Below are 65,477 nucleotides of genomic sequence, written 5' to 3'. Positions count from 1 at the left end.
TTTTTTTCAATTTACAACAATACTAAACCAACCCTTAGATCAACTAAACATGCTTGGAGTTAAGAATTGTAGTAATTCAAATTGTGTTTGGTTATAGTGGAAATTTTGCTTCATGAAATCAAGGAACCATGCAGTCACATGTAGAACAAAGAATCATGCCATTAGTTGCCAAATTGAACAGAAAACCTTTATAATTAATACACGGAAAACGGGTGTTCAAACTAAATGAAAAATAGGTTTGCAGAGAAAAATAAATTCATAAAAAAAAAAAAAAAAAAAAAAGGGGTATCCTTGAATATTTAGTCAATTATTTTAGGTCTCCAAAAAATATGTAAATAAATTGAGTGTGGTGTCCATGGACAAAACTTTGTTGTACAAAGAACAACTTTAAATTTTTTAGTTTAACTTGAAATTTAAAAGTGAACTAGAAGCCCAAGATTAAAGGATATCACATGCCGGAAGGCCCAAAATGACGAAAGGGTGCAATATGCAACATGAGTAAACCCAACTTCACCATTATGAGACACTTTAATTCATATATTATAGAATTAAATATGTTTTAATTTGATTTTAAAACATTATTAATTTTTTTATATAACGATATTTTACTCTAGATGACTAGAAATGAGCTGGCAAGTCACTGACTAGATATCAAATTCAATATAATACATTACCAATCAACCGTAACACTAGTCGATAAGGTTGATTATATTCAACACTCACTTTCTTGCATTTGGGCATACCACATACAAAGTTCATAACACACTCTTTTCTTTCTCAATGGATCACGAACAATGATTAAATTAAAAAAAATAAAAAAGCTTTAAAAGTAGTGATAGCTTGTCATTCACAAGAATGTGTGTGAGGAACACGGTCTAATACACCAATGTTATAATACAAATGGTTGGAATTTTTTTTTTTTTTTTCAAATGTCCAACCACTTGTATTTTGACATTTAATATGTCATGTTCCCAGCACATTGAAAAATCTCTCGTCATTCACACCCGAGCATGTGAAATGTTATGATTAATTAGTTTTCATATTTATAGACACCAAATTTAGGTACACCTAATGAAAAAAGCATAAATCAATAATGAAAATAAAGAGAACATTGCAAGAGGAGAAAACGGGGAGTGAAAATCACTACCCTTCAATTATGTTGATATAAAACAAATGTCACATCCTGATCCAAGCTCGACTCCGCCGTAGCACGATATTGTCCATTTTGAACCCCGAGCACGCCTTGACGGTTTTGTTTCTGGGAACTCACACGAGAACTTCCAGTGGGTCACCCATCTTGGGATTGCTCTCGCGCGAACTCGCTTAACTTCAGAGTTCCGATGGAACCTGAAGCCAGTGAGCTCACAAAATGTCTCGTGCTATATGGAGGTGGGCATGTACATGTAAGGCATAGAGGAACCTCTCCCCTAGGCAATGTGGGATCTAACAACAAGAGAGCAACAAAAAACATAACTTGCATTTCAAGTATATGTAAAACCCCAAATAAATAAATAAAACATAACTTCTATTCATTCTTCCAAGCATGCAAGATCAGTGAGAACCCAAAATCTTTCAACTGGTTATCTCTCAGCTCCAACATTGAGGCAAGTTTGGAACATGAAAACTACATCTCCCATTGAATTCCCAAATAGCCAATTGTGCACATCCCAAAACACCTCAACTCTCATCCCATCTACCACAATTGTGTGATTGCCTCTAAATTTCCAGTTCAATCTCTTTACCTACATCAGGAAATTCGATTTAGGTCAATAAATAATTTCATAATTCGGGTTTTCATAAGTAAATGTTTTGGTTTTCAACTTAGGTCGATGTCTCACTTACGACCTAGTCAAGCACCAACTTCATAGCAATTATGGTTTTAGAACACGTTAACTCATTTGTAACGCATGAAATAGTGTTGATTGGATGAACCCTAATTTTGAAAATGTACCTGCAACAGTCTTATTGTCAATGTTGATAACAAGATATGGCTCACAGAGGCCGTGGGCAGTTTCACACTTGATTTTCACATCATGGGTTTTGCCCAAATCACAAAACTGTGCCTTTGCTCCATAAAATTTTTTCCCAAAAATGTGCTCTCTTTACATCAGGTCGATTACACATGGTTGCGCAAAAATTTTAAAGTATATAACAATGCAATTATTTTAAAATATTTAAGGTATTGTTTACTTATTTGAAACGGCCAAAATTTTTGAATTAAAAAAAAAAAAAGTAAGAATGGTCAAAAGTTTTAAATACAAAAAAGTAAGAACAAAGGATAATTAGATCAACTAAACATGCTTGGAGTTAAGAATTGTAGTAATTCAAATTGTGTATGATTATTGTGGAGCCAAAAATAATCAAGAGGCAACACGTGAATTTTTGGATTAAAAGGACAAAAATAACCTTGAGGCATATTGGGATTCCTACGCGCGAGCAACGAGCAATCATCCCTCAACCAAGTCAAAAGTGCCCGAAATAGGTAACAATTCAAAACTTATTTCATCCATCCTCATCAAATCTTCTTCACAAGGTAACTCCCAAATCTTTCCCTTTTTATTATATTAATTAGCTAATAAATTAGGCAATTATTCTATTAATTGGCTAATTAATTAGTTAATTATTCAATTATACCCAATTAAACACAAATTAAGAACCTAGCCCACAAAGAGAGCCAAGTGGCCAGTCCTCTCTCACCTAAGGAGGCCAGCCACTCCCTAATAAAAGGCCTCGCATTCTCTCCAAAACTCACTTCCAATTCTCTGGCTAAAATTATCTAAATTCTCTAAACATTTTTTCCTCAAAATTCTAACTTTGGCATCGAAGGTTCTTTTGTAACATCCCGTCCCGGAAATATTAAAACGTACGTGTGAAATGACCATTTTGCCCCTGGTTTGTTTCCGTCATGTTGTTGGTTGTTTTGTGTGGTGAGGCATGTGTTGGGCCACACACACACACACATTCACACTCCCTCTCTCTCTACCTTTCTCTCTGTCTCTCCCGTGTTCCCATTTCCCTTCCATTTTCACTGTGTACGTACGGACTAACACACACCCACACCAAATCGTCACAGATCGAAGGAACCAATTACATCTTTGAACTCGTGAGGCTCGTGCGAGTACAACCATACCATTTTCAGGTAAGAAATCCGTCGTTTTCACGTCGATTCGACGATGTCCGTTTTGAGTATTGTTCATGCAAATTTATTCTAGCTTGTTTTTGGGATTTTGAAGCTCATAGTTGTCTTAGTGAGGTCCCAAGGAGCTTAGAAGTGCTTCGTTGGACAAATTTGGACGTCGGGATCGTCCTGTTCGAAGTTGGCCGGTTTTTGGAGTTTGGAGACAGGTATGATCGAGTGGTTTTTAGCCTTTAAAAGTAGTATATTGTGATTCTACTAGTCCTAAGCTTCATTTTGGTTCAAGAAACGTGAAAAATGGTTGAAAAACGAGTGAGAAAACAAAGTTTGAAATTTTTCTAGTTTTCCGGCGCCGGCGATGGCGCCGGAGCCTCGCCGGAGGTTCGCCGAAGAAGGTGACGGAATATTCCGTCAAGTCTGACGGAATATTCCTGACGCCGTTAACGGAATCTGTCAAAACTGACGGAATATTCCTAACGGCGTCAGTTGACGCCGTCCGTGTGCGCCACACGTGCCTGCGCGTGGCCGGCGCATGTGGCCGTGTCTTTGCCGGCGCGTGGGGGCGCGTGCGGCGGAGGAAAAATTTTCTAAAAATATGGTTGTGATCCTGAGGTTGTGTAGAGCACATTGGTATATTCATTTGTCCAAATTGAGCAATGTATGAGAAGTTATTACGAAAGTTAGGTTATGTGCTTTAAAGTTAATGTTTTTATAGCTATTTCGCATATAGGTGACACGTACCCCGAGGACGAGCGTGCACACGCGAGGTAGGGGTGCTACGACCCTTCCACATACCAGTGAGTGGGCTTTTTGTTTTCCGTACATACCTATATACATTTATATTCCCAGAAATTAGATAAAAAGGGTTAATTGTTTTATGCCATGCACATTATTATTATCGTTATGCACCATCACATGCATTAGTAGTGGCATATGAATACATATGCATATTGGGTGCTGTGGACGCACAGGTAAGTGCCAGGTAAGCGTTATCCTTGTTTATGTTTCAGTAGTGATTTGAGATAGTTAGAGAGCTCATAACCTGCACCCCCGGTGTTAGTGCTCCCGCCTGTGGCCAGGGCACAGTCCTTCACATGATGTTCACCTCCCGCACCTTATGCTCACCTTGGATTCAAGGTAGGTGCACAGTCCTGTCGTACAGACCACTTTAGGTGGTTCCGACTCGTAGGTGACCCGCGATTATTCGCCCAGTCTTCACGTGATCGTAGCACTTATTTACACCCAGGTCTGTCGTACAGACCACTTTAGGTGGTTCCGACTCGTGGGCAGGTTCAGATATTGAGATTGAGATTTGAGCTCTATATGCAGCCGTACAGGTCACGTTAGGTGACTCCGGTTGCCAGATTACATAATATTGATATGTTTATACCTGGGCACTTGCATATCATTATGAGACTTCGGCACGGCATATTTTTGAGTACATGGCATATAATTGAGCATGATTAGCATATCTATACATATGTGTATATGTTTATTTTCTGGGAGGTATACAGGTTTTACGGCGAGGGGTTAGAAAGTATTTTTACGAATGGTTTTCGAAAGATTTGTTTTTGCCCACTCACGCTTTTGTTTTGCGCCCATCCAGGTTCTAGTTGAGTAGCAGTTTCGGTGGTTTCCCAGATAGCTTTTCCGGCACTTCTGACAGACACCTATCATTGTAGGGTCACCTTCGGGTGCACTTTTATTGTATCTTTTCTTTTGGACTGCTGTAGACTTGCTCTGAAATTGTGACTCACACGCTAGCACTGTATTAGTACCTTGTATGCTAGTTAGTGTTTTAATTATTCATACTTTTTATTACTATCTTATTAGCTTCCGCACGTGCACATGGCTACGTCACCTTCGTGTGATGGCCAGCACGCCCTGATCTCGGTCGGGGTGTGTCATCTTTGGCCAAAACGCCCCCCCCCCCCCCCCCCCCCCACAAATTCATCGTGGGCGTGAGGCTCTTGGCCTTGACCTAAGGTGTTATTTGTTTTGTAGGTGCAATTTTGTCCAAGAACAAGGAGAAAGAAATTGGCATCCACAAATTGGTACTTTCATTGAGAGTTGAGTCTCACACTCGTAGAAGACTCTGGCAATCCAAGGTTTTTCTATTTTCTTGTCCATTTGTAGATTTTTCGTATGTTTTTATTATTAGAATTTTTATTTGCGAAAATTCTTTGATAAAATGTAAAAGAGAAGTACAATGGCTAGAAATTTAGAAAATTCAACAAGTGAAAATTCCAATATTTAAGAGATAAGACTGCGGCGATCCACGAGGCTAAATATGACAATAAGTGGAACGGCACCACCACGACGAGTTTCCACCACAGGAACCACCGCAATGGCCACTACAGTAGCCACCCACGATGAAGTTCATGGTGTCACCACCATGGCCCAAGTCGTGCCATCTAAGCAAACCCAAGCTGTGTCACCCAAGGCTTACGGCACCAAGGCCATGGCCCAAGCCATGTCATTCCACGCCCAACGTGAGCCCAACACGTTGCCAAGCTGAGCCTAAGCCTCGCACTCGCGTGCATCACACGCCGAGCAGCACGCTCCCGCGGCCTAGCTTGTTCCCGTGGTTTCCCAAGCAGCCCAAGTCGGCCCGAGACTATCTCAACCATCGGGACCAACCATCGAGCCAACGACATTCTCACCATTTTTCTATGCAAATTTGACATTTCCCAACATAAATCTCGTGCCCGGAGTCTATCACCTTTCCACTGCTCAATGAGGCACATTTCTTCCAAGCTCTTCCAATCCGAATGGTGAACAACACTTGTCCCGACAAGTCATAGAGTTGATGAGCGCCCTTGCACAACAGACGACCTTGGTGAATCAGCTCTTGCAACGTGCCGAGATCCAACGTGCCCCAGACGAGGTGTCCCAAAGTAGGACGAGGGCAGACGAGGAACCTCTCTAGCAGCGTCCTGGCAAACAGCCACTCAACCAGCCACAAACCGAGCATTCGGGCAGCGTACAATCCCGATTAGACCCCTAAGATAACGTATACTCCTGTCTCAGCGCACAAATGAGTGTGCACTCTCAACTAGGCCCATGTGTAAGTATACACTCACGGTTGGGACCACACACCGGTGATCAACATGAGCAACCTTCTAGGCAAATCGTTCATTTGCGACTAGGCTAGCAATGAGCAACTTCCATATCTCATCGGAGTAGGCAGCACGACAAACAGAGAAAAACAGTCACTTAACCCCGCTCAAGTTCAACCGGCAGCTTGCGAAGAATTCCCTTACCTACTAGGAATAGACCACATGCACTGTCGTCGTGGCATAGACAAGCCAAGAACATAGAAGAGCAGTGATGCGAGATTTATACGCGCATAAATTAACCCTCTTTTCGTCAAATTGTAGTATATGTATAAGTAGGGATCGTTCTGGACCGGGGATTAGGAGGGATTGTTAATCACTTGGATTTGACTCAAAAACGTAAAATAACAATATGAAACACTATACTAGACTCAAAGAATGCAAAACTAAACTTTAAAACATTAAAACAAACCAAAAGACTCAAACATCACCCAAAACACTCAAAACTGCCTTAAAATCACTTTCTGGGCAGTTTTGAGCACTTTGGTGAATTTGGACGAAATTGGGAAATAAAATGAATCAAAACACTCATAAACACAAACTAAATTGATTTCTAACTCAAAGAATGTAAAACTAAACACTTAAAACATTAAAACAAACCAAAAGACTCAAACATCACCCAAAACACTCAAAACTGCCTTAAAATCACTTTCTGGGCAGTTTTGAGCACTTTGGTGAATTTGGACGAAATTGGGAAATAAAATGAATCAAAACACTCATAAACACAAACTAAATTGATTTCTAACTCAATTGGACATTAAAGTAAAGGGGGATTTAGATTTATACGAAAATTGAAATAACAAAACAAGTTAATAAACTAAACAGATTGTAAAACGTATTTGATGGAATGGAATGAATGGATGATATAATGGCTAAGGGGTTCATCTCCATACATGTTATACTTGCATAATAAAATGATTTCCAATTGCATTTCAATAAACCATGAAACTCAACACCCCGGGTTAACCGTGATGCACTAATTAACCTTCAAATCTTCCTAACGTTATTGAATTGGATGGGTTAGCGCATACAACAATTCAAAACATTCCCCACAAGTCCTCAACATGAATGCATAGAAGAGATACAAGCAAGAATCATTACGCTCTATGAAAATTATAAGTGTTGACGAGGCATTCGTTACTATGGATTGCATGAAACTTATGCCAAGAATTCATTTAACGCGATTGTTTATAAGCAACCTCCACTACTTGTGAATATAAGTTCATAACGATTAGGTGAAACTCACTTATATTCTAGCGTCATATTCATGCATGAAAATTAAGTGTGCACTCTCAATGAACATACATAAATAAGTTATCAATCAAACAGTTAAACGAATTGAATCCACAACTTATGAAACGCAATTAGAAGTATTCAAATCAAAATGCAAGCATAAACATATATTCGAATCACCCCCTAACCAAGGGGGGTTTAGTTCCTCATGGTACAAAACAAAGAGAATCAAAGAAACACCTAAACATTCCAACAACTCAAACTTGAATTGTATGAACGTTTAGGCCCTCTTATCTTCCATTCCTCATTCGTACAAAACAAAGAGTATTGAAATTAAACGTTGAAATCAAAGAAACACCTAAACATTCCAACAACTCAAACTTGAATTGTATGAACGTTTAGGCACTCTTCTCTTCCTCTTCGTTGTAGCACAAGGTCTAGGGATAGTTTGATGGTGTGAATGGTTTGGGGAGTGGTGGAAATGGAAGGATGGTGTTTGGATTGTAAGGGAGAGCACGGCACAAGGATGGTTTGATGTCTACATTCTGAAATGGAAGAGTGTATGGAATGGGTGAATTTCTGGCACAAAGGCCTTATTTCTGTGGTGAATGGATGTATGGATGCTTATTTATAGGTGAAATGGGGGGGAACATGACAGCTAGGAGGGAATGTGGCTGCATGTTTGAATGATTAAAGGATGCATGTGGGTTGGAATTGCATGTGCAATGAATATGTGGCTGCATGTGCAAGGGGACAATCTGAAAATGCATGTGAAAGCATGTGTTGGCTACAATGATGAAATGGATGGGAGTGCATGTGGCTTAATTAATTAAAGGGAGTGCATGTGCAATGTTTTAAAGGATGGAATGCATGTGAATATGATGGAAATCTGATGGGAATGGGAGATGCATGTGCTGATTTATGCATGTGATTAAAGGGAGAGAATGTGGTGTAATGATGAAATGGAATAAGTGCATGTGGATGTGGCTGATTTGATTTATGGAAGATGCATGTGCATCAAAGATGAGTGAATGATTATGGGTGCATGTGGATGAATGTGCATGTGCAAGGTTGTTGTTGTGATAAGTGATAAGTGTATGATATGATAAGTGAATGATATGATAAGTGAATGATAAGATAAGTGGTGATAAGATAAGTGGTGAATGATAAGTGGATGATAAGATAAGTGGTGAATGATAAGTGGATGATATGATAAGTGGTGATAAGATAAGTGGATGATATGATAAGTAATGGGAGCATGTGAGGGAATGAATAATGAATGCATGTGTATGGTTTTGGGAGAAAGGTGGAGATGCACAGCATAAGGGATTTGGAAAGGTTTAAATGTCCTAAAACTAAAGGGAACAAGGTTCCAACACTTTGGTCTTCAATTAGGTCTTCAATTTCGTCCAACACTTTGGCGCCAAGCATAAGCTATCCATCCTTAGCCCAAAAGTGCTCCAAAAGTCTCCAAAATGCATCTTTTTGCTCCTTTAGCCCTTTGGACCTACAAACACACGAAAATAGTTTAAAGTACTAAAATAACTAAAGAAACATAACGTAAATGCACGAGAACAAGCCATTTAAGTCGCATGAATATGCTCCTATCAAATACCCCCACACTTATCTTTTGCTAGTCCTCAAGCAAAACGGAAAAACAAAACAAAACCTAAACCTTCCAACAATGGTCTCAGGGATTCTTAATGCACATGACATGTTCAAGATCATTACTCACATAGATTTTAGTCATCCTTACGCTTAGGCACATACGTAATCATAATCACTACTTACTAGTTCTCATTTAATCAATTTAAAACAACATTTGAATGTAGTAATATGCCTTAGAGAATTCACTTAATTCCTTACAAGATACTCTCTTATTTTCACACAGAATTTCTGGTTACACACCCTACACTAAGTATATGTGAGAAGATTGATGTAAATATGAAACTAAACACCCACATATGTTTATAACAAGGAAAGCACTTTTCTGGGATGTATATGAATATGATCTCATGAAAGGAATGCTACTAATTAGATGCGAGAACCAGGGACACCATATGCTTACATCAATTCCAAACTCCACATTATTGAAAACATAATGATCAAGATTAAAGCATAAGGGTTGTAATGGGTTAAGGGCGATTGGCTAACAATGAAAGGTAAGGATAACAAACGTTCTTTAAGCAATAGCAAGCAAAGTATTGAAATTTGACACTTAGAATCACTTATGATTACATAAACTCACTTAGACACACAAGGGGAAAAATTCACACAACTCTTCGGGCCATATTCCACGTTTTGGGCCCTTTCTTCAACTACCACAAACATGTGAGCATATTTTCACTTATTTCATACTCTTTTTCTTTCTTTTCACAACTTTTTATTTTCTTGTTCTTTTTCCACGATTTTTTTTTTTTTTTTTTTTTTTTTCATGCCTTATTTCTTTTCGTGGCATATCAACACACACACACAAATTCCCCCACACTTGTTGTTTTGCATACTCGAAAGGATTCCTCTAAGTCATGCTTACTATGCTTCAAGAACAAGGGTATGGGTGGTCCTAATCTAGGCTAGGTAGGGATGATATGGGTAAACAAGGAACAAAGGCTAACAATGGCTCGATGGGGGTTATGACCTACAATATACAGTGCATGGGTTGGCTGTTTGGTTGATGGCTTCACTACACACTTCATCTTGATATATATTATGCACTCAATATCATACTTTGAATGGAATGGATGCAAGTTCTAGCATTTGGAACTAAGTGATGAAACGCCTTCTAATTAGCAACCAAGCAAGAATAATGAGATCATGCAACGAGTTTGAAAACAAGAATCACAGATTAATACTCTCCAAAGAATGTTTAAAGCTCAAGTCTCTCAGGGTTGTAATGTTATTCTAAGTTCCTTCCTTCAAGCATATTACAAAAACTTATTTTTTTTTTCTTTGGGATTAAACATGAATTCATAAACAACAACTATAACCAAGTATAAACCAAGAATATATCAACTTCCATCCATGTTTATAACACTCTTTCACAGCCATGCACATAAAAATCAAATCCTCATCATTGTGTTGGAAGGTACCCTAAGACACAAACACACAAAAACGACTCAAAACACTCTTTTTAGGTTTTTCAAAACATGTTTTTCAAATTTTTATGTGATTTTCGGATTTATAAAAACAAAACATACTAAAACACTCTAAAACATCTTAAAAACACCTTAAAACAGCCAGGAACAACATTTGAAGTTATGGGTGATAAAATCCCACGAATTTGCATTAACAACATTAGTTACCCCCCCCCCCCCCACACTTAAATCAAACATTGTCCTCAATGTTTTAAGCATAGATTCACACAAAGCAAAAGTAAACACACAAAAAGCACTTAAACATACTAAACATGGCATAAATGTAACTAACAAAGAGAAGAGTTTAGAAACGCAAATCTGGAATTGGAGTGCTTTCTCGGTCTTCCTTTGTTGAATGCATGGGTTGATCTTGGTGATTCCACAGGTTTTCCTCCCATCGTTGATTTTCCTTTGTGCTACTCTTGAACTGGGCAGCAGGATTCTTTTGGTCACCCCCGAAGGTCTGAGCTCACTCCTTTGGTCTGTTTCTTTGTTCAATATTTCCAATTCGTATTGAAAAGGGTTGGAGGATAACTCAGCCTATGTTTGTCTCCACATGCTTCAATGTATCATTTTCACTTGCCTTGCTTGCTCCCCCTGCAGAAGTGGTCCCTTCTCTGGAAGTGTGTCAACCGTTGAAGATGACTACTCGAGAGCAACGCTAGGTAAGCAATCAGGAATGGATTCCAGGCAGTCGGTTCCAGAACAGAAGACTGACTCCAAGTGCCTCTGATTGCTTTCGTTTACTTTGCCATGCGAGTAATAACAAGGGCAAAGGAAAAGATAGGGAAAAAGCATGATATGAGATACTTTTGCTTTAGACTTTGATGATATGAGATACCTTTGCTTTTGAAGAAACGGCGAATGAAGCAGCACATGTATTTGTTGTGGTTGTCTCTACATGCTTCGATCGACCGTTTCCTTCTACCTCATTTGTACTCCAGGTTTCTGGTATCTTCTTTGGGGGAGAAAAAATTGAGTATTTCAAGAGGCTTTGCTGAGAGTGCGCCCTCAGAGGTGAGGAAAAGTTGGGCATTTTCTTCAGGTCTGCCTTGCCATAAAAGATGAAGGTCGACATATATAGAGATAATATCAAGTGGTGGTATTGTTCTTTTACCCTTGTCGACAAACGTTTTGATCCCGCAAATCCGGCTTTTTGAAATAGTGGCGCCTCTTCGATTTCTGAACGACGCCCCTTCGATTTCTGAGCAGGCGCCCCTTCGATTTCTGAACGACGCCCCTTCGCTTTCTGAACGACACGTAGTCGTGCGGATGCGGCTCCTTTTGACAAAGCTGCACGCGTTTTCTGAAAAGCAGAGAAAGCGTCGCCGGACTTTGTGCTTGTCGGCTAAAGATGTGTAGTTGCGATGATGGCCTCCACGTGTTGTCTGAAAAGAAGAAATCTTTTGACAAAGTTGAACGCGTCTTCTGAAAAGCCGAGAACGCGTCGCCTAACTTACGCCGGAAATTCCGGCTTTTTGAATCGGTGGACGCGTCGCCTTGGCTTTTTATAGAGCTATCGATCACCACAACAAACACACTCTGAAGATTTCCCATTCTTGAAAATCGACTCCGGCCCTTTGATAATTAACTCCATCCACCCCATCTCTTTGAACACTTTTGAAAAAAATGGCAAACCCATCGAACCTTAGCTTAGAATTGAGTCTCAGCAGTGATACGGGCGCGCCGCGTCAAGGTAACGTATGGCGCCCTTCTTTCTTATCTTCTAACGGTCCTCTTACAGGTGAAGACTCCGTGATGCAGGACGCCACAACAGCTACAATCGTAGCTAGGAACCTCCTCACTCCAAAAGATAGTAGGCTGCTGTCAGGACGGTCCGATGAGTTGGCCGTTCAAGAGTCCCTCGCTCTTAGTGTTCAGTGTGCGAGCTATGTGTCCAACATGGGCCAACGCCTGCTTGCCCGTTCTCGTCAGGTGGAATCATTGATGGCAGAGGTGGAAAGTCTCAAGCAAGAGATCAAACTGCTTAAGTACGAGAATAGAAGTTTGCATGTGCTTGCAAATAACTATTCATCGGGCATGAAGAGGAAGCTTGATGAGCTGCAAGAATCCAATGGTCGAATGCAAAGTGACCGTCAAAGTGACCGTCAAAGGTTTGCGGCTTTCTTCCAGAGGCACATTTTTCCTGGCTAATCTAGCGTTCCACCAAGTATTGAGGTCTCTTCTGCTCCGACGCCTTCGGCTCCGATGCCTTCCGCTCCGACGCCTCGTGGTAGGGGTTCACGTAAACAACCTTTGTGAAGGCTCCATCATTCTGCCATGTTTTTTGTTTTTTTTTTTTTTTTTAATCAACATGCTTTGTTTTATTCAGTGCATTGGGTTGCCTCCCAAGTAGCGCTTTCTTTTACGTCTTGCAGCCGGACGAAGAACCCAATCACTCCAGGATATGTTCACGAATCGGATGAGAACTCCGAGTCATAAACTAGTACCTAGAACAAGAAACAAAACAAGATTAAGAATCTGGAATAAAATAAAAACAAACGAAAATAAAACAATCCAAGGAATTAGCAAATTTACTAATCCCCGGCAACGGCGCCAAAATTTGATGCGAGATTTATACGCGCATAAATTAACCCTCTTTTCGTCAAATTGTAGTATATGTATAAGTAGGGATCGTTCTGGACCGGGGATTAGGAGGGATTGTTAATCACTTGGATTTGACTCAAAAACGTAAAATAACAATATGAAACACTATACTAGACTCAAAGAATGCAAAACTAAACTTTAAAACATTAAAACAAACCAAAAGACTCAAACATCACCCAAAACACTCAAAATTGCCTTAAAATCACTTTCTGGGCAGTTTTGAGCACTTTGGTGAATTTGGACGAAATTGGGAAATAAAATGAATCAAAACACTCATAAACACAAACTAAATTGATTTCTAACTCAAAGAATGTAAAACTAAACACTTAAAACATTAAAACAAACCAAAAGACTCAAACATCACCCCAAAACACTCAAAACTGCCTTAAAATCACTTTCTGGGCAGTTTTGAGCACTTTGGTGAATTTGGACGAAATTGGGAAATAAAATGAATCAAAACACTCATAAACACAAACTAAATTGATTTCTAACTCAATTGGACATTAAAGTAAAGGGGGATTTAGATTTATACGAAAATTGAAATAACAAAACAAGTTAATAAACTAAACAGATTGTAAAACGTATTTGATGGAATGGAATGAATGGATGATATAATGGCTAAGGGGTTCATCTCCATACATGTTATACTTGCATAATAAAATGATTTCCAATTGCATTTCAATAAACCATGAAACTCAACACCCCGGGTTAACCGTGATGCACTAATTAACCTTCAAATCTTCCTAACGTTATTGAATTGGATGGGTTAGCGCATACAACAATTCAAAACATTCCCCACAAGTCCTCAACATGAATGCATAGAAGAGATACAAGCAAGAATCATTACGCTCTATGAAAATTATAAGTGTTGACGAGGCATTCGTTACTATGGATTGCATGAAACTTATGCCAAGAATTCATTTAACGCGATTGTTTATAAGCAACCTCCACTACTTGTGAATATAAGTTCATAACGATTAGGTGAAACTCACTTATATTCTAGCGTCATATTCATGCATGAAAATTAAGTGTGCACTCTCAATGAACATACATAAATAAGTTATCAATCAAACAGTTAAACGAATTGAATCCACAACTTATGAAACGCAATTAGAAGTATTCAAATCAAAATGCAAGCATAAACATATATTCGAATCACCCCCTAACCAAGGGGGGTTTAGTTCCTCATGGTACAAAACAAAGAGAATCAAAGAAACACCTAAACATTCCAACAACTCAAACTTGAATTGTATGAACGTTTAGGCCCTCTTATCTTTCATTCCTCATTCGTACAAAACAAAGAGTATTGAAATTAAACGTTGAAATCAAAGAAACACCTAAACATTCCAACAACTCAAACTTGAATTGTATGAACGTTTAGGCACTCTTCTCTTCCTCTTCGTTGTAGCACAAGGTCTAGGGATAGTTTGATGGTGTGAATGGTTTGGGGAGTGGTGGAAATGGAAGGATGGTGTTTGGATTGTAAGGGAGAGCACGGCACAAGGATGGTTTGATGTCTACATTCTGAAATGGAAGAGTGTATGGAATGGGTGAATTTCTGGCACAAAGGCCTTATTTCTGTGGTGAATGGATGTATGGATGCTTATTTATAGGTGAAATGGGGGGGAACATGACAGCTAGGAGGGAATGTGGCTGCATGTTTGAATGATTAAAGGATGCATGTGGGTTGGAATTGCATGTGCAATGAATATGTGGCTGCATGTGCAAGGGGACAATCTGAAAATGCATGTGAAAGCATGTGTTGGCTACAATGATGAAATGGATGGGAGTGCATGTGGCTTAATTAATTAAAGGGAGTGCATGTGCAATGTTTTAAAGGATGGAATGCATGTGAATATGATGGAAATCTGATGGGAATGGGAGATGCATGTGTTGATTTATGCATGTGATTAAAGGGAGAGAATGTGGTGTAATGATGAAATGGAATAAGTGCATGTGGATGTGGCTGATTTGATTTATGGAAGATGCATGTGCATTAAAGATGAGTGAATGATTATGGGTGCATGTGGATGAATGTGCATGTGCAAGGTTGTTGTTGTGATAAGTGATAAGTGTATGATATGATAAGTGAATGATATGATAAGTGAATGATAAGATAAGTGGTGATAAGATAAGTGGTGAATGATAAGTGGATGATAAGATAAGTGGTGAATGATAAGTGGATGATATGATAAGTGGTGATAAGATAAGTGGATGATATGATAAGTAATGGGAGCATGTGAGGGAATGAATAATGAATGCATGTGTATGGTTTTGGGAGAAAGGTGGAGATGCACAGCATAAGGGATTTGGAAAGGTTTAAATGTCCTAAAACTAAAGGGAACAAGGTTCCAACACTTTGGTCTTCAATTAGGTCTTCAATTTCGTCCAACACTTTGGCGCCAAGCATAAGCTATCCATCCTTAGCCCAAAAGTGCTCCAAAAGTCTCCAAAATGCATCTTTTTGCTCCTTTAGCCCTTTGGACCTACAAACACACGAAAATAGCTTAAAGTACTAAAATAACTAAAGAAACATAACGTAAATGCACGAGAACAAGCCATTTAAGTCGCATGAATATGCTCCTATCAAGCCGCCTAGACCAGCAAATCAAAATCAGGGACAGCCAAAAGCTCTGCTACCCCAACAAAGGCAAATCCAACAAAAGGTAGAGAGACTCATCAACGAATGATTACATGATTTCCAATGAAATAAAGTGGCCGATGAAGCACTACAGCAGGATATGACAAACATGAGCAGGTCACCCTTCATGGACGAGATCGAGCAGGTAGTGCCTCCACACAAGCTTAGCATGCTACACTTCACATCTTTCAAAGGAGATAGAGATCTGGAGAATCACTTGAAGCACTACCGAAGCGCGATGGTCCTTTATCGGAACAACGATGCCCTTATATGCAAAATATTCACCACTACCCTATAAGGCGAGGGGCAAAATTGGTTTCACACCTTGCCACCACGATCTATCCAGAATTTTGATGATCTTTCCTTGGTTTTCACCAAATAATACTCATCATACCGCCTGATCAAGAAAAAGTCTGACCATTTGTTCAACATGAAGAAAAACCCAAAGGAGTCGCTTTACGACTACGTAAAGAGGTTCAAAGCAGATAAAGCAAAGATCATCGGATGGGACGACTCAATAGCAAGTGCAGCATTCTAAAAAGGACTCCCAGCAGACCACCCACTGTTCGGAGAAATGATCATGAAAGAAGACTTAAATCTAGCATATTCCTTTGCCCTGGCAGATAAGCATGCACTTTGGGACGAGAAATAAGCTTTAGCTGCCATAGTCTTCATCACTTCCTTGGTAGCCTTGGTATATCTGCATCATAGCAAGCATAACAGTCATTTTATATTGGGTCATATTCTTCGCAAAGGAACTTGTGCAAACAACTTTTCTAAAACCATCAACAAACTTGGTACAAGAGTCTGTGTCTTCAAGCATATCTGGTTTCAAAAGCACACAGATCTCAACAGCCTCCCCATAAGCAGGCTTAGTGGATTTTTCACAGATACCCACGCGAGTAGTCTCCGTCTTCCTAACAGGTGAATTAGTCTCAGTAGCAGAGGAAGTGGGCTTTGGCGCCACTTTAGCAGCAGAGTCTACCTTAGCGCTATTCATAATAGCAAGCATCTCCAAAGGTGAACCAAACTTAGCTCCCAACAGACGTCTTGGTACAGATTTTGGCACTGAGGGCATGATAGGACCTTTACGCTGAGCAATCCTATCAACAATCGTACTAGCCATTCTCGACATGGTAGGCGCCACATGCTCAGATCTAGCAGCCTTATTTTTCTTCTCATTGGAAGAAGTCATGTCGATCACAAGCCTCTTGGCAGCAGGCGGACCCTCATAAGCAGCGGAGGAAGTCTTCAGTTTTTCTCAACTGGCATCTCTTAAGCAGGCGGGGAATATCTCTTCTTTCCGCCTTCATTCATAGTAGGCTCCACGACAACGTCTAGACAAGCCAATGCATCCGCCTTGATCATCTTTACCTTCTCTCTCAGGAGCAGCCAACCTTTCTCTTGGCAAATAGGATTAAGCAGTCAACGTCATTCACAGTACTTAGCAGGAAAGCTCAACCCATACTGGTATTTCCCTTATTTTTCTCTCAGACCAACAGGCAGAAAGCCTGCATGCCCAGCATTTCAGCAGCCCATAAGGCCCGCGACCTCCTCGTTTCTCTCAATCACCGACCTGGCCCGCATCAGGTCCAAGAGCCCAAAGGACATGAGTTATGCGACTCACCTAGCACCTCTCCCCAATGCCTCAATTCGCAGCCTCGGCCGCACAATTGCCCTTGCCTTTAGCCAAACCAAACAGCCCAAGTAATGGTCATTGCCATAATATTTCCTCAGCCTATGCCGAGCCGACTCCTGGCCCCTGCCAGTCGACGTGCTACACCACATTGACGACTGACCCATGGCAGCACTATCCAAGAAGAAGATAAGGAAAATTAATTTTTTTTCTTACCTCGGTGTACCACGGAGAAGACAAATAAAGCAACAAAAGACAGTCCTTTACACGGGTAAGTATAGAAAATTGCTAGGGGAGGGGGAATGAATATCCTCTAGCTTTCTCTATCTTGCAGGGTAGAATAAATTGTTCTCCAAAGTTGATTTAATAATCCACTTAAGGTGGACTTAAATAGGTTTTGAGAGAAATTTATTTCTCTTTCCTAGAAGGATCTAATTTCCAATTAAAGAGGGAATTTACATCAAAATAGGAAGCAATCCTATGTTTCCTAGAGCAAGAAGATCTATACATCTGCTGCCCTTTTCTACGAGTAACCCAACAGGTGTGGGGGGCACTTGTGGAGCCAAAAATAATCAAGAGACGACACGTGGATTTTTGGTTAAAAAGGACAAAAATACCCTTGTGGCATATCGGGATTCTTATGCGCGAGCAGCGGACAATCATCCCTCAACCAAGTCAAAAGTGCCCAAAATAAGTAACAATTCAAAACTTATTTCATCCATCCTCATCAAATCCTCTCCACAAGGTAACTCCCAAATCTTTCCCTTTTTATTATATTAATTAGCTAATCCATTAGGCAATTATTCTATTAATTGGCTAATTAATTATTTAATTATTCAATTATACCCAATTAAACACAAATCAAGAACCGGGCCAAGTGGCCGGTCCTCTCTCACCCAAGGAGGCCGGCCACTCCCCTATAAAAGGCCTCACATTCTCTCCAAAACTCACTTCCAATTCTCTTGTTAAAATTCTCTAAATTCTCCAAACATTTTTCTCTCAAAATTCTAACTTTGGCATCGGAGGTTCTTCAGCCAAAGCGCCCCTCCCAAATTCAAGGTGGGCGTGTGATGTGACATCCCACATCACCCAGGGGAGTGATCCTTATTTGTATATTCTCATCCCTACCTAGCACGATGCCTTTTGTGAGCTCACTGGCTTCGAGTTCTCTAGGAACTTCGAAGTTAAGCGAGGATGGGCCAGAGCAATTTCATGATGGGTGACCCACTGGGAAGTTGCTCGTGAGTTCCCAAAAACAAAACCGTGAGGGAATGGTAAGTCTAAAGCGGACAATATCGTGCTACGGTGGTGAAGCGGACCAGAGAAGTGATCTGTCCCAGACCGGGATGTGACAATTTGGTATCAGAGCCTAACCCTGGTCGCGTGTGTGCCAACGAGGACGTCGGGCCCCTAAAGGGGTTGGATTGTGACATCCCACATCGCCCAGGGGAGTGATCCTTATTTGTATATTCTCATCCCTACCTAGCACGAGGTCTTTTGGGAGCTCACTGGCTTTGGGTTTTGTAAGAACTTCAAAGTTAAGCGAGGAGGAGCCAGAGCAATCCCATGATGGGTGACCCACTGGGAAGTTGCTCGTGAGTTCCCAAAAACAAAACCGTGAGGGAATGGTAAGTCCAAAGCGGACAATATCGTGCTACGGTGGTGGAGCGGGCCCTGGAAGTGATCCGTTCTGGGCCGGGATGTGACACGTGAGGCTCTTGGCCTTGACCTAAGGTGTTATTTGTTTTGTAGGTGCAATTTTATCCAAGAACAAAGAGGAAGAAATTTGCATCCACAATTATAGTGCAAATTTTGCTTCATGAAATAAAAGAACCATGCAGTCACATGTAAAACAAACAATCATGCCATCAGTTGCCAAATTGAACAAAAAAACCTTTATAATTAATACACAGCCTGACACAGTAAATGTTATAATACAAGTGGTTTGAAATTTTGTTTTTTCAAGTGTCTAACCACTTGTATTATGACATGTAATGTGTCAATAACGAAAAATGTCTCGTCATTCACACATGAGCATATGAGATGTTATGATTAATTAGTTTTCATATTTATAGACACCGAATTTTGGTACACCTATTGAAAAATGCATAAATCAATAACGAAAATAAAAAGAACAATGCAAGAAAAGAAAATGGGAGTGAAAATCACTACCTTGAATTATGTTGATATAAAACAAGAGAGCAACACAAAAACATAACTTGCATTTCAAGTATATGTAAAACCCCAAATAAATAAATAAAACATAACTTCTATTCATTCTTCCAAGCATGCAAGATCAGTGAGAACCCAAAATCCTGCAACTGATTATCTCTCAACTCCTGAGAGGAGGATGACCAACTCAACACAGAAGGATCCAGAACTGGCAAACCAGTCCATAACTTCTTGCTTTCATCTGCTGCAACATTGATGCAAGTTTGGAACATGAAAACTGCATCTCCCATTGGATTCCCAAACAGCCAATTGTGCACATCCCAAAACACCTCAACTTTCATCCCATCTACCACAATTGTGTGATTGCCTCTAAACTTCCAGTTCAACCTCTTTACCTGCATCAGGAAATTCGGTTTAGGTCAATAAATATTTTCATAACTCAGGTTTTTGTGCGTAAATGTTTTATTTTCACCGCAATTATGATTTTAGAACACATTTAATTTATTTGTAACACACGAAATAGTGTTGATTGACTGAACCCTAATTTTGAAAATGTACCTGCAACACAGTCTTGCTGTCAATGCTGATTACAAGATATGGCTCATGGAGGCCCCCGGCAGTTTCACACTCAATTTTCAAATCATGGATTTTGCCCAAATCACAAAACTGTGCCTTTGCTCCATAAAATTTTTTCCCAAAAATGTGCTCTCTTTTCGCTACGAATTCGGCTTTGGATTTGGATTTGAACTTGGAATTGGACTCAGCAGGGCTTTTGAAATCCTCCCTCCTCAAGTCCCCAAGAAACAGAACCATTTCTTGATCAAACATAAGAGCTAGATAAAACTTCTCCAATGGCTCAGGTCCTGAACCAAATTTGGCATTTGTTAAATCCCAAAAGATGTCGATTTTCGTAGAGTCCACCTCCAAATTCTTCAACCCTTTCCTCTTGGAGAAAATCCATGGCTTAATCTCAAGTCTGCAGAGGCAATGACCGGCTGCATCATCGATTTCGATGGCGAGGCTTTGCCCCATCAGATTCTTGGTCCATGTCACAGTGATCAAACACAATCTGCTCTTTAATTTGCATTGGTAGACGCAGGATACCAAGTTCTGGGCAGTTTTTGTGGCTCTCGACGAGGAAGATGATGACGAAAAATCTGCAATTTGAACCCCATTTTCACCAAAACAAGAAGGGAAGTCCCTCATCGTAAGCATCAATCAACAAAAAGATGAAAACTTGCAGACGTATGTTATGCCAGTTCGCCAGGTAGCGTGTCTGCTCTTTTGCACCCAGTACAACCTCCCTCCCGGTAAACTAAAGCTGTTTAGAATCTTGCTTTTGTCGAGTAAACAAAGATGGCTGATTTCTTTCTGATTCTTTCGAGTTCTGCCAATAATTTGAGGTGAAAAGAAAGAATGCAGCCGGCAGAAAACTGGGTTACACACAGAAAATGATTCCTACGCTAGTTGGCAAGCACAATTTGTCCGCCACTACAACCGAGTCTGAATGCATGCAACTTGAGGTGAAAAGAAGGAATGCAGGCAGCAGAAAATTGGGTTGCAAAGAGAAAAGGACACCTACCTCAGAAAATTCAAATTTGATATGAACCTAAGCGCCCATCATTCAAATTTTCCAACTTGCAGCTTAGCTTCAGAAAGCTCCATTTTTTCCTCTGGGATTTTGCCTTTTGAGGCCCAGAAAAAGACCCAGAATTTCGATAAGAATTTGAAAAACTGAATTGATAGAGAGAGAGATGAAATCACATGGGAAGAGATTAGAGAGAGAAAAATGGAAAAACAAAGGGGGTGCAAAAGGGTTTGGATTTTGCTGGGAAAAGGTTGGGTTTGCATAAATGACCAAAGAAAAAGGGTCTTTTTCTTTAATGGGCAATTGGGCACTGTTTTCTTTCTTTGTCCATAATTGAAAGAATCATGAATGGGACCCCTACCCTCCTCCCTTTAACTGACTTTACACATGCATTGCATTTTTGGAGGAATTCGGATCCTTGTCGGATCTGTCAATCTTGTCTGTTCATCGTATATTGTGCGGTCAGAAATTATTTTAAATATTTTTATTTAAAATTAAACATAAACAGTACTTAATAAAAACTGACCGCACGATGTACGATGAACATATACGATTCACGAATCTCTAGTATCCTCACCAAAATGATCCAAAGAGGATCTTGGAGTTGAAAATACAAACAACAAATACTCGAAACACAAACTTGACTTAGAGTAGCGTGTTCACTTCGTTGTTTTCAAGTTTGAATAACAAACACACCAACACTTAGAAATTTTCGTCAACATGGAGTTGTTAGGGGGATAAATTCAGCAATGCCTCACAACCTTATGATTTTGTTTTAGTCTATGTTCACAACTTTTAATTTGGTTACGAATCTCGTAATCTTTAAAAATGTGTCAATTTTCAATCTATCGTATGAATTATCATACTTTTTTGTTGGCTTTCTCCATTAATAGATGAAAATAACTCTTAATTTAACGAAAAAGTTAAGGGATTTGACTATAGAGGGCAAATTGGTTGTCATCTTTGTCAAGTGAGACAAAGAAAGTTTCTTTAGCAGAGATACAGCAAAATCAAAAGTTGTTTTGTTAAAGTGAAAAAAAAGGAAGAGACAACATAATGATATATTTACATGCTTAACTTGATGTGATGAATTAGTTATGCCTAACATCTATCTATTCTATAATATATAAAGCCAGAGCCCCACTTTTTGGTCACGGTTTCGACAAAAAATAATAGGACAAAATTGTCCCTCAACCAAAAAAATCAAAAGGAGCCTAATATAATATATCAAATAATACATGGGTAACTTGGTAATTTGGTTATTATAAAATATAATATAAATATAAGTGGGAAGAGAGAAAAGAATAAAAAAATGGAAAGATAAGTGAAAGTTAACGGTGCCTATGTGAAGGGAAAAAAATATAATAAAAAATAAGAAAAATCATGAATATTGTGTTTAAAACATTTTAAGAGGCGTGTAATGATGATTATAAAAAAAAAAATCTTTCGGACGCGGATAATAATGTGATTAAATAAGTTGTCAAATGACTATTTTTTTTTTTAACAAACGATATTATCTACACCAAGGGAAATGAGATGGGCTTAGCCTCACAACGGACTAGCAATAATGTGATTCAATCAGTTGTTTATTAAATATTATTTTCTTTATAAAAAAGGTATTTCACACGCGAATATTAATGTGTTTAAATTAATTGTCAAATTATTATTATTATTATTTTTTAACAAACGATATTATTTATATTAAGGGGATGGAGGTGGGCTTAGTCTCATAATGAGCTAGAAATAATATGATTCAATTAATTGTTTATTAAATATTATTTTCTCTATTCTTAATGTAAATTCTATAGAAACCGGCTTTATTATGTGAATTCAGCTGCTTTAATTGGTTTATGAGGGGTTTCTTCTGGCATAATCTAAAATTATTCACTTACTTCAAATATTTGACTTTTCTTTTGTTAATTTACGCATATAAATACATTTAAAATATGTAAGTCATGCGTAACGCACCGTGATTCAAAAAATGTCTTTTGCACGCTCGTGAATGCGTGCATAAAGGCTATTTATATATAAAGAGAGAAGAAAAGGTGAATGGTGTTTTGGTGTCACCAAGCTTCAACAAAAAATAGTTGGACAAAAATGCCCCCAAAATAAAAAACTTCAAAGGCATCCCAAAATAATGTATCAAATAAGGTAGGGGCATTTTAGTCATTTTAATAGTAGTTTTTTTAATAATAATTTGTGTGTGTGTGTTTTTTTATTTTTTTTATTTTTTTTATTTTATTTTTTTTATAGTTAGTAACTCACAATAGGTTAGCAATAATGTGATTCAATTTCTCTATTTTTAAACATGTTCAAAAAGTCTTAAGAGGGGTGTAATGTCGGTTATAAAAAAAGCTCATTCGCATGCGGATAATAATGTGATTAAATTAGTTGTCAAATGATTGGTTTTTTTTTACACGTTCAAAACATCTTACGAGGCGTGTAATGCCTGTTATAAAAAGGTCATTCGCACGCAAATAATAATGCGATTAAATTAGTTGTCAAATGATTGTTTTTTTTTTTTTTTTAACAAATGATATTATCTACACTAAGGGGGAGTGGCGTGGGCTTAGCTTTACAATGGGATAACAATAATGTGATTCAATCAGTTGTTTATTAAATATTATTTTCTCTATTTTAAACACGTTCAAAACATCTTAAAAAACGTGTAATGCCGATTATAAAAAAGTCTTTCGCACACGAATAATAATGAAATTAAATTAGTTGTCAAATGATTTTTTTTTTTTTTAACAAACGATATTATCTACACTAAGGGAGAGGGGGTGGGCTTAGCCTCACAATGAACTAGCAATAATGTGATTTAATCAGTTGTTTATTAAATATTATTTTATTTATTTTTAAACATGTTCAAAACATCTTAAGAGACGTGTAATGCCGGTTATAAAAAAAAATCTTTCGCACGCAGATAATAATGTGATTAAAGTAGTTGTCAAATGATTGTTTTTTTAATTTTAAATAAACGATATTATCTACACTAAGGTGGAAGGGGTGGGCTTAGTCTCACAATTGGCTAGTAATAATGTGATTCAATCAATTGTTTATTAAATGCCTGTTATAAAAAAAAGTCTTTCGCACGTAGATAATAATGTGATTAAATTAGTTGTCAAATGATTTTTTTTTTTTTTAACAGACGATATTATCTACCCTAAGGGGGAGGGTGTGTGCTTAGCCTCACAATAGGTTAGCAATAATGTGAATCAATCAATTATTTATTAAATATTATTTTCTCTATTCTTAATGTAAATTCTATAAAGACCGATTTTATTATATGAATTCAGCTGCTTTAATTGGTTTACGAGGGGTTTCTTCTAACATGATCTAAGATTATTCATTTACGGACATGGATCCTCTCCTGATCTAATTGTCCTAATCCTAGGGATCCATCAATCCGGACCATTGAAATTTAATCCAATGACTAAAGTTATTATAACTTTTAAAGTGGACCCTTATTTGTAGTCATTAGATTAAATTTCAAAGGTCCGGATTGATGAATCCTTAGGATTAGGACAATTAGATCTGGAGAGGATCCATGTCCTTCATTTACTTCAAATATTTAACTTTCCTTTTGTCAATTTACGCATACAAATACATTTAAAATGTGTAAATCGTGCTTAGCATACCGTGATTCAAAAAATGTCTTCTGCACGCGCGTGACCACGTTCATGAAGGCTAGTTTTAATTATTTGGTTTCAATTTGTTCTCACCATCAATGATTTCAAATAGTAAAAAGCATAACCATAGGCTATTTTATTCTAGTTTTACAATTTATTCTTATTTCCCGTTGTGTGCACAATTCTTTATGTATCTTGAGTATGGATCTAGGTGTCAATAAGAATATGAGCTCGTTTGAAAGTGCTTTTAAGATAACTTAAAGAGTTTTTAGAGAAAATGTTTTTGGTTTCAAAAGCACTTGAATTGTTTTTCCAAAATCACTTATGTATTTTACTTAAGAATTGGTTCTAAAAATATTTTCACAAAAAAACACTTTCAGTCATTTTAAAAGTACTTCCAAACGAATCCTACATCTCTACATTTTTGTAGCACTTTTCATATATCTCGTCATAGTATGCTACGTACCAATCTCTCCATAATTTAGTGTTTCATAAGAATACCGGATGCCGACTTAAGAGCGCTATGGGGGAGGAAAATGAAGGGTCTATTAGTTGTCATAGGAGACCAAGCCTTCCCTATTGCGGTGCCAAAACTGCCTATTTTAATTTAGGAACATTAATAAAAAGAGTATGAAAATTTTAAGTTTTAATCAAAAGGATAAAAGGTGTTGTAAGTGAATAGTAATAGGAATGATTTTTTGGAGTAAAAATGCCATTTTTCGTAAAAATAAACAGTATCAAAAGTATTTCGTTAAAACTCCATTTTAATTTAGACCCATAGTTATCATTTGCTTTTTGGGTAGAAATCTAAGCCAAGGATTACACACTCCACTCAACTCCTCTTTTTTTTTTCTTTTTTTTTTTTCTTTCTCCTCTTTTTGGTAGGCTTTTTGGTTGGTAGGAAAAGAAGAGGTCCATTTGATAATCATAATAATTATGGATGTTGTGGCAGTGATTAACTTGGTTTAACACAATAAATTGTAGCACCAACAGTTATGATGATTTACTCATACATTTGAGAGGCTTGACGCCCCTTCTTCAGTCATGACACATGTTCTATTAAAATATGGGCTGATGATATGGTATGATGTCAGTAACGCGTCACTTGACCAATAAATCTAAAGAAATTCAGTTTCTGATTAGTTAAAGGAGATTTTATATTCAACTCACAGTAACATGATGACGATATTTGAATGTCGTTATCTGGCATAAATATGAAAATGAAAGGGTTTGTTGATGACTTGGTGAAGGGTTTGCCCCACCTTGAACTAACTGATTGGCCTAACATAGTCTATATAAGTCTAGATTAGAAGAAATTTTTTAGTGGCTAGAACATGGCCCGTAACACCAAATGTTGTCATAATACAATTGGTCGGAAATTCTTTAAGTTTCTAACTAATTGTATTATTACATGTAGTGTTCCGGGCCTTGTTCTTGGCACCCTAAAAATCTCTCCTAAATTAGGGATGGACCTACAAAGAAGTTCGTAAAAAAATGATAGACCATTCAAGCTTAACAGAAAATCATTAAGATGTTGTATGCACTCATTTTTCTATCTTACTTAAGAGAGCAGCAATTTTTATGAAAAAATTTATCATTCTCCCTCTCTGTATCTTTCTCTCTTTCTTTCTCTGGAGCATGCGTGATGAAAGGGAATTAAGGACTTACTGTATGTAATCAAGGCAATTTAGTACCTTTTTTTTACCTTTACTGGTACAATGAATGTGCATCCACCTTTGAGATCCCAGCTGCATGCATCGAGTTCTGATCCGAACTCGACGATTCAGGTTTGGGTTTGGAAACCCCAAGCATCGCGTCCTGTGACTAGATTGCGGTGCATATTTGTAATTTGCTGACGCAGAGTTGCGAAAGAGAGGAAGGAGAAAAAATATAAGGAAAACTAATAAAAATAACTTAAAAACTTTGAGTTTTAACAATAAGGACAAAATAAATGATAAAATAAATAGTACCAGAATTTCTTTTTAGTGTAAAAATGTGATTTTTCGTTAGAGTGAACAGTACCATAAACTTTTTGTTAAAACTCTCAAAAATGTAACCCTATTGGCGAGAACGAGTTGGGTGACGGTAGATGTAGGCTAGGTCCAAGGTTCGAAACGTGAAACATGTAACCGAAAAAATATCCTGCAATTCAAATTGTGTCATGACCCCAAGTAAATTGTATTTTTATTTAACCTATTGACCACATCACGATTCATGAGCATCCAAGCAAAGTTACATACACGAAACTCTTAGTCACCTTCGATTCAACCGGAAAATTAGGAGTACAAACCGTCAAAGAAATCCGACTGCACACTTGTGCATTCGTAAACGTCTCCGGTGTCGTTTAAATACAGAGGTGTTGTTTCCAAATTTGCTCACATCAACATTGTTACATTAAGGCTTTAATGCTATACAGGAACGGTGAGTGTGTGTTTTGTCCATCATTGAAGTCCCAGTTGGAATGCTCGAAACCGTGTCCACCCGATGCTGTAGGAACGATGCTTGTCACGCAAGAAACATGTGATTCCAACAGTGAGCTTCCGGCTTTTAAATTCTCTGGGTTCCTCAACTTCAGATAGGTTTGATATTCGCCGGACCATAAGTTCCAACTGCATACAATTTGAGATAAACAGGTGAAAACCTATTACTTAATGGTCAAGAGAAAAAGAAAGCATCGGATGTAAAAACATGCCAAGAATTCGGGTTCCTGAGCTATTTTTTGAAAACAGGGTTCATATCAACACGAATTCTTGATAGAGCAAGAAATTTCAAGGAGGAACCTAATATGATATGATATGAAAAAATAAAAGAGGTAAACAGCACAAACATCTTCCTTGTAAAAACAGCATAAACGTCAAAACCAACCAACACTTCCCCCTCAACTACCCAAACGAAAAGGGGGAAAATAAAAGAAGATTCAAACAACGGAAAGTCAAATTTATATGAAAGAAAAGCATAGAAACCGTAGTAAGCTCCATGAAAATATGAACTCCAACAGACCATGCTGCAAAAAAGTTACAGTTCTTTGCACTGAAACCAAACTTTCATCGAAACTTGTGTATTATGAACTCCAACAGACCATGTTGAGCAGAAAGACGCACCAAAAACCACCACTCAAAGACAATGTACTTAACACTATTACTATTACTATTACATGTCCCTAATTGAAAGTACTCAAACAAATGACCAGCGACATATATTCTGATATACCTATAAAATGTCCCTAATTGAAAGTACCGATACTTGGAATCCAATAGCTAGTACTTATACATATGACCAACTACATATATTCTGATCTTACCTATTACATGTCCGTAATTGTGAGTACCTATCTATGCCTGACATTTTGAGCTATCTAGGCTGCCTCCGTCTCATTCAACAAGTAAACAAAAATTTAAACAGATATCTACTCCTAGTTCAGTGATTGCATTTTTAATACTGAAATCCCCCCAGTTCAATTCTTCCTCATGCACGACTTATCAAATTCAAAACGCGAAGTACAAGCTCCTTCCTAATCATTTAAATTCTCTGCCATCACATGAAAATCTACACAGAACTCCAACAAGACGTGGCAAGTAGTCATCAGTTTCTATATACATTAGATCTAACAAACTCCAACAAGATGAAGGGAACGAAAACAAAGAAGCAACATTCCGAAGCTCAAAACCATCAACCACAAGAGTGACTGTTTAGAATCTGTAGATTCAACTTCTCGCAGTAGCGAACAGTGAAGTTTTGCAGGGATTGAGAACTGAGAATGCAATCACTAGCTTGGTTGATTTCCACAATTTGATATCTAATGCATTAAAAAGTTAATATCTTTAAGCACCAAAATACTAGATGCTAAACAAAACAAAGCATCCAATTCAATACTGCTCAACATCAACTAGTAACATACATGACATAATTCATGAAATAGCGAAAAGGAAGTAACATCTCAGGTAAAAGTAAACATACATGAAACTAAGTATCAGCAAATTCAATCTCTTTTTCCTTCCCCGAAAAAGGGTCGTGAGTAGGCCCAACATCCTGCCCAATATGGCGCTGAACCAGTCGCTGCAAATCCGCCAAAACCTTGTGCTCGCGCTTCGCTTTCTCCTCGTAGTTGAACATGGCCAAAGCCCGCTTATCCTCAGCACTGTAAACCTAGTTTTCCTTCCTAATACGAATGGCATTCATTCTCTGGTGCCTACTACCACTCATTACGTACTCAAGATTCTCAAACTTCTGAATCTCGTCAGCCGAAAGACCCACTTCTCCTCTCCACGGAATAAGTTTCCCCTGCTGAACATATTGTGCAATGGCATCACCTTCACCAGGCCTAAGAGCCCCACCATAACTAATATGCCCTTCAGCTCTACGCAACGGCATTGGCCCAACCACTGGTTCATTGTCCAGTGACAGCATCTTCTGAGCCTCGAAAATATGAACTCCAACAGACCATGCTGCAAAAAACTTACAGTTCTTTGCACTGAAACCAAACTTTCATGGAAACTTGTTTATACTAGAGCAGAAAGATGCACCAAAAACCACCACTCAAAGACAATGTACTTAACACTATTACTATTACATGTCCCTAATTGGAAGTACTTAAACAAATGACCAGAGACATATATTCTGATATACCTATAAAATGTCCCTAATTGAAAGTACCGATACTTGGAATCCAATAGCTAGTACTTATACATATGACCAACTACTTAGATTCAGATATTACCTATTACATGTCCGTAATTGTAAGTACCTATCTATGCCTCACATTTTGAGCTATCTAGGCCGCCTCCGTCTCATTCAACAAGTAAACATTTAGTACTGAAATCCCCCCAGTTCAATTCTTCCTCATGCACGACTTATCAAATTCAAAAAGCAAAGTACAAGCTCCTTCCTAAACATTTAAATTCTCTGCCATCACATGAAAATCTATACAGAACTCCGACAAGACGTGGCAAGTAGTCATCAGTTTCTATATACATTAGATCTAACAAACTCCAACAAGATGAAGGGAACGAAAACAAAGAAGCAACATTCCGAAGCTCAAAACCATCAACCACAAGAGTGACTGTTTGGAATCTTTAGATTCAACTTCTCGCGGTAGTGAACAATGGAGTTTTGCAGGAATTGAGAACTGAGAATGCAATCACTAGCTTGGTTGATTTCCACAATTTGATATCTAATGCATTCAAAAGATAATATCTTTAAGCACCGAAATACCAGATGCTAACAAAACAAAGCGTCCAATTCAATACTGCTCAACATCAACTAGTAACATACATGACATAATTCATGAAATAGTGAAAAAGAAGTAACATCTCAGGTAAAAGTAAACATACTTGAAACTAAGTATCAGCAAATTCAATCTCTTTTTCCTTCCCTGAAAATGGGTCGTGAGTAGGCCCGACATCCTGCCCGATATGGCGCTGAACCAGTCGCTGCAAATCCGCCATAACCTTGTGCTCGCGCTTCGCTTTCTCCTCGTAGTTGAACATGGCCAAAGCCCGCTTATCCTCAGCACTGTAAACCTGGTTTTCCTTCCTAATACGAATGGCATTCATTCTCTGGTGCCTACTACCACTCATTACGTACCCCAGGTTCTCAAACTTCTGAATCTCGTCAGCCGAAAGACCCACTTCTCCTCTCCGCGGAATACGCTTCCCCTGCTGAACATATTGTGCAATGGCATCACCTTCACCAGGCCTAAGAGCCCCACCATAACTAATATGCCCTTCAGCTCTAGGCAACGGCATTGGACCAACCACTGGTTCATCGTCCAGTGACAGCATCTTCTGAGCCTCGAAAATCTCCTTAAACTTCAATGCCTCCGCATTACTCTCATCCTTCATCACCTCCTCTTCCACTAAAGCAGCAGCCTTAGCATCAACCTCAGAATCCAAACCCTTCTCCTCCGAATCCGATTTCTCACTCTCCATTTCAGTTTCCAACTCTTTCTTCTTACTCCGACTGCGAGACTTTCGCTGTTTCTTCTTCTTCTTTAAATCTGAAACCTCACTTTCACTGTCTTCGCTCTCATCGGACTCGCTACTGCTACTACGCCTGCTTTTCCTCTTTCTTCTCCTTTCTCTTCTGCTCCTGCTTCTCTTACTCCTACTTTTCGACTTCTTTCTCTGTCTCCGATCCTCCTCTTCATCCGATTCATCATCGCTTTCACTCTCACTCTCCGATTCGCTATCACTATACTTCGATTTCCTACTCCTACGCTTCGAACCCGAACTCTTCTTCCTCCTCCTCGACCTCAAATCCTCCGAATCCGATTCAGATTCGGACTCAGATTTTTCCTTCTCTTTCTTCTTATCCTTCGATTCCATCTCCTCTTCCTCGCCATACCGTTCCGAAATCTCATCAGCCTTGCCCACCAATTCGAACTCATCGTTCTCACCCCTAGGCGGGCTGGGAGTCAATTCCCAAATACAAAACTTCCCTGATTTCCTCATCTTCTGCCGCTTGAGCCTTCTGTATTCCTCGAAGCTCAGCCCCTTCAGCTCCTCGTCGGACTCCTCCGCTTCCGACCGCCTCCCCCAGTCCATATTCCCTCCCCGCCCGAATTTCTTCGGCAAAGAGTCCGGCCCCCCATTAGCCCTAGGACTTTTTCTAGGGTTTGGGTAATCAGGCGTGCCCGAGCGATTTCGGTGGCGTCGGTTGTCGCGTCGGTCGTAGTCCTCATAGCTGGGGCTCCGACGCCGGGCCAAAGAGTCTGGGCCTCCCCTGTTGACCCTAGGACTTCGTCTGGGTGGCGAGCCCGAAGGGTTTCGGTGGCGGCGATTGTCGTAGCTTTCGTAGCTGGGGCTGCGACGCTGGTAGCGGTTGTCGCCGGAGGAGTCGGAGTGCCGTGGGTATCGCCCGTTCTCGTGATCGGAACGCTGTCGTCTGTCGGGGACGTGGATGGTGGATGTTGGCCTTCCCATCAGATAATTTGAAGAGGGTCGGTAATGAAATTTCTGTTTCGGAAACATCTGGCACATTGAATCTAATATTAGAAAAAAAGGCTTGGGCTGGGCTTTTTTTGTAATTTTATGGGCTTTAAAAAGCCCGACTTGTGATTATTCACCGGCCCAAACATTTCAAAAGATGGGCTCTGCCCTTATATAAAAGTTGCACAGTCAAATTCCGAAACCCTAAAAACCTCTCATCGCCGCCTTCCTCCGCATACGCGCAAACCTCTCGCACAGACAGTCCCATCCGAATACAGAGCGGAGGCGCAGAGAGAGAGAAGAGAGAGACAACCATGGCCGACACCAAGGCAGTAACGATTCGTACGAGGAAGTTCATGACCAACCGCCTTCTCTCCAGAAAGCAATTCGTGAGTCTTCTATCTTGTACTAGTGTACTTTCCCTGTTTGGTCAACTAGAAAATGCAGGAAAACGAGTTAGAAAATTACGCAGATGTGTATTTTTTTTAACCTGTTTGGCTGATTTTACTCTGTGTTTTTGTGTTGATGCAGGTCATCGACGTTCTGCATCCTGGTCGACCCAATGTCTCAAAGGTTTGGTTTCTTTCCTCGAGCTTTCTGGTTCTTTCAATGGGGATTTGGCTCTGTTTATTTGATGTTATTGCACTAGCTAATAGGAAATGAAGAAATTTTAAATCACGGGTTTTTTTTTCAGTGGGATTTGATTCTGTTTATTTGATGTTTTTGAACTAGATCTATTTCTTTTATGGCTTTTATGTTTATGTAAGGTAGGTAGATTGCTTCTCTTTTCTTTTTTGTTTTTTAATATTGTGAAATTAAATTCATTGGAGAGATGGGAAAAGTACAATTGTAACAATGGTGCAAAGAAGTGTTGATTGAAATGGGTTTCTGTTTCTTTTTCATAATGAAGGCAGAGCTGAAGGAGAAACTTGCGAGGTTGTACGAGGTGAGGGACCCAAATTCCATCTTCGTATTCAAGTTCCGCACCCATTTTGGAGGGGGGAAGTCCACTGGCTTTGGTTTGATTTATGATACCGTAGAGAATGCCAAGAAGTACGAGCCCAAGTACAGGCTGATCAGGGTAACTTTATCTTCCTATCACCCATCCCATTGTGTTACTTGCAAGTATTGTCATATAGCATATACGTGTGTTTAACCTCAACTGTTGTTCAAAATGTGCATTAAATGTATCTTTATACTTATCTGGTATTGGCGGTTCGCTGTTGCAGTGTTGGATTTGGGCAAATCCAATAGGTATTGGGGTTGAAACTGGTAGAAAGAGAGATTAGGAGAGAGAAATATGATCTTAAAATAACAATTCTCGCATGTGAGCTTGATACAAAATCCCTGTGAGGCCATTCGTTAACTGTTGGCGGCGGTGCATCTGTCTGTTTAAGTCTGCTGATTTAGTCAGTATCAATTCCCTATCATGGTTTTTAGAATGTGTTCATACTTCATATTGTTGAGTATAATGTGTTTTACAATTCCTTTTGGTAAGTTATGATACTATGTAGTTTCACAGTTTATAGGCATCTTTCACTCAAAGAATCAGTCATTAGTTTGGCATGAAATACGTATGCCTCTGAAAGGTCGTTTGTTGGACCTTATAAATTTTGAGATCTCTCCTGCTCTCTCGTTCCACACACACACATGTTTGTCTATTGCTCTCTCAAACTTGGCTACTTGTGCAGAATGGACTAGATACAAAGGTTGAAAAATCAAGGAAACAACTCAAGGAAAGGAAGAACAGAGCCAAGAAGATTCGTGGAGTTAAGAAGGTAACAATACTGTCATTGTTTTGTCCTGGTTAGTGTTAGTAAAATGTGATGGTGGTAGGGTCAGGGATAGTGTTTTTACCTTAAGCACTGGGTAGACCTTGGAAACACTGGTACTCGAACCTTGTCATTGTTTTCTACTCGAAGTTTTACCCTGAACTTTTCTTGAGTTGGTTTAACGTTTTCAAATGTTATATGTGCAGACAAAGGCCGGTGATGCTGCCAAGGCAAAGAAGAAATGAGCTTCTGCATGTTTTGGGATCGTATGTGTTCGCAGGCGCAGGAAGGTTCCGTGTCATCAGCCTTGCTGCATCTTGTTATTTTCTTTTGTTAGCGAAGCATGAAATTTTGGATGTTTTAGTTTTATCAAAAACGTTATGATGTTTTAGTGAGTTTGTGGAGTGTTACGTATGTTCTAACTATTTATTAAGGAAATTTGAAACTTCACTCTACCATGTTTCGACTTATGAATGACATTGAACTTTTACTCGTACAATTCTCAATTCGCATGTTTATTTACTTGGAACGCGGAAAATGGATTTGAGAAGTTAAGAATAGGGGGGAGAATGAATTCGAATAGGATCAGTTGTTCCTCCTAGTCAATGTAATTCTTTTTTTCCAATGTTTTCAATTTTAGCACCATAACTTGAAGTAAGTTTTGGATCTAAACGTTCGACTCTTGGAGGAAATGTTTAGTTGGGTAGCTTGATCTGCTAGGTCGGTGTGCATTGGAAGTTGTACTCACGTGGATGAAGCATTGGGCCGTGTTTCTTTATGAGAGTGTCTGACCAACTAGTAGGGCATGCGTCTTTATGAGAGTGCCTAAACAGCTGCGCTGGTGTACATTAGAAGTTTACTTACGTGAGTTTGGATGGGACCAAATACAGCAGGGCTTGTTTCTTTGTGAGAGTGCATGACCAAGCTGGATAATCAAGCTGCTCTACCTGAATTTACTCATGGTTTATGACTTTCGTTGCGTTTACAATCACATATGAAATAAAAAGGTTTGTAAGTCTCACGATGCAATCCACATTCGATACAAGAACAATGATGAATTAGAATGATGGAGCAGTCAATGCTCAATTATTAACTTTTTTATTTTTTGACGGTTTTTTTTTTTTTTTAGTACATCGATATTTTTATATTAAAAAAATGACGAATTCGACTAAACCACATAATGAGCAGCTTAATTTGTTTTGATTTAAAGTAAATAAAAATGTCAGTGATGTCACTATTTTTCTTTCCATAATCCATTCATTTATTAATTTGCTATGTAATTAAAGGCATGACCATTTCATTGAACCACTTACCATTTTATCTTAATCTCGTAGGATTACTTCCCATGTCCGGCCAAACAGAAAGGATTACTTACCTTAACCATGATGTGAATGTCCTTAATTCACACAAAATTTGTCTTTATCGTTAAAACTCAAGCCTCTTTCATAAGTTTTCCTACAAAACAAAAAAAAAAAAAAAAAAGGGAGCAAAGGACATTGTAAAGTTGTGTTCCTAACTTGACCGGAAGAGTTGTGAGTTTGTTTACGTTTGGGTCGACAGCGATTCACCAAAATCTGTTGGATCATGTCCTGTAATACGCGGGCTTCTAGGAGAGTGCGTGGAAGTTCACCAATAGACTCTGTCAGCCACCAAGCGAAAGGGCAAAGCATAATTAGGAAAGTAAATACTACCATATTGATTTTTTAGTGTAAAAATTTGGTTTTTCGTTAAAGTGAACATTATCGGGAGTTTTTCATTAAAGTTTTTATTTTTATTTTTTCTAAAGAGACTAGTTGGTGACTCTATCACTACAATTCACTATTTGGGAGCCAGAAAGACTCACATAAACATTTCAGCATTCCTTGACTACCATTGCGTGAATCACTAACGTCAAGAATCAAACTCATAACACGTTTTGTGGAATATGAACCTAAAACTGGAATGGCGTAATAGTCAATATATATGTGAGTTATGTCGGTTACATGAAAGTTTGAAATTCATAAATTATGATACTTTAGAATTTTGTATTATTTAATGACAAAAAGGGGCTAATACCCAAAAATTTGGAATAAACTCGAGTATATTGATTGACTAATACTTCCTAACGTAATGCTTCAACTAAAAGCCCATACGAATGTAGCTTGTTTTCTTCACGATTTATATAGGGGTGGGGCTAGCCACACTACCCTTTTTATCTTTCACATATTTTTTCATTTTCGACTCTCGAATCAGTGAATCAAAAGGATAAAAAAAACAGAAATTAACAAAAAAATACATGAGAGATAAGTAGAAATATATGGATAACACCACCATTTATTTACTGGCTTTAGTACAATTGTACATAGTTCTCCGGTATGTCATGCCTCATGTTTATGTGATGGGAAAAAGATTCTCGTTAGATTCTTTTCTTGAGGATTCGAGGGATTCCGTAATCATATTTGTTTATCATATATTGTACGGTTAGAAATAATTTAAAATTTAAAATTTAAAATTAAGTATAAATAGTACCTAACAAAAACTGATCTTACGATATACGATAACGGATATGATTACGGAATGCCCCAGATCCCAGGATCCTTTTCCATGCTGATGAGCATGAACGTCCACCTTGGGAATTTCGTGCATGTCTAAAAGTACTTCACAGGATTAAAAAAAATACATCCGACAACATTTGACATAAAAAGTTAAAAATATTTACGCTTAATTGTGTTATGTTGCATGAGCATTCAATGTGTTTCTAATAAAAGCGATCTTGGGTTTTCTACGTAAACATTCTCAAATGGAAGACCTAGTTGCCTTTTTATTTTGCATGGTAGATGCATGGATGTATTTTGTTAGTTTTATTATTTGCACACTCTCTTTTCTCTCTCCCTTCCATCATTCTTTATTTAGGTTATCTCCAACTGAATGCTACCCAGATGACTTGTTTTAACTCTCTGGCTCTCTAAGATATTAATATTTTAATGAATAATACATTATCATATTTGTCTTCATCTCCAATCGAGGGCCAAAGTGCCATAGGGCTCGTTTTAGCCCTGTTATAACAAACCGTCTCCAACCAAGGGCCATAGGGCCAAACATAATTTATTATTTAAATTTAAAAACTACAACAATTTAAATTTAAAAACAATAACTTTAAATTTAAAAACTACGAATTAAATTAAAAAACGACAAATAAATTTAAAAACTACAAATTAATGGTGTAGGAATGGTGAATGAATAGTCTAGGTATTTATAGGAAAAAAAAATTAGAATTTTTAAGAATTAAAAAAAAAAAAAAAAAAAAGCATTCATGTCGATTATATTTGACAGGATTGGTGTATTTTCTGGCCAGCCCTTTGGCCCTTTCAGATTCCATGGGGCCCTCTCAGATTCCACGAGCCCTCTGGCCTAACACTTGGTTGGAAACGATTTTCGGACTATTTTCGACCCTCTAACCCTCTGGTTGGAGATGACCTTATACAACTTCTAGATTGAATAAATCAAATAAAAATCAAGAGAAGAAAAGAAGAAGTGCTAAAAACATTAACGTTTAAGGCTAATAGTAACAGACTAAAATCCATTTAATCTAATTTGACCAATAGTAAGATTTCAAAAGTTACTTCAAATCTTCAATACAAAGGAGCATAACTCAAAAGAAAGATAATTAAGAGCATGTTTAGAAGTGTATTTTAAACGTTTTTAATGAAAATATTTTTAAACTAATTCTTAGTAAAAATGTAAATGTATTTTTGAAAAACGTTTGAAGTGCTTCCTATAAGAAGCTTGTAAGAAACTTACAGAAAGCATTTTAACATTTTAAGTACTTTTCGAACCAAAAACCATTTTCTGTAAATTGATACACGACATAATACTCCATGAATAACAATTGAACATCCCTCCTTTTGAACGACAAGGTTTGACTCATAAGCTACTCATGGTTTTTTTTTTTTTTTTTTTTTTTTTTTTGTTCTGATATTTTTAAAGATAAAAAAAAAACATTTTGACCATGTAGATATGAATTAATTAATAGAAAAAGGTCCTATGAGAAAAGGACATAGGGCCATTGACCAAAAAAAGAAAAAAAATAATAAAAAAGCAATTTTCCAATTGGGATGTAATTTATGGAGGGAAAACCACAAAATCCCCCGCAAAAATAAAATTAAAAAAAAAAAAAAAAAAAAAAAGCAAGGGAAAGCTTTTCTCTTAAACCTTGCAAGCCCCAAGGCTCCCTGTCTCTATCAACAACTCCAACTCTCTCTCTCTCTCCTGTGTCTTTCTCTCTTCCTCTTCCTCCCGTTAAACTCCTTCAATTCCTTCCCCAATTTCACAAAGCGCCATGGCTGAATCGCTGAAGCTACTGTATGACGTGCCGCGCACGTGCTCGTGAGGGAGGCATCAGAATATCTCCGGTGTCTTTGCTTGCATTGACTGGGGGCTTCGTCAACCCATTGTCGCGGTTGGTGATCTGGTCAGTCCGTACACGTTCAAAAACATCACTGATTTCATATATCTATGTATGTATATATTTTTAAATAAATATTTTCTTTAATTTTTGGTTACAGGGTAGGGTTAGTTCTTGAGAGAGAAGCTTTCTAGCTGTTGGGTTTGTGTAATTAAGTTCAAAGCTGAAGTGGGTTTTCTGGGATTAGGGTGTACTGTGAGAGATGTTGAGATCTGGGAAGGTAAGGGGTGAGAGGGATAAGCAAATTGGTGTTCAGATGAAAGGGGATGAGTTGAAGCAGGGAGGTTCGGATTCCGGCGGGGAGAAAACCCGGCATTTGGTTTCGGGTGGGGCGGAGGAATCTGAGAAAGAATTGGTGGGGGAAGGTGGAGAAGATGGTGATGTGGGTGGGAATGAAAATGGTCGAGCAACTGAGAGTGGGAAGAAGAGGTGTGTTGGTAACGGTGAAGAAATTGGTGATGATAAAAAGAGAGTAAAGGAAAAAGAGGCAGATGGTGAAGTGCGAATTTTCGGGCGGGTTTTGCAATCACGGTCAGCGGCGAATGGAGGGGGTGATAAGGAGGTGAATGATGGGGAACTGGTTGCGGAACATAGAGAAAACGATGGGACTCAGAAACAATGTAGTGAGGTTAACAACAAGGGTAGGAAGGAAATGGAGGTGGATGATAAAGTGCAAGCTATTGGTCGGGTTCTGCGGTCACAGTCTGCGGTGAATGGAGGGTATGATAAGGAAGTGAGTGATGGTGGCCTGGTTGACGAAGGTAGAGAAAATGACGGGTCTCATAAACAACATAGTGAGGTAAACAATGAAGGGAGGAAGGAAATGGAGGTGGATGGTAAAGTGCAAGTTGTTGATCGGGTTCTGCAGGCACAGTTAGCGGTGAATGGAGGGCGTGATAAGGATGTGAATGATGGTGTTCTGGTTGCCGGAAGTAGAGAAAGTGATGGGTCTGACAAGCAATGTAGTGAGGTAAAAGATGAAGGGGCTGATCTGTTGGGCCAGAGTGAAAATGTGGGAGTAGGTGAGATTGGGAAGAAGAGGAGGTGGGGTGATAATGGCGAAGAAATTGATGATGATACTTTTGAGGAAAAAAAGGTGAAGGAAGATGAGGTGGATAGTAAAGTGCTAACTACAGTTAGGGTTCTTCGGTCACGAGTTGTGGTGAATGAGGGGTGTGATAAGGCAGGGAGTGATGGTAGAGGGAGTGACGGGTCTTGCAAGAAATCTTCCAAGGTTAATAATGAAGGGGGTGATCAGTTGGTTGAACGGTTTACGAAGAAGTTGAAAGGCAAGAGAGGGAGCCCACTCAAGGTTGAAAAGGAAGAAGGTGATGGTTTGGGTGCTGGACTACATAAGATGAAGAATTTGAAACGCAAGCGTGGGAGACCTAAGAAGGTAGAAAAGGAAGAGAGTGATCTGTCAGTTGGTCAGTTGAGAAAGGAAGAAGGTGATGGTTCGGGTGCTGGGCTACATAAGATGAAGAATTTTAAACGCAAGCGTGGGAGACCTAAGAAGGTAGAAAAGGAAGAGAGTGATCTGTCAGTTGGTCGGTTGACAAAGGAAGAAAGTGATGGTTCGGGTGCTGGGCTACAGAAGATGATGAATTTGAAACGTAAGCGTGGGAGACCTAAGAAGGTAGAAAGGGAAGAGAGTGATCTGTCAGTTGGTCGGTTGAGAAAGGAAGAAAGTCATGGCTTGGGTGCTGGGCTACAGAAGATGAAGAATTTGAAACGTAAGCGTGGGAGACCTAAGAAGGTAGAAAAGGAGGAGAGTGATCTGTCAGTTGGTCGGTTGAGAAAGAAGTCAAAATTGAAGCACAAGAGACCACTTAAGGTGCAGAAGACTAATGTGGCTTTCAAAGGAAAGCTTGCTAAGGAAGGCAATATGGTTTTGAGATCGCATGAAAGAATCAAAGCGAATATGACAACTAATGGTTCATATCTGGAAAGGAGGATTATTGGGAAAGAGCTGGATGTGAAGGCCTTTTCTCCAGCTAAAACGGATAAAAAAGGAAATGATTTGGAGACTGAGGATAGTGAGGATGGAGAAGGAAGTAATGAACGGAAACAGAAACAGAAGGGAAATAAAGGACAGAAAAATAAGCAGAAGGGTTGGGATGGAGATAGCGCCAGAAGTAGGCAAAAACAGTTGGTGAGAGATAAAATAGTGGATCTAATTATGCGTGCAGGTTGGACCATTCAATATAGGCCTAGGAATGGCAAAGATTACAAGGATGCAGTGTACGTAACTCCAGCAGGACAGACTCACTGGTCAGTCACCAAGGCTTACACAACTCTTAAAGTGCATTGTGAAAATGGTGAAAACAATTCCAAGTTTTGTAAGCCTGGCTTCAAATTTACTTTGATACCACCAGAGGAAATCGACATGCTAGCAAGGATACAAGTCGTGAAAAGGGTGGGGAAAAAGAAAGGGAAGAAGGGTGGAATTAACAAAAAACAAAAGAAGAAAAAGGGTGGGAATACAGTGGATGGAGTTACCGAAGAGAAAAAGAAAAAGAAATTGGGTAGGCCACTCAAAGGGAAACGTTTGCTTCTTGAAAAGGATCATTCAGCACGTGCAGCATGCAAGGGAAGGCGAAGTTTATATAAGACAAAAAGTAGAAAGCGATGTGCTTTACTGGTTCGGAACTCTGAGAATGCCGATTCAGATGATGATGGCCATGTACTATATGACGGGAAAAGAACAGTACTTGCCTGGATGATTGATTTGGGAACCCTATCACTTAATTCGAAGGTGAAGTACATGAACAGGAGAAAGACACAGGTGCTTCTTGAGGGTAACATTACTAGAGATGGAATTCATTGTGGTTGCTGTGGAGATACAATCTCAATTTCAAAGTTTGTAACCCATGCCAGAAGTGATTACTCTGAGCCATTTAAACATATATATCTAGACTCAGGGTCTACCCTTTTGCAATGCCTGCTTAACTCATGGAATAAACAGGATGAATACGACCGTCGGGGATTCCATTTTGTGGGTGTTAACAGGGAAGACCCAAACGATGATACATGTGGAATCTGTGGAGATGGTGGGAACTTGATTTGTTGTGATGGCTGTCCATCAACATTCCACCAAAATTGTTTAGAGATAAAGGTACGTTTATGGTGCCAATTTATAAATTGTTCTAACTACATGGATAAAGTGCTATTTAGATTAATTTAGAGTAGGCTGAAAGCTCTTAAGACAGCTTGCTTTCTATCCAATTCGATATTTTTATCGGAATTAAGTGCTATTTCAATGTCTTTAGTATACTATGAGGGGATAATTACTTGTTTTTGCCTTCAATGCTAAAGTTTATACTTTCTGTTACGTTGCACTTATTCTACAGTAGCATTTATGAAATTAAGAATTGATTGATATGCCTAGAAACTGAAAATGTTTATGTTTCTGGTTTGTTTAAGAGCAGATGAGAACTCTATTCTTAATTTTTGCAGAAGTTCCCCTCAGGTGATTGGCATTGTGTATATTGTTCATGCAAATTTTGTGGGATGTTTGGCGGTAATATATGCGAAACCGATGGCAATGACAATGAAAATGTAGCTGCATCAGCATTAATTACCTGCCATTTGTGTGAGGAAAAATGTATTAACTCTTCCTCCTATCCTTTTTCGTCTTCCTGGGTTACGTAAATTTAGTACATTTGGCAAAATTTCATGGAAAACGTTTTCTTTTTAGATCACAAATCCTGTATTCAGGCAAAGGATGCTGTAAATGATGATGCCAACGATCCATCCTTCTGCGGCAAGAATTGTCAAGAGGTATTACATTTGTGATCCATTGCTGTAATGTTAGCTTGGATTGCAGTATTTGTGTAGGCTTTGGTGCATGCCTTCGTATTTTCATGTACTATTTATAGTAGTAAAATGATGTTGTGCTGCATGCATTCGTGATCTGCATGCAACAAGGGCTAAAGGATTTGACAGTTTGTCTCTTAATGCTTCAGTTGTAGGAAGATTGCTTACACTATTTTTAAGAGATGCTTACAAAGCATTATTTAGGTATTTAGGAATTTTTAACAATGCATGCAGATTTAAATGTTGATTTATTTATAAATCTGAGTTGTTTTCAATTTTCAGTTTTAAGTTTGATGAGATATATAAATTCTTTTGATCAATTTCTCTACCCATTTTGTATTGTCAGTATGTAATTAATAATGTTTTCGTCATGCCAGCTATTTGCGAGTCTTCAGATGCTTCTTGGAGTGAGGCAAGAAATCGAAGATGGATTTTCATTGACTCTGATTCACCGATCTGATACGAGCTCAATTTCTATTTGTGACACAACACAGATAGATGATTGTGATTCAAGGCTAATTGAATGCAATTCCAAGCTGGCTGTTGCATTTTTACTAATGGATGAGTGTTTTTTGCCTATGGTTGACCACAGAAGTGGAGTCAATTTGATTCATAATATTCTGTATAATCGTGGGTAAGCATACTTTAATCCGCAATTTTGTGTGTGTGTGTGTGTGTCTATGTGGATGCCAAACTACTTTTGATTGGTTTGGAATAGTTTAATGTCTTTGTCTTGAAATAAGTATGATCGGTGTGCAATCTCACTGCAAACATATAACTGATGTTCATGATATATGATATTTCGAGTTCCAGGTGGTTGCTGTTGGGATTATGTACCTAGGAAAATTTTTTGGTGCTCGACCATATGAAAATCAATTTCTGTTTCTAATCGTGTATATCTAATTTTATGTAAAGATCTCTACGTAATTTACTTTGTACTTTTATCTTCTATGTCGCTGTACTTTTTGCATTCAAACAAGTTTGAAAGAAGCTTTCATTCCACGTATTGCAAATTGTCTCTTCAACTTTTTGACATGTAGAAAAATATAGACTTACCATTACTTATTTTTTAATTTTCTATTATCAGGTCAAATTTTAGTAGACTGAATTATAGTGGTTTCTTGACTGCAATTCTAGAAAGAGGTGATGAGATCATATCAGCGGCATCCATCCGGTATGTTACTGCGAACATATCACAGTTAATCAATGCAGAATTTCTAGTTCTTGTGGTCAAGTTATTCTGACAAATATAGTTGACATGGACTGCAAACTAAGTCTTATTGTAGAACATTTCAGCCAAATGAACAATAAATAAAAAAGAAACATTGAGCTGTACAGGTTGGTTTTCCTTGTATCTTTTGATAGCTATGTTTTTTGTAAATGATGCCAAAACTTTTGGATGTCTCTCGGAGTCTTTCTTCCAACCATAACTTTAGTAATTAGCAGTCAGCACTGGTTTGGAATTCTAGTTTTCTTAGAATTTATTTTCTGCTCTTTTACCTCTCCCTGCAAATTTCTTAGAAGCAAAAGATCAGAATTCGAACTTTAGATTTTGTCTCGTGACACAGAACCGAGCGCAATGGCGTTCTAGGGTTCATATAGCGGACCCCACTTAGTGGGAAAAGGCTTTGTTGTTGTTGTTGTCTGTTTTTGAATTCTGATACTTTCACCTTCTCATTGCTAGAAGATTTACTGTTAAATAATGGTTGTGATCATTCTTTAAAACCCTTTCCCCTTGCTATTTCTTTATTATTTATCCATAAACCCTCTCGTGACTGGGTTACATGTTGCTGTAATCCTAATCGAGTAGAATTGCTTTTACTAGTTTGTGTGCTTTTTGCATCTATGTTCTGACACTACGTTGCTGCTCGGTCGATCAGGATTCATGGGAACTATTTAGCAGAGATGCCATTTGTTGGGACCCGATATATGTACAGGCGTCAAGGAATGTGCCGTCGGCTTCTGACTGGAATTGAATCTGTATGTTCGTTGCTAAATAGAAATACCTTGCTTTTTTTCTTGTCCTCACATTTGCTTACAAGTCAGTTTCTTCTTAAATTTGAAACTCTGTTTTTATGCGGAGATATCTTATTAAGGAAAATCATGAATTTTCATAATCTTGCAAAGAATCTTAACTTTCTAGTTCTTTTGTGCCATTTTTCTGATCCATGAGTAGGCTCTCAGCTCGTTGAATGTTGAAAGATTGGTTATACCTGCAATCTCGGAACTCAGAGAAACATGGACTTCTGTTTTTGGTTTTAAGCCCCTTGAAGAATCAAGCAAGCAGAGGATGAAGAGCATGAACATATTGGTTTTCCCTGGTGTAGATATCTTAGAGAAGCCAGTGTCGAAGCAGTTAACAGAAGCAAATATGATTCCCGCTGAAGGTATTTATGAAATCAGCAGAGACGAGCATGCATGTGTTTGGCACATCTTTCTGTCAGTTGTATCTTCTTATTTTATAACTTACGCTGAATTTGCTCTTGTAGGTGTGAGGTCCATTGAACTTGAGCATCAGCAACTCGAGCAAGAGGTTTTATGTGATACTAATGACAAACGTTTGGTTGCGTCTGGAATTGAAGCATCTGCACCCTGTGGAAATGAGGCAAATGATGAACTTGCTGATGTTGAATCCTATACACAGCATCAGTGTGGTGTTTCTCAGGATAATCTGGAGGAGAAAAGCAATACAATTATGATTCCTCCTCAACCAACGTGTGATATTCATGAACAAACTGAGGAGGTCAATGAACACCAGAGCTCTGCTTCAGTTCCTGATGTAGGGACAGTGCAAGTGGACACCCAACATGACCAGCATATCATGCTTGAAGTCAAAAACAAATCTTTGACATCACATCATAGTAGTTCTGTTAGGAACCACAATTCTCATGACGAAGGATCCATTTGCCGCTCTACTGAAAATAATACCACCGAGCAGCAGCACATAGGACTTGAAGTAAGGGTTTCCGATGAATTTACTGTCTGCCATGATTCAGCAACTACAACTGAGGCATCTCATGAGGCAAGTGACCTTAAGCATCAGGATTCTCTAAGTGTGCAGGTTGCAGGATCTATTTCCTGTCCGGATGGAAAGATGTCTGAGACTTGTGAAGCGGAATGTAACCATCCTTCTACTCAGCATACACCTGCAGTGATAGTTGAGGAGCATCCAGAATCTACCAAGTGTTATGGCTCTGAAATTCTGACCGAAACTAGTGAGGTTGCCAGTGATGTACTTCACCCAACTCCCCTGTTGCCTCACCAGAAAGCAGATGAGCTTGAAGGTAACAGGCTGAACACTCATAAAGTTGCAGATGGGTTTGAAGGCAACGGGCTCAACACTCGTAATGTTGCAGATGAGTTTGAAGGCAATGGGCTCAACACTCAAAAAGTCGACACTGCTCTTACATGTGGACATGCCAAGTCCCCGGAGGTTACTGATTTGAATTTAACTCCCGAGGAGTCTCAGAACACAACATCCATAAAGCAATCTGAACTCGATTCTCAGACAAGTCCCACCCAGTGCAACTCGAGCAATACGCCTGTTGTGGCTCTTCACTGCGCATCCGGTGGGGGTACTTCGGGGGCGGTTATTCTATCAAATCAGGCTAGGTGATATCTTATCTCGATACACCGACAGAAGTCAAGGCAGGAGGCTTTTTGGTAACAGCAGAGTCTCCAACCGAAAGAGTAGCAGAAGTATTTTGGCAAAGGGTTGAAAACTGTTTTTATCGCTTGTTAGAAAGCAACCCAGTTTTTGGTTCCTTCGACTTGCTGAGAACTTGGGAGTAAATATATAGGTTTTTTCGGGAAATGATTCATGCACGTCTCTTTTTACCTTCTGCACGCCTCTATTTTTTTCTAGCCACTGGATTGAATAAATCAATGGCCCGATTTTAGAGAACTGTGCGGAAGCTGCGAAAGAGTGTTCATCAATCACTCCCATTTTTTTTTAGCATTTTATGGCATCTGGGCAGTGGCACGATAAAAGTGCCATTTGGTGGGTTGTATAATTTTTGGCCTTTGAGTGCAGTGACGTTCAAGAGTTCATACAACCAACGTCACATAGCGGGGTAAGGTTTTGTTGTTGTTTGGTGTTCATTGTATTATCAAAACATGCATTGCTTCAACCCTGAGAAACCAGCCTATCATTTTTGTATAGATCTCTTGCTATGCATTGTTGAAGTTTGCTTTTGTTGGTATTAGTAAAAACTTGTAGCAAGGAGAGATTCTTTGGCGTCACCGATTGTATGCGGTCGTTTTTTATTTCAACTGTTCACCCAACGAGACACATGATTATGTATAACTAATTAAACATTAATGTGGTAACATTGGCTTTGAGGAAAAATTCTTCAAACCAATAGTGATATGTAGTGAGTATCTTGGTATGTATTTTTTTACCTCTTCGTCCTTTCTCGTGTCTGTTTTTGTACACTCAAGTTTGAATTCTTATTCTTATAATCAAGATTAGTTTATGATAATATATTACTTCTATTAAGAAAAAAAACTTGATAAACAAAACCCCTTATGGAACAAGCTATCTTTTATACAAAATAACATTTTAAACTACTTTAATTTACGTCGAAAATGAATTTCAATTTTGTGATCAAGGAGAAAGACTTAATTTGACTGAGTACAGCCACAACGCTGTCCTTGTCTAATTACACACAGTAATGTGAAGTGAGATCAACATGCGACATTGTGTTAATAGACCGGGAAGCCACCGTATCTCATAATTGAGAGAGGATAGACATGCTAGCCAAACTAACGTATGTAACAAGACGTAGACTTATTTAATGTTGTTGGACATTTTATCACTTGGGCTTGAGATAAAAAGAACCACAACAAACCATGAAATGGGCTAAAATATTTACATTGGGCCAGACCCACAATTGGTGGGTATATAAAATCATTTACAAAACCCGCGGCGCCCATTTCTAGGGTTTCGCTCTGCTTCGCTTCCGTCTTCACGGCACACAGAGGCGTAGAGCTGCTCCAAAAGCTTCAAGATCCGGAACCCTAGCCATGGTCATCCTTCTCTCTCTCTCTCTTCTTTCTCTCTCCTTGCAAACCCTAATATTTAAAATGTTTGATAATATATGAAATTAATTTGTGTGTATGTGAATTGGAATTTGCTGCAGTCTCTGGTAGCGAACGAAGAGTTCCAGCACATTCTGCGTGTGCTGAACACGAATGTGGACGGGAAGCAGAAGATTATGTTTGCCCTGACCTCCATCAAGGGTATCGGCCGCCGTTTCGCCAACATTGTCTGCAAGAAGGCAGACGTCGACATGAACAAGAGGTGCCCTTTCTCTTCAACTCCCCTTCTCCAATTTCATCTGATTTTATGTGGGTATTGGAAATTAAGTTGCTTTTGCGTGCCATTAGAATTTAATGGAAAAACGAAAACTTGGAAGTGGTTTTTTATAATAAAACTCTTTTAAGTGCTTCCTGGAAAAGTACTTAGAAGTGCTTCTTGAAGAAGCATATAGCAGGTGCATCTCCAGAGTGCTTGTACGACCCAGAATGTCTTTCGAAACTGTACTGCCAATCATAGGTAGAAGCTCTTTTTGTTGTCGGAAAGCACTTTAAGGCCAGAAGCAGTCCCAAACAGACTATTAGATTAGGTTTAGTGAAACTTTGGTTGTGCATATGCTTATGGTTGCATTCTAAGCACTTTTATAACCATATAGTTGGGGTGCTTATCGTTTTTGCTAGACATTGTAATCTTCTGACAAATTATGGGAGTTTATTTTTCCCTTTGAATTGTAGAATTCGTATACATGCATAAGTTCGCAGTCTGAATTTAGTTGTGGTAGTGAAAGTGCTTGTGGAGAAGCTAGTTTATTGTTGGAAGACTTATTTCAGCTTTGGAAATTATGGGTTTAATGTAAGTGATTCATTGCAGAGCTGGTGAACTGTCTGCTGCGGAGCTTGATACCCTCATGACGATTGTTGCGAATCCTCGCCAGTTCAAAATTCCAGACTGGTTTTTGAACAGGAAGAAGGATTACAAGGATGGGAGGTACTCTCAAGTTGTTTCCAATGCATTGGACATGAAGCTGAGGGATGACCTTGAGCGCTTGAAGAAGATCAGGTTTGTTATTTACTATTAAGTAATTGTCACCATTTGTGTGCGTTTGGCAGTTGATTTTGATTGGGTTCTTATATTAGGCTGAGGCCCGAGGACAACCTTGGCTTGCTTTTGCAGCTTTTTAAATGTTATTGAGTTGATAATTGTCTGTACTGTGGCAGAAACCACCGTGGTCTCCGTCACTACTGGGGTCTCCGGGTGCGTGGGCAGCACACCAAGACAACTGGTCGCAGAGGAAAGACCGTTGGTGTCTCCAAGAAGCGATAGAGTCTGCCCTTGCATTTTCCATTTCTTAAGCTCTTTGCGTATGTTTACATGTTAGCTTGAGAACTTTTTGCTTCTTGAGTATATCTGAGAATGTTTTTGAATTCTGAAAATGCCATTTTGGATTTGTTTCTGGGATTTATTTTCTTATTTAAACCGAAGGCATGTTTTCGTTAATTGTAAGTTCACTAATTTCCATAGTGAAGGTTTTCTAGCTTATATTCTCAAATGCTCCGTTTCTTGTTTTTCTTATCTCCCTTGCGTTTTTGCCGTCCTTGGTAATTTAATCTTCATGAAACCACCATATAATTGGTTGTATGCGTCAATTCTCTGATCTCTCTTATCACGTGGCTAGTCATATGTTAAGAATTGAAACAGAGATGCCCGTAAGTGCGGGCTTCGGCCTGGGTTTGACCTTGGTCTGTATTAAGCTGTTCGTTTATAGCTGGTGTGTATGTATGTTGGATCACTGTGGTTAGAGTCCTGGTCTATCTTGAAGACATCTGAAGCCCTTAACATAAAATCAGTGGGCACAGCGTGGCCCTAAAATTTTCTATATTCTGGCTCGGCCACAACAAAAAAAAAAAAAAAAAAAAAAAAAAAAAAAAATCATTACTACTATGTTCGTTTGGTGGTTGCTGGGTTGGAGAGATTTTCTTGCAACTAAAATAGTCTTCGCGGCATACTTGCATGTATTCGGAAAGTGCACAACCCATTCTAAAAGATGCTTGCTGCATAGTGCATCTGGTTACAAGAGAGTTTCTCTTCTCTACACGATATTGGTAATGAGTCTAGTCCATTCCAATCCAATAGGGTTAACTGCTCTTAGCCAATTGGGCTACAAACCCCATTGGTTTATGACAATTCTTTATGGGAAAGGAGGTAGCAAGTGCAATATACTTTAATTTTTGATATTAAAAGTGGAGAATAAATTGATGTGCTTGTAATGTTTTAATCTTAGTTCTTGATAATAAATTCAATGGTGAGTGGCGATAATGATAATGATACTACGTTAACACGGGGTCCTTTCCGACCCCAACCGGCCCAAGGAGCACATGCCCAAAGAACACCGGTCCAAGGAATACAATGCCCAAAGGAAGAGGCCAAGACTTGACAAGATTAGGAGGACAATTCGGAGCGCTACAAAAGACTGTTTAGTGGTCCAGATTGTCTATCAACAATGAGGCTAAATGTTTTCCCAAAAAGTACTTTTCGACCGTCGAGAGCAAGTTGATGTACTGACAACTTTATAGCACGAAGTCCCAGGACATAGGACATGCCTACTCAGACGTCAACTCTAGCCAAGAGAACGAAACCCTATAAAGGGACATAAAAGGTTGACATATAGGGGGCTTGGGTGCAAATTCACCAACTCTAGAGCTGAGCAAGGCGCTTGGTACGTGTTGTCCCAAGAAAGCATGCAAGTAAACCTGAATGGATGTCACTTTGTTGTCATGTGCTATAAAGAATTGAGGGGCAGCTAGCATGTCAAGTCTACGTATTTGGCACATTAAATGCAAAGGTAGGGAAAGCTTGAATCCAGGGACTTGTGATCATTGAGTGCCTATACAAAGAGGATGAATACTCCTTATGACAAGTCCAACAAATTGAGAGAAAAGAGATAGTGTTCATCTGAGCGCTATTTATAACCTCTAATTCAAAATATACGAGAAATTTAGTTTATGTAATCAGTTTGAAGGGTAAACTACTTAAACATCGTTGTTCAGTTCTTATTATTCTAAAGCCTGAGCCCACTAAAAACTGACACACGACCATTCTGATTTTTGTTGACCTCACTAATTTTGAGCGCCAACAAATAATAATAATACGATGCATCTCATCTGTCCTCATCCTTCAAGTTGAAGCATAAACAAAGATATTTGGGCAGAATCATTGAGGTAAAAAAAATAGAGACAAAAACAAGATTCCCTGATTTCTTTTTGCGCTTAAGACTTTGCCAATCAAACAGACCCACCTCTGAGTCTGCACCCCCCCTCTCTTATTCATAATAATTTGTCTCCAGGTGCATCGTTTAATTAATTTAATCCCCACCCCCACCCCCTAAATCAGCATCAGTTACTGCCAATTAGACTTCGTGATTAGAGTTTACAATGTTCTTAATTAAGGATTAACTTCTGATTGAGTATGAAACCGTGGGCTCACAGAGGATTTGCTCTTTAAAAGTTAGAATTCAAGTACGGACCTCGTTTTGTGGTTTGTGGTGGATGGAAGAGTATTTCAATATTTTAGTGTGGCTTATATGATTTGTGATGTATTCGGTTTAATGAATATTATTTTAGAAGCAATCTTATTAGTTAAATTATGAGATTTGGTTATTTATTTTGTTATTGTGATGGGTGATAATTAATTATAGGCTTCATTAGGAAATGAGTCCTCTCGATTGCCTATAATAGTGTACATACTCATTTAAGGTGTACACGAATGAAAATTAGTAGTAGGGTTTTAACGTGCAAGCAAGGCTATAGAAAAACCTGATTTCCTCCACATTGAAGACTCAGCTAGGGATCGCTCAATATAAATATTGTAGATAACTTTGATGACTAATTATCAATGTACATATTTTTCATTAATCGTTTGAGAAAATCATGGAATTCAAAAATCTTCACTCATGTATTGGGTCTTATGGCTTTACCCAATTCGAAGTTTACACTGGATTCTTAATTTAAGAAGGCTAAAAGGGAAGTGCATTTTAAATTTTGTTTTTCTCTTCTCACAATTTTTCTCTCTTTTCTTTTGGTTGAATTTTTTTTCTCGTTTTTTGTCTCTTGATTCTCCATTATTTGTTTAGTTCAAACATTAGAAATATTAGTGTATAAAAGGAAAAGTTTTTATGGAAATGAGAATGCAGAAATCATCTCTTTCTTATTTTACTTTGTGGGAATGAATGAATTTATGAGAAAAAAGGATCATGTTGCTTAAAAGTGAAGTGTGAGTCCACATCAAAGCATATCAAGATTAAGAAATGTTACCGAGCAGTTATATTATAAGGTGATGAGGACTAAACAAGCATAAATAATAGCAATGACATGTTTGTTTATCTTTTATAAAGTTTTATCTTTCAACAAAAAAAAAAAAAAAATCACTCTTTTCAAACTCAAAATGTACTCTGACCAACTTGAGTTAATGCATATTTACTAATATGTAAATTAGATTAGATGATGGAGCGGATCCAAAATTATATTGAAATGCGCAAATTCGATAGCAAAATCTAAGCTTTGCATATTTGAGTTTTGATGTCTACTTTGGGTTCATGACTTCTCGTTTTGAAGAAAAAACGCTACGAGTCTAACTTATAACTATGCCATGACATTTAGACTTTTAAATATCGTGCTCCACTACATGTCGTTTTGTTACTTTCTGAGTTGGTTGTCTATTTGTACTTCTTGAAAGTCTAGGGCTACGAGGCACCATATAAGCATCTCTTAGGGTGCTAGGGTTTGTAATCTTTCGTATTATTTAATTAAGGGTAAATCTCAGTTTACTACACTCAAGTTTCGTGGTTTTCAACATTTAGTACATGAAGTTTTTTTCGTCTCAGAGTTATACCTAAAGTATTAATTTTGGGACAGTCTCATGTATTCGTTAATCTGGTTGTTAAGTCTTTCGTTAATTGATGACGTGACACCCATGTGGACAATAACTGGGCACCACGTGTCAATAAAGGTCCCACGTGGATATTAAAAATTAAAAAAAATAAAAATTAAACATTAAAAAAATTAAAGAATTACAAAAAAATTAAATAAAAGGTCTTCTTCCTCAAACCCCCCACTCCCCTCCCTTCTCCTTCCTTTCTCTCCTCTGCACCTACCCAACCTCTGCACATCCATCCTTCCCCCTCCCTCTTTGACTCCATCTACTCAACCCTCATCCTCTTCGACGGCCCTGTAAGCTCGAAGGAGCGGTGATTGACTATGCGCGGTGATACTCTTAGATCTCGGGGCAGAGATCTTGAAGCTATGGGGGCGACGATACTCCCAGATCTCGGGACGGAGATTTTGATTTCGCTGTGCACGGTGATCGGCATTGCCTTCTCCTTGGTCCAGTGGATGTACGTTTCGTAGGTTAAGCTCTCCCCAGGAGGCCTGAGTTGTCCTCGAAACTCAGCAGGAGGCCGAAGTTGCTGCTGTCGAGCAGGAAGTACTTCTCTGCGTGCTGCTTGGGAATTGGAGTTGGTCTGATTCGTTGGGGTCGACGGCGTCATGGTGGTTGAGGTTGAAATTGAGGGTGGCGGTGGGGGTATGGAAATGGGTGGGGGACATGGGGAAGACGAAGGGGTTCTACGCCTTTTTTTTAATTTTATTTAATTTATTATTTTTGAATTTTTGAATTTTTAATATCCATGTGGGACCTTTATTGACACGTGGTGCCTAGACTCCTAGTCATTGTTTACATGAGCGCTAGTTAACGAGAGACTTAACAGTTAGACTAACGGATGTATAAGACTGTCCCAAAATTAACATTTTCGGTATGACTCTGGGACGAAAAAAACTTCATGTACTAAATGTTAAAAACCACGAAATTTGAGAGTAGTAAACTGAGATTTACCCTTTAATTAAATACTTTGAGGTTTTCTCAAAATTTCATGTAAATTCCATTTTTTCTTGTGCCTTAAGGTTATCGTTGAGTGCTTTTTTTTTTTTTAATTTTTTTAATTTTATCACGCTGCGTTAGAAAGTAAAATTCATTTTAATTGTTATAAAACCAATCTCTCTATTTCATTAAGTAGATGGAGGGTGCAGCACGGAGCCACGAGTAGTTGAACTTGAACATGCATGGTTGTGTCTACGCATGCCACAAAAGGCGAAAAGAGAAGCAGTAGGCCCCCTCAGCACATGTTTTTTTATCGATCCAACTTAAGTGCATTGCTATTTTCTACTTGCTCCTATATACACACAGAGACAGAGAGGCCAACTTAACCTAATGGCCATAGCTAGCCAAAAAGTACCGGAAGCAGGCTCGCAGGCTTTTTAGGTTGAACACTTGAACCCTCGTTGTCAACTGAAGGTGTGTAAGATGTTGAATTTGGTGAGTAGCGAGTACCACTGTAACTCTGTATCCACATGTGTAGGTTGGACCATGATCCACATTTCCCAAGAAGTTTAACTTTATCATTAGCTTTCAACAATAATTGGATGTAGTACTTTATATAGTGTTACATACGCGTGATGCTATTTACGCGTATTTTTATCGTTTGAATTGAATAAATAAATGAAGAAAGAAAGAAAAACTTTATTGTTTATTTTCGTTGTCTAAACTACTTATTAATAAAAAAAAAATTTGTCAATCAAATAATAGTGAAAAGACTACGTAGTCTTCTATCACATAAAAAAAAAACTAATAGCCGATAATGTAATTTTACAAAACCAAATTTTGTTGTTTTTATTGAAACCTCACCTATAGCCAGGCTATAGGTGATGAATTTAGCATATATCTAATACTAAAAAATAAAAAACAAAAACCTCTCTTCTCCACTCTCACTCCCACGTTCTCTCTCCCACTCTCTTTCCAATTTTAAAAACAAAAAACAAAAAATGTTCACACACACAAAACATAGACATATGTTGGTTTAGAATAATAAAACAAAAAATAAAAATAAACTAACTAGTCAATGTTATAGATTTTTTGTGAGAAAATTAGGCAATGGTCATGTCAAAATTCATTTTCCTAACAACTCGAAAAATATACACGTGGAAGTTGAACTACCCAGCTTCAAACGTTTAATCAAATCAGTCCTGCTCTCCTAATGTCTTCATTTTGAGGGTCAGGACCAAATGCATATTAGCCACAATATTGTATTAGTTTAGATCTAAAGTCTTAAAATATTTGACAATTTAATAAAGAAAACCAAACCAATTTAATGATTTGATAATAAGCATGTTAATCAACACTTAACTAATAATTCATTTATTAACAACTATGTCTTATGGTTTATAAAATATAATTTAAATAGACAGTTCCCTAACATTGCATTTAATCAAAACATAAAATTGGAATGTAAATTTTTGGGTACATCAGAGAGTTCAAACCCATGCTATAGCCTATTCTTATTCATCATCTTATATATATGGTTCATTGTTGGACTAATCTCAACATTAAAAATAATACTAGATCATGCTTTATATATTAACGGTTTATTGTCGATTTAGTGTCCCAGTTCCAGTTACTTTATGGATAAAATTTTACAACCAGTCAGTCATATATACAGCTAAAAACAGCTAAGCCTAGAAACAAGGACAAGGACCAGATACTGGAGAAGAAGAAAATGGGGGACAAGATTCAATAAGATTTGTCGATGTGATTGAAAACAACAAAAAAAAGATGGACTGATCGACTTCAATATTATACATAATAACAAATTCGGATATTTTTTAATTTCCACTGAATATTGACAAATAATGAAGTCAATATTATAACCGTTTAATTACTGACTAGACGCACCGTGAAACCTCACAAACGCCGGCGGTGAACTCCGGTTCTAATTCAATGCGGGCGCCTCCGCATGGAGATGGCATGAGGCTGACGAGAAGATCGGCGAAAGCGCCGATAATAAACTTGTGAGTGCTCTTAGGGTTCAGCGCAAGATAGCACAGGAGGAGCTCATGCAAAAACTCCCAGTTGGATTTCTTCTTCACGTCCTCCGAATCTGGCGTTCTCTCACGCGCCTCCACCATCTCCTGCATGGACCGCAGGAAGTCCCGATATGGATCGGGAGAGAATGTGGGGACCGCCACGCTGTGGTTGATGAAGAGCTTGCGGTCTTCGGTCTCGGAGGTTGATGTTTTGGAGGATGATGAGGTGGCGGCGAATGATGATTGGTCGACAATGGAGTTGGAGAGGCCGGGAGAGGAGAAGAAGAAGCGTCGGGAGGCGAAGGCGGTGGCAAAGTCGGGGGCAGGGGCATCGGTGTTGGAGTAGTCGTCGGGGGTGGAGAGGAGGGAAGAGCTGAGGGATTTTGAGGTGGTGGTGGCGGAGTCGAACAGCGTGGATTTGTCGTCGTAGAGGGAGTTGAAGTTTTTAATCATGGACGTTGATGTGGATGCGGTGGCGGTGGCGGTTGGTAATGGACGGCTGTGATCGTTGTCATCTAGGGTTGTACTCATTGGTGGCCGTCGGATCTTTGTGAAGCAGAGATTTAGGTTTCTTCCCAGTGTGTTTTGCATTTTTTCTCACAACTTAGAAGCGACTGCAGAGAGAGAGAGAGAGAGAGAGAGAGAGAAAGCGTGTGTGAGAACATTGTGTGAAGTCTTTATATATAGTTGGTGCCTTGGTGGTATGTAACTTGTAGTTTGGGTTCAAAGCGGCGACTGGACAGCCGTAAGAAGACTCTATAAGCTTGGAGAAATTTTTTCATGTAATTAGAACACAAGTTAGTACAACACGTGTCATAATATAAGTGAAGCGATGAATATTTTTTAGTGTGTTTCCGTTTGTATCATGAAACCATTAAATTCATATCAAACTGTAAGACATCTGTTAAACCGCCAAAAAATAAAAAGATAATTTTAGTAATTTCTTATAGAGTTCACGTAAAACTTTCGATTGTCGTACTTCCCCAGCTTCCTCTTTCCTTTTACGAAGTACATTTTAGCAGTAGTTTCGGTTCATGTTTTTCTTGCATCGAAAATGGATTAAATTCGTTGTTGTGACTGTGATGCTATCATCTTACGTTTCACGTTATAGTATGTGTACTTATTTGTTATATATATAATTAATATCAATCATTTTGCCATTAATACTGTAATTCTTTCGTAGCATATAAACAACATGAAATTGTGACAGATGTATTTGAGGAGGGATGGAGGAGTAGTAGGCCGCATTTACTGAAAATTGAGGAGCTTTCACATCATGGGATGGGAGAAATTATCTGTATCAAGTTGAGATAACGCAGATCAGCTACATCAGAGGAAGAAAGAGATTGATCAACAACGCTTGGATTTCCTTATCACTTTTTGATCTTCCAATTAGGACCTCTCATATTACGGGGTCCCATTTATGTAGTAAACTTTCCTGCAACACAGCCTCATTTGTCAATTATCTTTTTTCTTTATCTGCCCCTTTATCGCGTTGTAATGTTCTTTCAATGTGAACATGTAATGTATAATATATATATTCTGAATATACATGCAATGTTAAAATGTTCTAAACTACACTAATTTAATGATCGAGAAAATTCAAACTTGCATGCAAGTGGGATGAGATTGTTTGGGCAAACTCTGTTGTATAAACAAATATTAGTAAGGATTATGCTTAACTGTAGCAAAAACGAGTAAAGTATAGGATCATCGGAATGACCATGTATTCATCATATAAAACCTTATATATGTTCTTGTATATTTCATTGTTTCTCCCTTTTTGGTCCTAGAATACAGAGGTCTCATAAGATAAATACATTATCCCTACGAGATCTTTTTATCTCATTTTTGCTTACAATAGAACGGATTTCTTGTTAAGAAAAGACTTGTGATGTTATAATTAATTACTTAATTAGTTTTTGTGCTAAGTTTGAAGAAAAATATTGAGTGAAGTTGAAGATTTTAAGGAGGGAATAAATCGGGGGTACGAACTCGCATATGGATGTAACGAATGGTCCAACTCCAAACCAAATCTCAAAATAGGGCAGACACCATGCACATGGTGGGTGACTCATTTAGTCACAGAACCAACTAATGTATTGCGTAAATTCGTGTTCCAAAACCCTATCCGCCATTTTTCTGGTAGCAATGTAAGAAAACTAGCGCTCTTTCCTTTTGTCAATATCCATATGAATTATTAGCTTCTCTTTCGTCGGTCGGTACAAAATGCAACCTGCTATCCGTAGCCTGAGCATGAAGATCGATCCATGATGATAGATGCATGCAACACAGAAAAGTTGTGTCTAAAAAAGAAATACTTTCACTATTTTTCAACGGGAGAGAAGGACATTGCACTGCCAGAAAACAAAACTAGCCGTGTATGAATGATCAACATCACCTGAGGTTTGTACACGATCGCTAGTAAAAGATTAACTATTAGTGTTACATTAGTTGGCCAGTCAGTGGTCACTTTTATTTTTTTATTTTTAATTTAGTTAAAAGTAATGCTAAGTAGATCGACTTTTTAAATTAAATTTATAAATTATATAATGTGCGACCAATGAACAATAAGTACATTTATTAACACTTAAATAATAATTTAATTATTTCCAACCATGTCATGTGTTTTACACAATTCGGTTTAAAATTTTGATCTCCTTAACATTACATGTGTAGATTATTATTTTACCCGAAATGTAAATATTTGGCATTCTGTTTGTTTAATAACCATAAATGGCTTCTCTTCCACAATTAGGATAACTGACCACTTGCTTAAATTTCTCCAAATCTCATGTCTTTAATTTCAGAGTTCCGCGAGGAATGCCATAGACCCTACTAGGGTTTATTATTCATATATGGATAAAATTAAGTTACAATGACGATCAAATTCAGAATGTACTGCATGTTACCTATTGTTTATTAGATTTAACTGCAGTTACTTTTCTTATATATATTCATTTTCCGTCAACACATATTCTTACTTCTGTCGGTTAATTGGGTTAAATATAATTTGTTTCCTGTCGAGTCAAAATAATTGATATGAACCCCTCTTTCCTTTTCCTTTCTGCATATTCTGACCTTGTGAGGTGTGGTGGTCATCAGGATATTATAAGTAAGCCAGAGTACATAATAAACTAAGCCTATTTGACACGAAGCATTCAATCATTTATACACGCATGATCTCTTTTATTAGAGAATAACTTGCATGTGACACGAAAATATACTGTAACCGTGAAGTATCGTGTTAATAATACAGTGGCATGTAAAGGAAATGTCAAAAAACCACCGTCTCAATATATACCTATCATAACGTTTCTCTCATTCTACTGACTTAAGGATTGTGCGAAGCAAGGAGGGAAACACAAGAAGATTACAATAGAAGCAATTTCAGTGGAGGTTCTTTTGGCATACAAGATCTTGAGATCTTAGAGATACCGTGGATGTTTTGCTGGATCAAACTATGTTGCCAAAGCCAAATACCAACAGCCAACCAAGCCATATGTAACGGGCAACAGCAAGAGAAACTTCCTCAAACAAGAGTACAATTATTTGTGTTATCCGATCCTCCTAAATTATTTGGTTTTATTATAAATGATTCATCTACTTGCTGCTACACCCTACAGAGTGTCTCACTCTTCTGCCACTAGTCTTGAACTTCAGTTTTGTGCCTTAGCTCAACGTAGACGTGCAGTTGACTAGAATAATATACTACCCAATAATATATACTCTGATAAAAATCGCATCTCACAATACAGAGATAATCAAAGTTGACTATAACAATATGCACCGTCAAATATGACTATTAGTCAAATGGATTATAATTGCATTTACCAGCATAACATCATAAAGTTAACATTTCTAACAAAACAAGAGAAACATGTTGACATTAAACGAGATATTTACATAACAAGGTTGATTTTTTATGTCTACATTCTTGTAGAAACGTAGTAGTACAACAAAAGTAACCGCGACTTATCCACACAGAAAACTTTCAACCCATATTCTTACGCCCAAACTTCAACATGCATGCGTATATGTACAATATTGAAATAGTAGTAATAAGTTTATCCCCCATTCTGGTTAAGCCCAGCCGCTGCCGCCAGCGATTCAGCAACTCCGCCTGGAGTGGTGGCCATATTTGGACTGTTACGTATCTCTGCTCCTATCACCGCCTTTGCATCCTCTCTAGTCACAGGTTTGTCCGCAGGCAACTTCTCAGTTGCATCCTGCATTATTTTCACGAAAACAGAAACGAAATTGATTAAACCCCCTAGAATGTTAAACATAATTACTGATGTACCATATTAAATGTTAATTTGTACCTCTAACACGTCACCAAGTTTCGTTTTATTGACGTCGCGCGGGTTAACAGAGGCTGCATACTGAGCTACAGCCGTCACACCTCCGGGTGATATCTCATTGCGTCCAGTGGCTCTCATTTCAGCCGCTTGTATTGCAGCGGCGTCGCTTTGTTCAATTGGTTTGTCTCCTGCCGTCAAAGCACTGGCCTCCAGCGCTTCACCAATCGTAATTACATCTCGATCAAGCGCTCCTCCTGGAGATGCCATTGGCACCGGTGGCTCCACATATTGGGCCACAACCTTCAAACGAAGGTAACCAATACATACAGTCATATACATATGCATAAACGCTCACTTTGTTGTTTGAAGACAACAACGTTCACTATCAATTAGATGTTCCAATTCTTGTATTCTTAAAATATATATAGTGTGAGACAGAAAATAAACACAACATGTAAAATATCTGAAGATAACATATGTACAAAGTTAAAAGAAAAAATTGCAACTTATCTGTTGAGGCCCAACGGGAAATTAGAGTAATTACATGCGCTTATAAAGAGTTTTAGTTATTGTCAATATCCCTAATTAGTTTTATATCGACAATTATATATACAAAAAGAGTTGAGTTACTCTTGATACTCGACTTTTTGCGATTATCGTATTAGAGCAGGTTAACTTCTATTATATGTGAAAATCCCGACATATTTGTTTGTGATACACATAAAATGACATGTGACATGTGCTCTTTATGTGCTTAATTACGAAGTAAGACTCCTTTCTATGTAACCAATATGGTTTTACGTTGGAACTAGATCAAACGAAAATAAATTGTAACGATACTACTGTTAATTTTGGAAGGTAGTAATTCACCGATTCTTATTAATTGAAATCATCTTTACAAGACTACTATATGTAGTCATATATCTTCAATCAGTTCCTACAAACTAGATACTAATAGACAGCTCATAATACAAGAAAGGAATATAATTAATTACAATATATGGCAAGTATCTTGATGATGATCCTTGACTTTCTTAACACTCCCCCTCAAATTGGTGAGTGAATGTTTCGAACTCCCAACTTGCCTAGCAAAGAATGAAATCTTTCCTTCCCAAGAGCTTTAGTGAACAAATCAGCAAGTTGTGATATGGAAGGAACAAATCCCGTCACAATTTGTCCTTCCATAATCTTATCTCGAACAAAATGACAATCAATCTCAATGTGCCTTGTTCGCTCATGAAATACCGGATTTGCTGCAATATGAAGGGCGGCTTGATTGTCGCATAACAAGGTAGCCGGCCCTTGGTCTTGAACTTGAAGATCTCGAAAAAGGCTTTGGAGCCACATAAGCTCACAACATGCTGCTGCCATGGATCTATATTCAGCTTCAGCAGAAGACAAGGATACAGTTTTCTGTCGTTTGCTCTTCCATGAAATAAGGCTATTTCCAAGGAAAACGCAATAACCAGTAGTTGAACGCCGAGTGGTAGGACATCCTGCCCAATCGGAATCACAATATGCCTTTAACTTCAATGAATTTTGAGATGGAAACATCATACCTTGCCCTGGTGTGCTTTCAAATACTTTAAGATGCGTAAAGCAGCTTCATAATGAGACTTTTGAGGTGATTGCATGAATCTACTCAATAAATGAACTGAATATGTAATATCCGGTCGGGTTATAGTGAGATATATCAACCGACCAATCAATCTTCTGTACTTGACTGGATCATCTAATGCATGCCCATCATCAGGGAGTAATTTGAGATTTTGTTCCATAGGAAAGCTTGCAGGCCGTGATCCTAGAAAACCAACATCATTTAGGATATCCAATAAATACTTTCTTTGTGAAATGAAAATACCTTGTTTCGATCGTGCCACCTCAATTCCCAAAAAATATTTCAAATTACCAAGATCTTTGATACGAAACTTGGTATTCAAAAAAGATTTGAGATCATCAATTACTTTCAAGTCATTCCCCGTTATCAGTATATCATCCACATAGATGAGAAGCACAGTAAATGACTTCCCTTTTCTCTTAGTGAAAAGTGAGTAGTCTGCTTTAGATTGAACATAACCAGCTGATCGAATAGCTTGTGAGAACTTGAAAAACCATTGCCGAGAAGCTTGCTTCAACCCATAAATCGACTTATTAAGGCGACACACCAAATTCTCCCCCTGTCGCCGAAGACCAGGTGGGGGAAGCATATAGATTTCCTCCATGAGATCACCATGAAGGAATGCGTTATGGACATCAAGTTGATGAAGTGACCATGAGTGAGTAGCAGCAAGAGCAAGTAAGCAGCGGAAAGTGACAAGTTTGGCCGTAGGAGAAAAGGTATCATGATAGTCAATACCTTCCAATTGGGTGTAACCTTTAGCAACCAATCGAGCTTTGTAACGCTCAATACTCCCATCGGATTTTCTTTTGATTTTATAAACCCACCGACAGCCAATTGGTACCTTCCCGGAGGGGAGAGGAGAAAGTGTCCAAGTGTCATTGGCCTGAAGCGCCTGGAGTTCCTCGTCCATGGCCTTGCACCAATGGGGATGTGTGGCAGCTTCTGAATAACAGTTAGGCTCCAAAACAGTAGATAATTGCGCAATGAAGGATTGATACTGAGGAGAGAGCCCTTGATAGGACAAATAATTAGAAAGAGGATACCTGGTACGAGGACCGGAAGGCGAGGAGTTGGCGGAGGGCAATGGAATAGTCGGACAAACATAATCATGGAGCTTGCTCGGCGGAACACGGATGCGACTGGAATGGCGCAAAGGAGCAGGGGATGCAGCGGCAGGCTGAGCTGACGCTGGACACGGGTCCAGGGAGAGAGCAAGCCCATCAGGAAGAACCGAGACTTGGTCAAGCCCATCGGTGGCAGAAGTGGGTATTGGTGCTGGGCCAGGAGAAAGGCCCGGGTCAGGAATGGGCTGGTCTATGGGAAAAGGGATGGAGACTGGAGCAGGTGGGCCTGGGTGGGTATGGGGTTCAGTACGTGGGTCAGTGGTTGGGACAGTGTTTGGGTCAGTATATGGGTGCGGGGTAACTGTTGAGGGGTGGGGGTTTGGGTGAAATGGAAAAATATTCTCATGAAATGTGACATCTCGACTGGTAAAAATTTGTTTGGAATGAAAATCATATAATTTGTAAGCTTTTTGGCCAAAAGGATACCCAATGAAAACACATTTCTTAGCCCGAGCATCAAACTTATGTTGGGGGTGAAGATTAGTGGCATATGCTAAACACCCAAAAGTGCGTAAATGGGTATATGAAGGAGGGTGACCAAATAATTTCTCATAAGGCATAAGACCCGATAAGAGAGGGGTGGGAATGCGGTTAATTAGGTAAATGGATGTGAGAATGCATTCATCCCAAAAAGACAAGGGAATATGTGACTGAAAATGCAAAGCTCGTGCAGTTTGAAGAATATGTCTATGCTTTCGCTCCACAACCCCATTTTGTTGAGGGGTGGAAACACAAGAGCGTTGAAAAAGGATGCCATGATCATTAAAGAAAGGAAGCATAGAAACAAATTCGCCGCCATTGTCAGTTCTAATTGTTTTAATTTTGTGGTGAAATTGTGTGTCGGCATAGGCAATGAAAGATTTAAGCAAAGATTGAGTGTCTGATTTATGACGCATGAGATAAACCCAAGTGCAACGAGTAAAATCATCAACAATAGTAAGGAAATAACGAGCACCTGAACGGGATGCGACTCTATGGGGACCCCAAATATCACAATGTATAAGTTCAAAAGCATGCTTAGTATTAATATGACTTAATCCAAAAGACAATCGAGTTTGTTTTGCCAAAGGGCAAATGTCACAAGGTTTATTGGTAGAAAGGGAAATTTCAGGAAAATGTTTAGCTAAGAGTTGGAGTCTCAAGGGTGAAGGATGACCAAGTCTGCGGTGCCATGTGAGGAAAAAAACCTTGGGAGGTGTAGGTGATGTCCGCCCTTTGGAGTCCACCAAATAATAAAGTCCATTATGTTGTCGCCCCCAACCAATCATCGTCCTCGTCTCCAGGTCCTGTAAAGTACAAAAATCAGGATAAAAGGTTATTGAGCATCCCAATGATCGAGTGATCCGACTAACGGAAATTAAGTTGATCAAAAAAGAAGCTATGCCAAGCACATTATAAAGAGATATTTGGGAACCAAAATTGTATGTGCCAATAGAATTGATGGGAACCCGAGTCCCATTAGGTAATGCCACAGGTGGTAGAGGAGGATTTGAGGTGGCATTAGTCAATGGGAGACTAGATATATGGTCAGTGGCACCACTGTCTATAACCCATTGGAAAGAAGGAGGCCCACCTGCTAGATTAGCCTTGGAATCAAGGCCCATTTTTTAACTCATCATGGATAACAGTTGCTGAAATTGGTCGGTGGTAAGGTTGGGCATGTTAGACGGTGCAGTGATGGAGGCCACGTTGTTGACAGCTGGTTTGTCGCGCCCACCAGAACCACGCGAACTACTGGACCTATCATGAAGACGATGTCCCGGTGGATAGCCATGGAGCTTCCAACACGTTTCAATAACGTGATGATCCTTATCGCAGTATGAGCAATGCAGCGGCTTCCTCTCGGATGATCTTCCTTTTCCATGGTTGCCATTGTTGCCACGACTTGTTTGAACAGCCATAGCTGCAGGTTCAACGAGGCTAGGCCCAACAGCCATGCCTCTCTGCTTCTCTTCTTGTGTCAACATGGAATAGACGGATCGAATCGAAGGCAATGGTTGAATAAGTAAGATCTGTCCACGAATCGCAGAATACGAGTCGTCCAACCCCATTAAAATTTGCAAAACCTTGGTTCTCTCCATCTGTTCGTTATTAGATTGAACAGCCCCGCAAGAACATGACTTTAAAATGTGGTAGGAATCCATCTCATCCCACAAACCTTTAAGCTTGGTGAAATACACGTTGATAGGTTGTTGACTTTGTGTAAGACGTGCAAGGTCACGTTGGATTTCAAAGAGACGAGACACGTTTTGTTGAGAAAAACGTTCTCGAAGATCATCCCAAACATCTTTGGCTGTCATCATGTACACCACACTAGTGGCCAGGTCACTGGAAAGTGTATTGATAATCCACATAAGGATCATGTCGTTGCACCGTTGCCAAAGAGCAGATTCCGTGGGCTTTGTCTTCGCAGATGGCTGTTCAACACTTCCATCAACAAACCCTAATTTGTTCTTTGCACGGAGTGCAATTGACATGGAACGACACCAAGTGCCATAATTTTCACCAGTAAGTTTGGTTGAAACGAGCATCATTCCCGGGTGATCAGAATGATGAACGAAGAAAGGACTAGCAGGATCACTAGATGGTTCAAGTTTAGCCATTGCTGACGTTGAATCCTCCACCATAATCCAAGAAAAAAAAAAAAAAAAAAAAAAAGAACTAAGAACCCAGGAAGGGCTCTGGTACCATGTTAATTTTGGAAGGTAGTAATTCACCGATTCTTATTAATTGAAATCATCTTTACAAGACTACTATATGTAGTCATATATCTTCAATCAGTTCCTACAAACTAGATACTAATAGACAGCTCATAAAACAAGAAAGGAATATAATTAATTACAATATATGGCAAGTATCTTGATGATGATCCTTGACTTTCTTAACACAAATTGAAATAGAAAAATATATACCTGTCCAGCAACTTTTTCAGTGACAACGCGGTTGCCATCGGGATTAATTGTTTCAGTAACGGTGACGCCTTCCTCTCGGGCGACTTTAGTGGAGTCAAGGTGGCCAACAAGGCCAAAGCGCTCGTTGTACGTAGCTGCCGACTGCATGACAGCAGCTGGGACACCCCTCGGATTCTCTCCAAGGACTAGGTTTTCAGCAGCTTGGGCAGTGGCGGCGTCGCGGGGCGCGACGGGCCTGTCAGCCAATTCGCCGGAGACATTGAAGACGTCTCCGTATTTTATGGGTTCCTGAACCGCGGACTGGTCCGGTCGGCGTCTTTGTGGCTGTCCCTGGCTCATGTTTTGGGCTTGAATATGACAGATTATTAGGTTACTTAGAATGTTATTTTACAAGTAGTGCAAGTATAATGTACGTTCCAAATTAAGGAATATATATATATGAAATTTGTTGTGGAAGGATGAATATGTATGAGTACGGATTGCGATAAGTGAGAACTGGACAGCAGGATTCTTCAAGTATACAGGTGGCGGATGGAGAATGAGGGTTTTGGACATAGCTCACAGGTGGACGCCATGTTTCATGTTGAACACAAACTCCGGCGACACTTGGACTTGGGTCGGTGTACGGCTTTATACTACTATAAGAGCTTTGACACATGCCATAATTGGCCTCGATAAGTTAGTTAGGGCAACTCTTGTAAGAATAAACTAGACT

General features: G+C 38.8%; 8 protein-coding genes across 8 annotated transcripts; 3 read left to right on the top strand and 5 right to left on the bottom strand.

The window, feature by feature from the left end:
- Positions 1-19,652: 19,652 nt before the first annotated feature.
- Positions 19,653-21,034, bottom strand: LOC137716311 (uncharacterized). Its single transcript, XM_068455750.1, has 2 exons — positions 20,234-21,034; positions 19,653-20,070 (listed from the first exon to the last, which is right to left on the bottom strand). Exons 1-2 carry the CDS (start codon positions 20,888-20,890, stop codon positions 19,774-19,776), a joined length of 954 nt encoding a protein of 317 aa, XP_068311851.1. The 5' UTR covers positions 20,891-21,034; the 3' UTR covers positions 19,653-19,773.
- Positions 21,035-27,132: 6,098 nt separating this feature from the next.
- LOC137715963 (uncharacterized) lies at positions 27,133-31,842 on the bottom strand. The gene is made up of 2 exons (XM_068455332.1): positions 30,226-31,842; positions 27,133-27,504 (listed from the first exon to the last, which is right to left on the bottom strand). The coding sequence occupies exon 1, from the start codon at positions 31,813-31,815 to the stop codon at positions 30,232-30,234; it is 1,584 nt and encodes a 527-aa protein (XP_068311433.1). The 5' UTR covers positions 31,816-31,842; the 3' UTR covers positions 27,133-27,504; positions 30,226-30,231.
- Positions 28,859-29,302, bottom strand: LOC137714640 (uncharacterized). The gene is made up of 2 exons (XM_068453802.1): positions 29,106-29,302; positions 28,859-29,033 (listed from the first exon to the last, which is right to left on the bottom strand). The coding sequence occupies exons 1-2, from the start codon at positions 29,300-29,302 to the stop codon at positions 28,859-28,861; spliced, it is 372 nt and encodes a 123-aa protein (XP_068309903.1).
- A 182-nt stretch (positions 31,843-32,024) lies between the features above and the next one.
- Positions 32,025-34,048, top strand: LOC137715469 (small ribosomal subunit protein eS24z-like). Its single transcript, XM_068454810.1, has 5 exons — positions 32,025-32,210; positions 32,353-32,394; positions 32,732-32,902; positions 33,513-33,599; positions 33,800-34,048. The coding sequence occupies exons 1-5, from the start codon at positions 32,136-32,138 to the stop codon at positions 33,836-33,838; spliced, it is 414 nt and encodes a 137-aa protein (XP_068310911.1). The 5' UTR covers positions 32,025-32,135; the 3' UTR covers positions 33,839-34,048.
- Positions 34,049-37,784: 3,736 nt separating this feature from the next.
- Positions 37,785-46,173, top strand: LOC137715765 (uncharacterized). The gene is made up of 9 exons (XM_068455109.1): positions 37,785-38,043; positions 38,138-41,152; positions 41,494-41,641; positions 41,735-41,817; positions 42,231-42,487; positions 42,941-43,027; positions 43,734-43,833; positions 44,030-44,240; positions 44,343-46,173. The coding sequence occupies exons 2-9, from the start codon at positions 38,240-38,242 to the stop codon at positions 45,467-45,469; spliced, it is 4,926 nt and encodes a 1,641-aa protein (XP_068311210.1). The 5' UTR covers positions 37,785-38,043; positions 38,138-38,239; the 3' UTR covers positions 45,470-46,173.
- Positions 46,174-46,742: 569 nt separating this feature from the next.
- On the top strand, positions 46,743-48,432 carry LOC137715407 (small ribosomal subunit protein uS13z/uS13y/uS13x-like). Its single transcript, XM_068454732.1, has 4 exons — positions 46,743-46,881; positions 46,995-47,155; positions 47,762-47,950; positions 48,109-48,432. The coding sequence occupies exons 1-4, from the start codon at positions 46,879-46,881 to the stop codon at positions 48,212-48,214; spliced, it is 459 nt and encodes a 152-aa protein (XP_068310833.1). The 5' UTR covers positions 46,743-46,878; the 3' UTR covers positions 48,215-48,432.
- Positions 48,433-54,409: 5,977 nt separating this feature from the next.
- On the bottom strand, positions 54,410-55,435 carry LOC137716634 (transcription repressor OFP12-like). Its single transcript, XM_068456076.1, has one exon. The coding sequence runs from the start codon at positions 55,390-55,392 to the stop codon at positions 54,661-54,663; it is 732 nt and encodes a 243-aa protein (XP_068312177.1). The 5' UTR covers positions 55,393-55,435; the 3' UTR covers positions 54,410-54,660.
- Positions 55,436-58,649: 3,214 nt separating this feature from the next.
- LOC137716633 (late embryogenesis abundant protein D-34-like) lies at positions 58,650-65,101 on the bottom strand. Its single transcript, XM_068456075.1, has 3 exons — positions 64,763-65,101; positions 59,127-59,405; positions 58,650-59,030 (listed from the first exon to the last, which is right to left on the bottom strand). Exons 1-3 carry the CDS (start codon positions 65,099-65,101, stop codon positions 58,869-58,871), a joined length of 780 nt encoding a protein of 259 aa, XP_068312176.1. The 3' UTR covers positions 58,650-58,868.
- Positions 65,102-65,477: the final 376 nt, after the last annotated feature.

This window comes from Pyrus communis, chromosome 14 (genome assembly GCF_963583255.1).
Source record: "Pyrus communis chromosome 14, drPyrComm1.1, whole genome shotgun sequence".
NCBI classification, from domain to species: Eukaryota; Viridiplantae; Streptophyta; class Magnoliopsida; order Rosales; family Rosaceae; genus Pyrus; species Pyrus communis.
This window is presented reverse-complemented; position numbering and strand designations above follow the sequence as displayed.

Bases quoted from the DNA above. Each gene is read 5' to 3' on its own strand.
- LOC137715469 (XM_068454810.1), top strand. From the start codon at position 32,136: ATGGCCGACACCAAGGCAGTAACGATTCGTACGAGGAAGTTCATGACC. The intron at 32,903-33,512 runs GTAACTTTATCT...CTACTTGTGCAG, and splicing joins CCAAGTACAGGCTGATCAGG to AATGGACTAGATACAAAGGT. The intron at 33,600-33,799 runs GTAACAATACTG...TTATATGTGCAG, and splicing joins AGATTCGTGGAGTTAAGAAG to ACAAAGGCCGGTGATGCTGC.
- LOC137716633 (XM_068456075.1), bottom strand. From the start codon at position 65,101: ATGAGCCAGGGACAGCCACAAAGACGCCGACCGGACCAGTCCGCGGTT. The intron at 59,406-64,762 runs GTATATATTTTT...CTTCGTTTGAAG, and splicing joins CTGAAAAAGTTGCTGGACAG to GTTGTGGCCCAATATGTGGA. The intron at 59,031-59,126 runs GTACAAATTAAC...AAAATAATGCAG, and splicing joins AACTTGGTGACGTGTTAGAG to GATGCAACTGAGAAGTTGCC.
- LOC137716311 (XM_068455750.1), bottom strand. From the start codon at position 20,890: ATGCTTACGATGAGGGACTTCCCTTCTTGTTTTGGTGAAAATGGGGTT. The intron at 20,071-20,233 runs GTACATTTTCAA...TTCCTGATGCAG, and splicing joins ACAGCAAGACTGTGTTGCAG to GTAAAGAGGTTGAACTGGAA.
- LOC137714640 (XM_068453802.1), bottom strand. From the start codon at position 29,302: ATGCTGTCACTGGACAATGAACCAGTGGTTGGGCCAATGCCGTTGCGT. The intron at 29,034-29,105 runs GTACGTAATGAG...CTAGGTTTACAG, and splicing joins CAGAAGTTTGAGAATCTTGA to TGCTGAGGATAAGCGGGCTT.
- LOC137715765 (XM_068455109.1), top strand. From the start codon at position 38,240: ATGTTGAGATCTGGGAAGGTAAGGGGTGAGAGGGATAAGCAAATTGGT. The intron at 41,153-41,493 runs GTACGTTTATGG...TAATTTTTGCAG, and splicing joins AAAATTGTTTAGAGATAAAG to AAGTTCCCCTCAGGTGATTG. The intron at 41,818-42,230 runs GTATTACATTTG...TCGTCATGCCAG, and splicing joins GCGGCAAGAATTGTCAAGAG to CTATTTGCGAGTCTTCAGAT.
- LOC137715407 (XM_068454732.1), top strand. The intron at 47,156-47,761 runs GTGCCCTTTCTC...GATTCATTGCAG, and splicing joins GACGTCGACATGAACAAGAG to AGCTGGTGAACTGTCTGCTG. The intron at 47,951-48,108 runs GTTTGTTATTTA...GTACTGTGGCAG, and splicing joins GAGCGCTTGAAGAAGATCAG to AAACCACCGTGGTCTCCGTC.
- LOC137715963 (XM_068455332.1), bottom strand. From the start codon at position 31,815: ATGGGAAGGCCAACATCCACCATCCACGTCCCCGACAGACGACAGCGT.
- LOC137716634 (XM_068456076.1), bottom strand. From the start codon at position 55,392: ATGCAAAACACACTGGGAAGAAACCTAAATCTCTGCTTCACAAAGATC.